This window comes from Saccoglossus kowalevskii, chromosome 9 (genome assembly GCF_978046115.1).
Source record: "Saccoglossus kowalevskii chromosome 9, keSacKowa6.1, whole genome shotgun sequence".
In the NCBI taxonomy this organism is placed as follows: Eukaryota; Metazoa; Hemichordata; class Enteropneusta; family Harrimaniidae; genus Saccoglossus; species Saccoglossus kowalevskii.
In genome coordinates, this window is record NC_140649.1 from 15,200,822 (window position 1) to 15,272,910 (window position 72,089).

General features: G+C 36.3%; 3 protein-coding genes, 4 non-coding genes and 1 pseudogene across 7 annotated transcripts; 2 read left to right on the forward strand and 6 right to left on the reverse strand.

Annotated features, from left to right (window-relative positions):
- Nucleotides 1-20,750: 20,750 nt before the first annotated feature.
- Nucleotides 20,751-22,001, forward strand: LOC100377712 (5-hydroxytryptamine receptor 1A-alpha-like). Its single transcript, XM_006812637.1, has one exon. It carries the CDS (start codon nucleotides 20,751-20,753, stop codon nucleotides 21,999-22,001), a length of 1,251 nt encoding a protein of 416 aa, XP_006812700.1.
- A 2,847-nt stretch (nucleotides 22,002-24,848) lies between these two features.
- On the reverse strand, nucleotides 24,849-45,051 carry LOC100377558 (vitellogenin-like). Its single transcript, XM_006812636.3, has 29 exons — nucleotides 44,967-45,051; nucleotides 44,471-44,500; nucleotides 43,536-43,687; nucleotides 42,665-42,790; nucleotides 41,413-41,541; nucleotides 41,108-41,287; nucleotides 40,741-40,886; nucleotides 40,396-40,531; nucleotides 39,828-39,988; nucleotides 39,433-39,598; nucleotides 38,451-38,684; nucleotides 38,048-38,275; nucleotides 37,395-37,612; nucleotides 36,702-36,805; nucleotides 35,375-35,499; nucleotides 34,950-35,114; nucleotides 34,569-34,761; nucleotides 34,266-34,443; nucleotides 33,806-33,994; nucleotides 33,217-33,307; nucleotides 32,637-32,864; nucleotides 31,858-32,028; nucleotides 31,099-31,281; nucleotides 29,416-29,695; nucleotides 28,969-29,228; nucleotides 28,089-28,272; nucleotides 26,129-26,254; nucleotides 25,710-25,888; nucleotides 24,849-25,107 (listed from the first exon to the last, which is right to left on the reverse strand). The coding sequence occupies exons 1-29, from the start codon at nucleotides 45,004-45,006 to the stop codon at nucleotides 24,937-24,939; spliced, it is 4,773 nt and encodes a 1,590-aa protein (XP_006812699.2). The 5' UTR covers nucleotides 45,007-45,051; the 3' UTR covers nucleotides 24,849-24,936.
- Nucleotides 45,052-48,532: 3,481 nt separating this feature from the next.
- LOC146738370 (uncharacterized) lies at nucleotides 48,533-49,767 on the forward strand. Its single transcript, XM_085503956.1, has 4 exons — nucleotides 48,533-48,569; nucleotides 48,595-48,786; nucleotides 49,035-49,104; nucleotides 49,497-49,767. The coding sequence occupies exons 1-4, from the start codon at nucleotides 48,533-48,535 to the stop codon at nucleotides 49,765-49,767; spliced, it is 570 nt and encodes a 189-aa protein (XP_085360082.1).
- Nucleotides 49,768-51,948: 2,181 nt separating this feature from the next.
- LOC102801621 (uncharacterized) lies at nucleotides 51,949-56,996 on the reverse strand (annotated as a pseudogene).
- Nucleotides 56,997-64,987: 7,991 nt separating this feature from the next.
- TRNAE-UUC (transfer RNA glutamic acid (anticodon UUC)) lies at nucleotides 64,988-65,059 on the reverse strand. The gene has a single exon. It is a non-coding gene; the product is annotated as a tRNA-Glu (tRNA).
- Nucleotides 65,060-65,556: 497 nt separating this feature from the next.
- TRNAE-UUC (transfer RNA glutamic acid (anticodon UUC)) lies at nucleotides 65,557-65,628 on the reverse strand. Its single transcript has one exon. It is a non-coding gene; the product is annotated as a tRNA-Glu (tRNA).
- A 2,485-nt stretch (nucleotides 65,629-68,113) lies between these two features.
- On the reverse strand, nucleotides 68,114-68,185 carry TRNAE-UUC (transfer RNA glutamic acid (anticodon UUC)). Its single transcript has one exon. It is a non-coding gene; the product is annotated as a tRNA-Glu (tRNA).
- A 2,204-nt stretch (nucleotides 68,186-70,389) lies between these two features.
- TRNAE-UUC (transfer RNA glutamic acid (anticodon UUC)) lies at nucleotides 70,390-70,460 on the reverse strand. Its single transcript has one exon. It is a non-coding gene; the product is annotated as a tRNA-Glu (tRNA).
- Between the last annotated feature and the right edge of the window lie 1,629 nt (nucleotides 70,461-72,089).

Below are 72,089 nucleotides of genomic sequence, written 5' to 3' on the forward strand. Positions count from 1 at the left end.
TTTTTCACTACATTTGTAGTGCAAATATTGATCTCCGCTGACAGAAGGATTTAACTCTCCTGCGTACTATCCATGTTTGGGGCATTCTTTTAAACACACAAAACCGTGGTATATTGTATATTTAACAATAATGAAAAAAAAATACTCGCCGTGCAATTTGTATTCGCCTTTCAAAAAAGCACATGTTTTGAAAACAATTAATCAACTGATATTCTCAAGTAGTTGTCACAATTCTATAAATTTGCATTTGTTTGTAGCAGCGTAAACGCTCAGTCTAAATTTAGACTCAGTTTCAAATTTCTTGACAATAGTTGAATGGGATACAATATATCAACATCATACAATACATATATATAATATAATAACAAATGATAGTATTGTTCAAACTCCCTATGGTTTAACACCTCTCGTACATCATATCAAGTACCGGGCTAATACTGAATGTAATTCTCGTTATTGACGAGCAGTTGACGTTTTTTATTGTATTATATTAAAAAAAACTGTCACATCAAATAAATTATTTACTACGATCGCACCATTCTATTGTTTTCTTTTGTATGGGTATCTTTATTCACAATATTTATATGTAGATAATAGTGACATTTGTTTCGAACGTAAACGCAAAATGACATTTATTATAAATGTTGTAATACATGTGTAATCTTTTCTTTCAGTACCCGCCACTAGCATAACATAGACGTCAACACGTAAACAAAACATTTACAAAACATCTAATATTCACGAGTTACCCAAAAGACCTCGAACAGGATACACTTAATCCTGATGTAGTCGCATGATGGCAGACTATTTAATATTCAAAATTTATTCGCCATTTGAAGTCCATATATAATTTGCATACTGATTTGATTATGTAATGTCACAGTGATGTTAGTTGTTTTGTCTTCTCCTTAATTTGTCCGTTGTTTGAATGATTGTGGGCAGTTGTCGATTGTTTTTCCAAGAAAGTGTTTTGTTTTGTGTACTTGGACTTAATTTAATTGATAACTACGGATGAGACGATGTCGTTTGGGTGGGTATGGTGAATATTTAAATAATGTACATTATCTACCTTACAGTATAATAATAAGAAGAATAACAACACTCATTTGTGTAGACAAAACTGCAAATGTTAAGCTCTAGTACTATTATGTCAAATCAGAAAAGAAATAAAAAATACTTGTTACTCTTAACGCACGTTTACTGTGGAAATATTCATTTGACTGTTGAGATATGATATATCGCGTGTGTTACTAGGCATTGTCTCTTGCTCTGTGATACCTGTGATCTTTGACAGGATTGTTACCTTGGTAAACCAGTTGAGAGACGACGCGATTTGACAATATATTATTATGTAGTTTTGGTGACAGTTGAATAACTGTTGCAATATCCGTCCTATTTAAAAGGCAAGAATAGAGTAATGGATTTCTGGTTTTCAACACAACCGCGGCGGTTTTTACGTACGTGTAAAGATTGGTGTGTGACCTTGTATATGGTTCTAATAGAGTGTGTAAACTTATCGTATAATATGTTTTTGTGACTCTATTAAAAAAATACGTAATTGATTCAAATCGATTTTTAAGTAGTTTCATGTAAACAAACACGCGTTGTATACGTCGTGTGGGACTCATATAAATTATGACGCGGCATTACTGAGACTCTTCGTACGCTAATTGTGTCCATTGTGATTGGGTAACGCGATAAACAATACAATAATATATTCATAGCGTTAAATTATACAACACTTGTTTAAATAATCTATATTTTGCAATTACTGCACCACTCAGGCAACGTTTGAGCATACCGCAAATAAATAAAAAAATAAAAAGATTTTAAATATTCATCGAATGATTTTCCGACTATAAATACAACCGCTCGTTTTATTCGACAACGTTAGTGCATTCCTACACCACTGAATTGATTCCGTAAGTAACACCTCGGAAAACCTTGACCTGCAAATGCTATTGTTGGTAGTAACTATAAAATCTATCGTAGAAGGACGTAGAATATACAAGAAAAAGATACAGTCATTTGGGCGTGGATTAGTATATTTTCTGATACACGTTACATTGATAGTGAGATTCTGAAAAGCACGCACAGTAAAAAATTTAACTATTTACCTTTGTGAAACTGATTGATTTACAGTTTTCTTAGAATGTTAGAATAATGGTAAATTGGTCTATTCGAATTATACAGATTACAATGAAATGAAATGAGATATGTTTTTTTTTACCAATACTTTCAACTAAAGGATTACGAACCATGCGTTATCCATTCCATGTTTTTTCGATTCATCAGAGAGTTCATGTAACTGAATCAATAAAGAAGACTGGCCTCATTGTCTAGTTCATTATGCTATCGCTATCGAGCGGTCACGATGATGGTAAACAGCGCCACGCAGAGGTCAATTCATGGAAAAAACACAGATACTTGAATAATTCATTGGCCTATCGACGTCGCTGTCGCCAACATTGTAAACACTCTGTCGGCGCGGTATATAAAAGGCATATAGCATTCACTCTCCGAGTCATTACGCTGAGCACATCAGTTGTATTCGTTATCCGTGTTTTGCAGACACGTCGCAGTCAATGACACCACCTGCATTACGTGACCGCTTCCAGGTACGTACGCTATTTCGCATTGTTTTCTTATCCGTCCCTCTGAAACGTTTTTGAAATGATTTGCAAGAATTGTTTCACAGCAATAAGTGTTTATATCAATTAATGTTTACTGTACCAAACATGGCGCTTTTGTTTTTATTACGGTTAGTGAAGTCACAATCCCAATATTGTCGCGTAATTCTGTGTCTGTAGCTTGCATACATTTTGATGTTGAACGATAAACAACTTATATGTTAAAACAAAAAAATGGATCATAATCAGTAATGAACGAATCCCAGTGGTAGACGGGCAATAGTTTAAACTGTCGTATTTTCATGCGATTAAAAGAGGGTTACAACTTCGCTGACATTGGATTCATTCATTTATTTGTTTACATGTGTTGTGTTTCACATACGACGACCCTTTACGTACGGAAAATGTGGGGCATGCCCTCTGATATTGGTGTGCGAGTAAAACTGGCTTGTCACTTAACACAATTCCGGAATTATTAGACAATGGTTCGCTGGAGCATCCCGCTATCGTATCGCTGGTCTCATGGTATTTGTGCATGTATATATTTCAAGAAGGAATCAAGGCGACTTGATTAACTTAATCGGAAGAAAAATGGCAAATTCATATGAATTGTAAATCCATATTGTATTGGGAAATAGTTTTGTGAAATATTAGTAAATTGCAGTTACGTACTTGCACAGTGGAACTTTGGGGATGGGAGGATATAAAAGGCACACATATTTAATATCGACGTATGAAAACAATGCAACTATTATCATGTGTTTGAATACGCCTGGATACTCTTTCTAGAACTGTTGTACTGGTTAGCGTGAACGCCAGTTGTATTACTCGTATACCAGTCTGGTGGTTGCTAGGCAAATTTGCAGAACTGTCTACAACAATAGTCTCGCCCTCGTCTCAAACTACCGTATACGACAGCGAATTTTAACTCACATATATCCATTAAAATGTCATGTATGCGAAGTCAATATTACATTTTTGTTGTTAACATCCGGTAGGTAAAACTGTCAAATATGATAAGTATGTTATGCAAGTTTATTTGGTAAAAGCGTTACAATTTCATGAATTGATGTTAGCATTTTTTTCTTAACGTTTTTCAAAAGAAATATTACAAAACACCGAAAAAATTATTGTACAAACTTGTCTCGTTTAGAATTAGTTATTCGTGTTTTTGGCAAAATTTTCACGCAATGTTACATCAACGGCGACCAGACGTGCCTTCTTAGTTTACACGAAAATGCCATTATCATTAAATGCCACAGTTTATTCTGCCTTGAACACGCAAATCTTTATAGTCATTTTCTCGCTGCCCCTGTATTTGTTTCCGCAGAACGGCAACATATAACATTATATCCAAATGCCTGTACGAATTATGATGTATAAATTTGTATTGCTTTGCAAGAATGTCTAAGAAGCAAGGGGTTACAAAAATGATGGTTGCACGACAAATTCAGGCAAGAGGTCGCGGTTTTCAAGAAGAGCGTCACAATTTTAAACGTTGAATGACACCTATGCAAACGAATGACTCACCGTCTACTTGATTCAAATCAGCCGGGAGAAATTTAATTTAGCGGTAAGCTCGACATTCACGACTGGAGTGTGGCCACGACGCAAACTAAATCATTATCCGAAAATTAAAACAGTATCCTGACAAAGCCGGTTATACTTTTGGCTTTTTTGTTAGTAGTCATATAAATCGGAAACCAAGTGTTGGTGCTTGTATACTGACATCGAGCTCATCATCCATCTGAACTTCCTTGTATTGAAAGCTATCGTAGCGCACGATTATGCATTCTTATACCAGCAGATAGCATAACTAATTATAGAGCAGTGGTAATACAGCACAATCACAACGAATATGAAAACATAACATAACAGACAATGTCGTGCACGGGAGCATATACGCATGCGTACTTCCCATTCTTTAATGAGTACGACGGTTACATGCCACAACTCGTTGGTGATTATTTTGCTACCCGGATATTAAATTGCAATTTCCTATTTACTAAGCACTCATATTTTAAATTAGACTCGGGTTCATTTCCATCTCCATAGTGAAACTTTTGAAGCACGCATCATTAATGTTCTAAGAAGGAAACTAATTAATTTAATTTCAAGGACCATTTTTTCCGGGATGATCAGAAAGATTTCCCGTTTTAAATTTCATTAAATATAAATGCTTGGGAACTAATGAGTAAATTCGACGCGATTATTATCTAATTTGGCAAAAAGATGCATCCTTTCACAGTAAAGTAATATCCGCCTTCCTTCCATGTTTTCAACTAGTCGTGTTCCAATGCTTAGAGGGAGTTAATGTGCAAAACCAGATTATTTATTCTATTTGTCGTGAAATGTACAAGTATATTTTTAATATATTGAATTAGTGTACCCACATACATTGCCGATGCAGTACTGATGAGATATTCACCAAGTATACTACATGAGGAGTATGCATTCATGCAAACACGCAGAAAAATTGCTTTCACATTGTAACGTTCAACTCAAGACGAAATAAAACCATTAAGTAGTGGCACAGATTGTTTTATTTGTAAAATTCCGCAACGGTCTGTTAGAATATGTGTTGAATATATTTAATAGATTTTTTTTAATCGAATTTTGAAGGCTAGAAAATAAAAAAAATAATAATCATGTGTTGTTTGTGAGAACAAAAAAACACGATTTGCAGATAAATGAAAAAATTCAAACTATCAAAACGCTGCACTCATCGCGTATAAATATTGTGCGCACTTTGAATACATCTTAACAAACCAATATTAGAAGAGCCACTGGACCCTAGTTTTTGAACATTTAATTCACCCCCCGTACAGAAAGTAACATGTTTTTTTATATTAATCTTTTGGGTTATGTGGATTTTGTTTTTCCGTGTTGTCACCTTTTGCAAGTATGATATTTCCATGGCAACCACAATACAAAAAAAAACACTCCACAAATTGTTTTTTCCGTCATTTTTTTTGCTCCACAGGCAAAGGCTGTATCATGGAATGGTTTTTGATTCGCAAAAATATATAGATTATATCTATTCCATATTCATTTTCACAGCATACATTCAATATTAGAAGAGCCACTGGACCCTAGTTTTTGAAAATTTAATTCACCCCCCGTACAGAAAGTAACATGTTTTTTTATATTAATCTTTTGGGTTATGTGGATTTTGTTTTTCCGTGTTGTCACCTTTTGCAAGTATGATATTTCCATGGCAACCACAATACAAAAAAAAAAACACTCCACAAATTGTTTTTTCCGTCATTTTTTTTGCTCCACAGGCAAAGGCTGTATCATGGAATGGTTTTTGATTCGCAAAAATATATAGATTATATCTATTCCATATTCATTTTCACAGCATACATTAAACAATGTTATTTTGCTAAAAAACATTACAATATACTATTTATTTTATATATGCCAATTATTTGCCAATCCATGCTTATTAAGTAGGAAATTCAGGCAAAATAATTTATAGGGTCAAAATAACACGCACTTACATTTCATACAGGCTTTCGCTCATTAGAATGTTCAGCAACATTTTGTAATTCGGGGCCAAAGTAGACTTGGTTCATCATTTAAGTCTTGTGCAGGGTTATTATTGGAAATCATGGAAGTTTCAAGATGAAGTGTATAGAGTCCTATATTCTTGATGAAAGTCGTGTGTCATCTATTCATGCAAATTGCAATTACAGAATAATATGCTTGCCCAAACGTTAAAATTTTACGTTGATTAGAAAAGCTTCGGAAGATTCCAGACTAAATCACCAAATGTATGCTATTTTCACGCAGAACTCAAACTCATCTTTGAAACTATCCTCTTCATCTAATTTGGTGACATTCATTGTTGCACAATCCATGCGTTTATACTGCACCAATTTAACAAATGATTCTATGCAGCACAAAGTGGGACCATAAGGTTAGCTCGAAACCAGGTGCCGTACAACGACACAGACTTTATTTGTGCTGAAGCATTTGGTTTAATTTGCGAAAGGATAAATTGATAAATCCTATCGTATATATACTTTCTTGAATGAAAACATCCATAGCGTATACATAAAATGTTAACAGAGAACAATGAATTTCTATTTAAAACAGTTTTGCAACATTATTTTCACAACATTTTCAGAAAATTCACAAAAAGCTTAACACAATGATTTGGTATGTCACATACAGCATTCTAAGCTTGCATGAGTATTGAACATATTCACAAGCCGCAATCATGTCAAAGCACGTTTTGAACACAATATACATTTTTTATTTATTTGTTAACGGCTTGTTTTATTTAATAAAAATGAACCCTTGCTAGTTTTACAGAATAGCATGATGCGTTTTTCTAAATGGAATGATTTAATATAATTTAATATCACTTTTGTATAAACATGGTTTATGCATAAGAATAGACAAAATATAATTTAGGTTATAATTTTAACCAACACTGTTGCAGGGAAGATTGCCACTATAACATTTATACCACGCTTTTGTGATATACAAATTGACACCTACCATTGCCAATAGCGCGTATATCTTTTCATTAATTTTACTGACAAAAAATATTGTGTATATATATATCACAGTGTGTTAAACTGTTGCTCCCAGTTTGAATACTAATGGTTTATGAATATTTAATCATTTCTAGGAATAACCTTTTACAAAAAGACATAAAGGCTGCCAACAATACGAGCTATACTTGTCATTTACACAAAAAATACTGCCTGAAAAATTTCGCACATCATTTCCCGTCGTGGATGGCACCATTATTCGATATTTGTTAAAGGACTGTGAACTTTAAGCATTGATTTATACAAATATTGAACGTTGTAATACTGCAATAAGTTTGTTCAATGTAGCAATTCTATAGGATTGCTTAGGGCGAAATATATCCAATATTTGTATTGTAAATCTGTTTTTGTATTAAACAAAATATTTTTTAATGGCATTTGTAACAATTTGTTATGCATCAAAATGAGTTTGTGTGCCAACATTAGTGAAAGCAACAGATAACGGTTCCATGTTTAGGTAAACACAATACTCTAATACATGATGTAAATAACAAGTGGCCGTTCAGTCGAAATCAGGAACACTCATAACACGACAAATAACATTACGTATTTAACAACTGGTTTTATTACGATAACCTTAACCCTTCGAACGCTCGCCTACTTTTTACACCTTTCACAAAATAAACCAGCACCATCTTTTCAGATTTCTTCCCAAAGATATATGATTCAAAATTAACACAGAAATTATTGAAAAAAATGCATACAAGTATGTAGCAAATATGTTGTACCTACATTTTGGCGGCAGAAAAATACTTCAGGTAGTGTGCTGTCAAGTCAAGTCTCACAAGAGGACTGCCGGTCTGTTATATTTATGCCATTTTTCGTCATGTGACTTGATATCATGTCCGTGGATGTTTTTTCTGTAACTAAATCACCCACAATTATAATTTTCACATAAGTCGATAAATAAATCACATCTTGTATATGCAGAATAATGTATGATCGGGCATTTCTGAACTTCGATCAGTGAAAATAGATCTAGAAGTGGAAGTCAAAGCATACAATTCAATACTGTATGATGGATTATTACAAATGAAGAGGTTTGATAACAACTCTTGATTTGTAAGCTAACGAAAAGCACTGAACCTTTTGTTTTTATGCAAATGGTCCGTTCCATTTGGCATCAATAAGGTGTGAAGTAGTTTCTTTATGTTTTTCGTTATTTTATTGATTTGTTGTGGTATACTTATTACTAATCACAACTCGTCGTTTATCGCCACGGTATTCGAGAGTATCACCCACACTTATGGCCAACATCTTGTAAATGACACATCGGCCACGAGTCATTTTAGGAATCTGCCCATGTAAGCTGGGCTTGAACGCTTGTATTCAGAAGGCGCCCAGGTTTAAAAACACAATTTCTAAAAATGAATTACATTGAACTGATTGGAATTGTGAAATGTTTAACTAAAGAGCATCAAGGCGTTCAGATTGGGCATCTCGGAAATTGCATCCGTGACCTCGGTGAGTTTCGAGCCCTACGTACGTGTCAGTGATACGCCAATGTACTTTTACGAATAACTATATATATACAATCAATTTACATGGAGTACCAACGGCAAGAATTTTGAGTACACGTACACAGGAATCATTCTATTTTGGTGAGTAAAAAACGTTTTCCAGATCGACTGCTACTAAAAAAACAATATTTATTGAAGCTACTAGAAAAACAATTCTTCCAGTGAACAAGCATATGTTTTCAGGCCATTACCTAAATAAACCCACACCGTTTTTAAAATACCCAGCTCAACGCTGACGAGACGCATGGCGTAGCATATTTCCTGGCAAATCAGACGGAAACAAGTTATGCACCGTTAAGAAATGATTTTATTTGTCTATATTCCGTGAATGTGTACACGGTTTGAAATGTGTGCACTGCCACCACACTGAAACATGCAAATGATTTCATTAATATTCATGAGTACTCACCTAAATATACCCGAATGTATGCGGAATATGTGTTTTAAATACGTATTCGAGTAAATCTTACCGACCCTGAAAGTCGCTGGTGAAGTAAACCCTTTAGATATCATATATGTATGTATATGTATATGTACGGGGCTATGAGGAGAAGATATAAATACCGTCGTCATTTTGTTTTATAAATTATGCAAAGCGAGACAGCTCATTCATGGCAAATCTTCTTCTAATATTCTTCATAGGCAAAAATATATATTTGCTTGGGGTAGAAGGAAAGCCAGCGGAAAATCGATTGAGATAGACAGTTCAACATTATGATCTGTTGTTAAACAGGAGGCGTGTGCTTACTACCACCAGGCGACGACTAGTGTAACTCCTTGCATTTAGAGCAATTGTTTATTATAATCTTGTGTGTGTTATGCTTAGACACAACTTTAGTTTAGATGATTTAATTGTCAATTGTCGAACTGCACTGATTTTGCTGTGTTAACTCTCGACGTTCCCTTGTTCAGGTGCGTCGAGGTTCTGGGGGTATGTCAGTTCGATTTGTAGTAAATCGACAAACAGTCCATATGTGGCAGGACATGCATGGAAGGCGAGACAGCTGAGCATATATAGATGTATTGAATATAGTTGAATTGTCGCCCTTGTGACAAAAACAACAACAACAACAACAACAAGACAAAAACAAGCGTGCCGTATTCGAACTCATAGGGCATTTTGCAGAAGTACAGGAATTTACTAGTCCAAGGAATATTGCTGGAGCTGTTGGATTTGAAAGAATCAACCTGTTTGATTTAGCGGCGCGGCGTTTTTGTGGTCTAAACATTTAGTAGATTTTCATTCAAAACGCAGAAAAATGAAATACATTATTGTTTACAAGATAATTGTTTTACATTATCACTATTGTTTTTTTTCTCAATTTTATTGGAATTTTATTCATTATTAATATTATTCAAAATATTTCGGCTCGGATTCATGATTGTTCCTTTCAAAATACCACTCTACTAAGAATTTTGAAAAAAAACCGCTATGTATTGTATTTCAATGTTTCAATGTAATTGAAATGTTAACCAGTATTATTGTTAGCAACATACTTATAAAAACTAAATGAAAATAGACACCATAAAGTATTACATTTGTCTGAGCTCTGTTCCTAGCAACGTAGCACAAGAGTCCTAACGCAAATACAGTTGACCCTTGGCAACCGTGGCCACGCCAATTCCGTGATGGTACAGAGGAACTCGTATCTGGTGTCGACATGTGCTCTCCTCACGTTCTTGAACTTTAACTTAGACACTACGTATACAACAGAGCGACAGCAACAGCAAGTCATCCAATGAATTCAAATGCAATTATTGAAGTATAATCTGTAACAACGTAAATTGAAACGATTCACAACCCGAGTTTTCGTTTTTATTTTCTATTTCTTTGATATATAAGGCTGTCGTTTTTTTGGGAGGGGGGACGTCACGGGACTTGATAAGTTATTTTTATACTTCTTTTAAATACGACGGTTAAAGTCACATTCAAACTAAGCTGATGAAAATTCGTGCATCAATAACGGCGCCACAAGCAAGCTTATTGCCAGTTGACCGCTTCCAATCAATCTCCAAGAAATGCAACACAGCATGTAACTGTCGCTCTTTTTTTTGCTTGTGTCGTGGACATTTTCAGTAATCAGTATCTGGTAGACGTGTGTTGTAAACGATGACAATACGTGATTTTGTTTGTGAACATCATCCAAATAACCGTGGCTGCAAACATTGTGCTGGGTGTGGAATGGGTCAACACATTTCGTAAATGTTTAGTTGTTATTTGGTCATTGCCTTTTTGCGAGAATTTAGGTAAACAAAATAAAATTCGAAACTAACACACTAGATTTCAATAATTTGATGAACGCGTTTTTCACTTTGTTATTAACACTTTCAATGGAGTAGTTCATATATGACGTCACCACGATTAGGTACTGTTATTTAATTTTCTAGAAGTCTGAAATCAATAAACACCTATACTATAAAGTACAATCGCAAATGATCAACAATGCGATTTTTACGTAACAACAACAACAACTGATGCTGAAATTTGAATAATCAATGCTGTAACATGTCATGTTTGTTTGTTTCTAATAGAAGAGTTTGCGTCACGGTTACATCATCTTTGGGCTGTCTATATTTTCATAATCATGTCAATTTGTATTTCGGATTGCTACATCGCCCTAGAATAAAAAAAAACAAAAAAAAAAAAAAACACGGACAAATCTACGCGATCTTCACATGAGATGGAAATCTATAAAGATATTAAAAACAATCAACACTTTGACCGAAACAAAATATGTCTCGGTGAAATGTCCATTATTGGAAATCTATAAAGTTATTATTTTGGAGACGGCTGATTTGTTCCTGAAATTTGAATTTCCTTATTTCATAGCTCTATGTTCATATGCCGATCTATGAGTGGGAATATGGCGTTGCGGTACCATCATCGAATGTGTATAGCACATTATTAAGAAAGGAAATAACCTCGCGTTTGTTGAATCCCATGCGATGTTTTGACGTCACTATGGCGCTACACCTTTTCCTGTTTTTACGTTCGATTTCACGCATAATGCGGGATCTCGCAGTGAGTGGAAAATGGCCTTATGCACTAAATTGAAACAACTTTACTCAAAAGAGCATGCATGCGCTCTCTCAAGCATCTGTATATTTTACGTCAAATAATCGACACACACAATACAGCTTTCCAGCACGATATAAACATATCCTATTATTTAGATATGTGACCCAGTTTCTAAATAATATCATATCCAATATCAAACCAAAATCGTGATATCTGAGGGGATTTTACAAGATCACAGAAAAAGTGTACTGATACACGAACGCGAGGTCAAACTCACGCCCATAATATGTAAATGTTATAGAGTGAAGTGCTCTGGGAATGTAAATCTTTGAATGAAACAAGTAGAAAACATACCTAGGATAAGTATAAAATTGACATGAATAAAGTTGCAAACAAGTGATCCTAGTAACAGTGCACTCATGTTTTTATCAAACATACTTGAACCCGAACATGTGAGTAAAATGTAAGGTACAATACAGAACAAACAGTATTTTGTGAATGTTTTATAAAATGATTTGTCTGTCTTGCCTGGTGATTAAAACACCACACATTATTGTATTATTAATAAACACATTATTCATTGTGAACATTTAATCGCATATTACATCAAAGTAATATTTATCGTGTTTGAATATAACGAAATGCACATTTTTGGCACTTTTTGATTGACAGACAGGATTAATATTATTATTATGTAGTGAAAAGATGAGCATCTTATAGTAATTTTAGGTTCTGTTCGTGTCAACTCATGGGCTCTGCACATCGTTGAATAAGGATTGCTGTCAAGTCTCCACACAGTCGTGTATACGTATCTTTCGACAAACCTTTACAAATTTACATCGATTTTAACTATAGTATATGGCAACTCAGAAGAAGATTAGGCCAATATCCCTCGTGTTTAGTTAATTTTATAATTAAATCTTGTTTTCTTGTTTTTAAATTCATTATTTTATTTGTCGTTTTTAAACGTATTCTCGTGTTTTGATGTCTTAAACAGGACAACAGGAACAAACGGTTGCGAGAATTCAAATCAGCTAACATCTAATTAGAATATATGCCGAAAAAATATTGTAAACTTTTTACATAGACAAAATTATGTCTTGGTGGAATGTCCATTATGTTATTACTGTTAACATATCACATATGATTTAGAGATTCGATTCATACATACCAGCCACACACAAATTACCATAACAGTGTACACATGGAATGCAAAAACCGATTCAGATTTATTGACACGACGGAATTTTTGTGGTGACCTTATTGATCATCGTGTCACTCTCTTCAGTTCGTGCGATCTGCTTTCCGCTCAGTCTATAATGGGGTTTATTCGGTAGAACCACTCAGCTTTGCAGTTTTAGATAAACTAGGGGATTCCAATTACTGGGAACAAAGTAACACAGCCGTTATATGGTTCAAGTGTAATTTAGTAAAATCTAAGTCGTAGTTTCCCCTTGTATCAGAGAGATCTAAATTGTGAGAGTCCGAGTTCTTCTACTATCGCGTCCATTTTTATTGGCATTTCACTCCGTTCATTTGTCTATGTATATTCATATAGAGTAAGGTGCATCTATACTGACGCATGCGCCGTAATTCATAATTTAAAGCGGGAGGGTCGTCACCTGCGCACGCGCGGGAATTGAGTTCCAATCGACGATAACAACATACGCGAAAAACGCAAATGCTCGTGGGTATGTACTTGTTTGTAAACAATGACATGCTATGGCTATCTGACGCAAATCAGGTGACGACTCCTCCGCTTTAACTATTTTGCGAATGGTGACAGTCGGCATATTCGCCTTATCTCACTCGGTTGATACAATGAGGGACTTTCACCAAGTCCTCTTTGGAACTTCTTCCACATTCTGAATTCTGTTTTGTAGTGTCACCTATGGTCTTTCGTGCATTTCATTTGCAATGAACCTCAATTTATTGAGGTCAATACAAACCTGTCACATGACGTCAAATATTCCTTCTTTTAAAATTTAAATTAGTTTTAAAGCAATGTTTCAATGTCATTTGCAAAAGGTTTTAACTATTTGAAAAAAAATCGCTTTAAATTTTACTTGCATCATTATTTCAATTTATAACTCGTTTTACCCTTCACTGATAGTTTTACGTTTTTCAAATCACTTTATCGTTCTGTTACATTCTTATTCGTATTTACAATTTTAGTTTTTTTACATCTCATTTCCACCTTTATATTTAAAATTACATTTTGTGTTATATAAAGTATAAATACAATGCGTTATTCTATTGTTCAGCACTTCAAGCACCGTATCGTCATAAGAAGAAGTTATTAATAAAGAGACTAAATACGACGCGTCGTAAAGAATATTGCGATATTAGCACCTGAGTGAAAGGTGTTGCGTACGACTTGATGATCTGAACGCCGCCACATGTGCCATTATATCATCTTATTGATAGAGAATTCACTTTATCTCAGACATAGGTGCTACTCCCTGTGCTACTACAGGTACAAGTAATCAGTCGACAAAGATGACCAATAATACTGAAAACTCATTCGATTCAAGGGTATATATTTGTTGACGGACGGACGGACAGACGAACAGAAATCGAAAAATGAAAATGAAAGTTAATTTGATTTCAAAAATCAAAGATAATGTTAAACCGAATTGAATATTAAAATTAAAACGAATTTTAAATGCGAGTTGAATTGGAATGAATGTAAATTAAACAGTGAATGTGAATGAAATATAAAACACAAAAGTTAAAACTATCTAAAAATAAAAATAAAAAATAAAGCTAAAACGAATTCACAATCTATCAACTTCAGCCATTTTCTGTTGTAAACCGTCTTGGTGGCATTAGCGCTGCCTTTATAGTGAATTTAGCATATCTGTGATTAGGCAATTCCGATCACCACGCATCACGCTCAATTACTTGCAATTGTTTGTATAAATGAGATTCATTGCCGGTATATAGATTTGAAATGTACTTGTGATTGATTGAAATGAACATGAACTACATCAATCTACAGCACGTCCAATTAGAAAATACACCCAAGGCGATGATCCCGCCAATTTGTCCACCTACTTTCATTTCCAGATTGATAGTCGATACACCGAACATTTTGAAGGATGAAATCTGACAGTTGTGTCTGAAAGCTGTTCTCCTGCGCTGGAAATAAGCAATACCTGGATGTAAATATGCTACAGAGACTTCGAAGAAAATTCATATACCCCAAAGGACTTCACGATAAGTTGGGATCTATGATTTATAAGCCTTTGAGCGACATAGAGTGCGCAATTACGGCGCCGGGAGAAGTTGTTTAGCAGAACCCACGCACTGTGGCTGGTATCTGTTATATTAAATCGTGCTGACTTATGGCGTGGGCAAGCTTATACTTAATCGTGAACAAGAACTGAAAACATGTTTGAGAGTACTAACGGACCGTGTTGTCGCATTAGTATCGGAACTATGGCTTGTTTTGTATGTCTATACAGTAATTTATAGCCAACGATTTCAAATACTATGTGTCAATTTCATAGACAACCGATTGCCTGTAGTCGAGTAGTATTAGTACATTAACATATTAATTAGTCATTTTAAAGGACTAGATGAACGTTTTCTAGTTCACGTTTTAATAGATAATCAACATGGTATTTCATTTCTGATTCTGATTTCCTCTTCTTTTGCTTCTTCCGCTGAACGGAATGGTCTGAAATTGTCCATACTGACAGTCCTTAATGAGAACTGGTGCACCAGGCCTTCAGGATTTTGATTGATCAAGCAGTTCGGCGGCCATATCGGTTTAAAGAAAAACTGGTCACATCACGGGACTTTTTTCGTAATATTTGAGAATTGAAAAATGCTTCTGAAATCTGTTAACCACATTACCCTGAAATTTTGGATACATCATGTATAGTCCGAGTAGATTAACGTTTGCAAGTTTATAACAATTGGTCACGTGGTTCGTCAGTGCGCCAGTTTTCACACTTCTGGGTATCTCAGTAATGTGATGTTTTTCGTTATAGATACACAAATATATGCTCTATCAATATCACGTGACTTTTTGCGCTATGACTAATTGTATCCCTAAAATGGCATTAAATGCTTTTAAATCTTCTGCTTCAGAACCATTAAACATATTAGTCTTCAATTCGGCATGTAGCGTGCAAATCAGTTTGAAAATGTTGTGGTGAGTGGTCACGTGGTATGGCAACAATGCCAGATTTAAGAACACCAAGCAGAGCTCTATTTTATCATAATGAACCCGGTGACGGTGTCTTTGTAGTGATTGGTGGATATTTAATCAGTTTCTCTTCATTGTTACTGTTTTTATTTCATTGCATTGGCCTTTGAAATAAACCCCACAGTCTACTGTATTTCCTAATAAGGATTGGTGATGTTGGTTGTCCCAGCAACAAGCATTACACTATTAACAACACTATTATCCCCACAAATCTGAAATTTAGTGAATTAAAATTTAACGATTGATCACAATGTAAAATTTTTTTTTAAAATGTCAAATTTGATGCTTTTAATACTGTTAATGTTGCCATTCAAATTATTGGTAAATGTAGGAAAAAATATGAAAGGGGCAAGATTGTAATGGTTTAGTTGGTCTTACGGGTCTCATCCGCCACGTTTCATGCTTGTTTTCTTACTTGTGGATACGCACTCGAACATATAGATATCCTGAGATTTAGCTCGAACCTTTAATTCAGTTGGCAAAACAAAATTATGGTGCACATAGTTACGTTCATGAAACAAACCAATAATGAATATGTAACGCATGCGAAATTGGAATGAGTGATGACATAACATGAAATCACCCTAGCTACCAACTTTGTCGCTTCATCGACGATCATGCTCTGCAAAACAATAACGTGAATTTGAAAACAGTGACATTGATACAAGGAAAAACGACATACAAACAGAAGTACAAAATCTTAACCATGTTGTTAGTATACCTTTCTTTTCAAATTGTTTTTTTTTTATATATGAACAACATATGTTGCGACTTGATATGATTTCATACATTGTACGACTCTTTGGTATGTACACGTGCAGTACGTCAAATTTGTATGACCATTTTTAATTGCTTACACGAGTACAATAAAAAAACTATTCAAATAGAAAAGCGTGAAAGAGTTCAGTGTGGAAGTGTGAATAAAAAAAGTCGACAAAATAGAATACATTGACTGAAGCATACTGAAATACCTGACACTTTGATAGAAATTGATATATGAATATTCAGAGATTTTCCGGAAGTTAATAAATTGAGCAACGTGACGGCACGTAATGCGTTGTCCCATATTTACTTTTAAAAAGTGCATTGCTAGTCACTTCATTTAATAATGCAGACTGAGAGGAAATCTGTTTCCCCTCGTCGTTACCTCAGTGTTCATAGATTATAATAATTAAATGTCGTTCATGATATCGACCCTCGTATTTATAGTAGTGTAGCATTAGCTAAATGGCATTACAGCACGTATACTGAATAGTGCAGTGGTTCGTGAACAAGTACGTATAAATGAGTGCATCAAATAGTGCGTACAATAATGATGATACTAATGGACATTTCTAAATAAATAAATAAATAACTTTACAATCTCTTATTCACGGAAAAAAGCAAATGTCAGTGCTATTGTGAAATACCATTTAGCTCATTAGAAGAACAGTATGTACTTTCTTACCTTTGTAAAATCTATTAAACATTCCCTTCACACACAGTCACTTTTTAATTATTAACAATCAAATTGTTTTTATTATACATTTGTACAAGCTGTTTTTAGGTATTAATTGAGAATACGTAACGCAATGACTGTATGAATATGGAGTGAATAAATTATATTTGAAATTCGCTCTAAATACATAATTCATAGACATATTACGAACGTATAAATTCACGACCACGCCAAAGCGCCTGACCACGTCTGCGTCTGCGTCTGATCATTGGCCGCGTCTGCGCTATACCTACCTTTACAAAATAGCGTGTAATGGGCGCGGATTAAAAGTGGAAATGCGCAAGCCGAGTGGTGATGGATATGTTCTTAGAGACCTTACACTTAGTCTATCAGAAATATTGAACGTGGTTTATAAATCAGATATTCTATACTCGCAAATGTGATATCGTGCGTATCCCATACGTCAGTTTTTGCAGCTTTTATGTGCCGACAACAAATACAGAAAACACATAAATGGTCGCGGTCCTTGATAACATATTACCCTTCACCAAGGACGTTAGCGTTTTTTTTTGCCAACGTTGGTTTGATTGTTTGCGTATCACCGGTATAAAACTCGAAAAGTAGTCGGCGAATATTCATGAGATTTTTATTTCCATATAAGTTCATTGTTAGAAAAAGAACGTTGCGCTTTCTCACTCCTGTAGTGCCATCGAGTTTAAACTCAATTAGTCATAAGAGCTGGAGACTAATTGGGATAATACGAAATGGTTATTTTGTAACATTAGTCATACAGTGCAATAGCTGGCTGCCATTCCATATTAGTGAAGAAAGTAGTAATAACAGTTTTGATGGACATTTCCTCTCCCACCTGAGACGTATTTCACTATAATTTAATTCTCATGACATTTGTATCTTTTTTTTCGAAATTCTTTATACGTTCTAGTCCCTTCATAATAGTCAGTGTGATGGGGTTTGGGGGGGGGGGCATTGATCAAAACAACTTGCAGGAATAAAACGTAGATTGTGTTTATTACGTGGCTGCCACATGTCGTACAATTAATTACCTGTATGACTTTAGAAAGGCATATTACTAGTTAAATTGACAAATATTAATACATGTATGCATAAATACGTATATAAGAAATAATTTAGCCCTTATTTCAAGCCGAATAGACGTCAGGACAATGGTTTTGCAGTTTGTTTATTTTGCCGGGATTGTAGGTACACTTAATTCGTTCTTCTGCTTAAAGGACGGCGGTCATGAGATAGAGCGTGCTCGAATTTCGTTTACAGATAAACATTGTACTTTACACGCGTTGTGTATGTTGCATGGGACCCACATCGTGACCACCAACGTACCGTCCTTTAACGACCATGTGCCACACATGCTCATTTCCAAGCTTGCTGATAAACGATCGATGCTTGTTTCCCGTCTGAGTACCTCCTGCGTCAAGATTTGATTAAAGTTGGACGCCGTGTAATCAAGTTGTCATGACAACAAGCAATTTTCATTAATATTCTGAGAGCGGGTAAAGTCGCCGCACAGCCTCCCCTGCCGCTCGCATATTGCATTCAACCCCTACTGTCAACTATCTCCGTTGTCTGAGTTGTTTTGGAGATTTTCTCTGAATTTAGGAAATCTTATCAAACTGTTATAATGGACCAGCCTCGACACATCAACGTCATCTCTGAAATGCTCATTATTGTCCATCAGCTTTTATACACGATAGAAACTAAAAAAGAGTCTGTCATCGAGTGTATAATAGAATTGTAATTGCCACACGATACGGTAGTTTCCAATGCGCTACCTTAGAATAGACATACTAGTCTGGCGGCGATAAAACACAATACTTTATGTAATGTTATCAGCAACTGTGTAAAACGATAGCTTAGTGCAAACGTCTAATGAATGTTACTTGTTGAGCACCGTATTCTGTCGTGCTCGCAGGCTTTATTTTTATATGAGATGGCAATATCTGAGATGCTTCTTAAGGTCTTAGACTGTGAATAAAAGTAGAAGTTGACCCCATTTTTTCTTGAATATAATCGCTCTACTTCCTCATTTAGGATGAAAAGGGTGTTTCAGTGGAGACGAATAGTTGTTCTGATAGGATTGATTCGGAGGCCATCACTCTAAATAAACCACAGTGTAAGATATAGCAGTCTTAGAGTGTATTGTAATGTGTTGTGTCGTGTTGTCGTGTTGTTGTGTTGTGTTGTGTTGGCGTGACGTGGCGTGGCGTGACGTGGCGCGGCGTGGCGTGTTGTGGCGTGGCGTGGCGTAGCGTGGCGTGGCGTGGTATGATGTTGTGTATCATGCTATGTTGTGTTGGGCTGTGCTGTAATGTGATGTGCTATGTTGAATGCGTATTGTGGTCGTCATAGAAGTTAATTCACTTGTAGCAACCACAGTACTCATATTCTCACCGGACACCCGGCAAACAAACACTGAAATTCCTTTTTTGCGCTCAATAACCTTTCCATATTACTCACTAATCCCCTGCCGATCTGGGCACATATTCCTTTATGTTTGAAAGCGCGTTTAATAAGCTTTCGGCAAACGGATGTTAATACTTTATGCGTGTGGTTATCTATCCTGCAGTTCCGAATAATCGAACAGTGTCCCTGTATGTAATTAGGTGTCGTATGCATTCTCAAACTCGAGTTATCAATATACCTGTTATGAGACACGGCAGTATGTTCGTTTAATATTATATATATATATATATATATATATATATATGCCGCAATATACTTTCACAATTTTTAAACAACGTCCTCTAGCGACACATCGCTCCTGTGACGTCAGTATAGCGCAGATGGGTTTATCAGGGAAGTGCGTGGTTGTGAAGACTCTCGCAAAACAGTGTTAGTTTTGGAAGAGCACGTATAAAAACCGAAGTGACACAAGTGTGAACGGCGTCCACACCTGTTTACGTCACAAAAGTGTTTTCTCGCCAGAGGGCGCGACTTAAGAAAACTGCAGCGCTTATTCAACGTTCAAGCTAGACCCTTGTTTAAAGATTAATCATGTCACGGAGGGCATGATAATTATATGTAAATATATCAAGCAAAAATTGATTATGCAAATTATTATATAGTAATTATAGATATGGTATTTAATTATCTTACTATACAACCCAATGTATCAAGACGTTACGGGCCAATGGGTCTCGGAATTATAATTATACATGTGACGAAAACGTTATACACACAGTAAACAAAGATGTATTATATTTTGTTGCAGATTACAAATTTAATTCAGATATGAAAGAAGCATCGCGATAAATCCACGGTGTTACCATCATCTCGTGTCGTTGCCGCGAGCTACGAAGTCTTATTATGGGCCGATGTTGATGAAAATGGAAGCCAATCTCAATCTTACTATAGACGTCAGTTTAGCAGACAATTTGGATACGACTGTGCCTGTCGTTTATACCACCGGTATTGTTGTTGCTCTAATACTGTCATTTTTCATCGTAATCACCGTCTGTGGGCAACTGCTTGTTATTCTAGCAATTATTACCGAGAAAGCTCTGCGTACACCCAGTAACTACTGCATTATTAGCCTTGCCCTTACCGACCTAATATTGGCGGTCATCGTTATGCCAATTGCTATGCTTATGGAGATATGGGGAGGCGTGTGGTTCTTCGGGAAGCATTTCTGTGATGTTTTTATTTTCTTCGATGTTCTGTGTTGCACGGCTTCCATATATAATCTCTGTTTAATCAGCCTCGATCGTTATCTCAGTATCATTTCGCCCATTCGATACTCAGTGCGTCGTACACCCACGAGGGCGCTTGTCGGGATAATCATCTGTTGGAGTATTTGCATCTTGATTAGTGTGATCCGACCAATAGGATGGAAGACAGTTTCTGGGGATGCACATTTCTGCGGACTTGTCAATGGTGGATTCCGGATTTTCTCCTCGCTGCTCTCATTCTACGTACCGCTTGTTGTAATGTTATTTGTGTACTACAAAATGTTTCAAGCTGCGAGGAGCAGGCTAAAGAAAATCCGAGATGTGGGCGGCGGGACCGTGCACGTGTTAGCCATTAGTGAGTGCGAGATCAGGCAGAACTCATCATCTGTTTCTAACCCAACAGACTCATCGCGTGGGAGACGCGCGATGCCTAGTAACTCACACGCAAATGGGAGACAGTATGCCTGGCCCGAGACAACTGATACGAATCCTGACCATACTGTAGAACTTGCAAGCGAATCGGGAAACGTGAACACGCAGTCTCAGAACGTGTCGTCATATCAACCCGGAACGCAAAGAAATATACCGGAAAGAATATCAGGACAGTCGAATAGTTTAGGCAAAAATGTAGGCAAAAAGGGGGATAGGTTCTCTCTCGCTAAAGAACGGAAGGCCGCGAGAACTTTAGGTGTGGTGATGGGAGCGTTCATCGCTTGCTGGGCTCCATTCTTTCTCTTCAACGTCATAGTGCCATACTGTCACACTTGTAAAGTAACTCCCGCGTTATTCAGCGTTCTCACGTGGCTTGGTTATGCTAACTCCATGCTCAATCCTTTTATTTACACTTACTTCAATAAAGACTTCAGAAAAGCTTTCAAACGTTTAGTATCATGCGGACATTGGCAGTAGTTTTGGCAACTATCAATCGTCGACATTCGTTATTATTATTTAATTATTTACAGATTTTATAATTTAATAATTTTCACATTATATATGAATTTCTAAATACCTATATTTATATAAACGTCTATGTGTTAAATATTTTTCATTATTAAACATTATTCATAAATGGCCACTGAGATATTGAGAGCGAGAAAATCACGTGACTTGTTTTTCGCTCCTAAATAGCGTTTCATTCTTGACAGTCATCGCGCACAATGTTCAAATACCATGGTTACCTCGGTCTGCGGATAAGTGGACGCGATTACGATTGAGGATGGAACACTATATGAGGGGCGAATACAAGTCTCGCGGCTCTCTCGCACTTAACGAGATCTCGGCGTCCATTTGCGAATAGGTTACATTGTACGAATAAGGTCAACTGGCACATTTTATTTATGTTATATCATGTTCTGTTCATTTTTCACACAAACAAGGCCGATCTTTAAAATGCCAGGTCTAGTTACTATGCTCCAGTTGAGTGCATGAAAGGCAAATAATTTCACACGCTGTGGGGCATTTTACAATTTGTGCGCAAGTCACGTATCTGGCTGAGTTCGGGTTTCACTTTGTTCAACATTCTTTTTTTATCAAAAGAGTATGCATATTGTTATGATGTTTTTTGTGGAATAAACTCAAATTACGCAAGTATCAATAACATCGTTTATTTCGAATGGATGACGTTCAAACAATGTCCACGGCGTCTGCAGAGCTGAATGATGACAGCCTCGTCTGACACATCGTAAAATCCACACGATATGACATGTATATTTATAAAAAAAAGCAAATTCTTTTCCAGTTCCTGACTAACATTCCCAATGCATGATTTGGCCCAGACGCAATTATACACGCAATTGCCCGAGAACTGTATAACAAATCCCGCTCCTGATGCATCTTGACCTTTAACCCCTATCAGGTAATCACATTCGCAATGCACTTATGATTCGTTTCAAATTACCTCGCTATTATTAGTAATTACAAAGCAACAGGCGCCACAGCAACCATGCAGATAAAAAGTGTAGTGTATATCTCTCTTGATAATATATAATTCGAGAAGAGGTATTGCACTTCTACGGGAAATACGTATCTCTCAAAAACATGCACGCCTTGACTTGACAAACACTTTTGTTTTCTATGCTACTTGACCAGTATGAAAAGCCGTCCTAACATATCAGTCCGCTTTCTAAATTTCGACCAGAAATTGTCCGCAATTCCTCAACCGCCTGGCACATCCATTGACGCGTTTCCGATACGTTAAGTTCTTCCTAAATTCGCGATTCTCTGATTGGTTGATTTATTGAGGTGAAGTCCAATGAAACAGACATTTTTTGCATCATATATTTAATTCCAAGAGAATGGGATATTATTTGAGGGGCAACAACATTTTGTTCGAAAAAGCTTATTCAAATATTACCTTGGTCATAGGTCATAGAAAAAAACACACACCCAAGTTGTTTCCTTTCTAATAACAAAACTAGGGTTCTTCATCTTCCCAAATTATTACACCACTAATTGATGATAATGGCGGAATATGGTTTAGTCTACATTCCCAAAATCTCATTGCTGAACTTCAGTGTTATATAGTGTGTAATCGCCGTGTGTAATTGCAGCTGTTTGTCCTTTTAAGTTATTTAGTTGTTTTATAGATCTGAATTATTTAAACTAGAAGCTAAATTGTCAATTTGGATTCAAATGATTCTTTGTTTTCAAATCAGAATCTAAATAGACAAAAATACACAATTCTTTCTACTACATGGTTTACTTATTTCTGTGTCATGTATTACACATACCCTTTTTAATATAACTCAGCTGACACGTCCACAATTTAATTACCCTGAATACCATTTGTGATAACACTTTTCAAAACACCTGACATCACTTCCTGTTTACCATGAGGTCTATATATTTTTCACTTACTAAATTGATTATTCACTTTGTGTTTTCTCCAATGTCAGTTATTTGAATCTGTCTGAACGATTGCGTCGTACATTTCGATTGCTTGCCAGACATTGCCACTGTTGCCTTGGATTTGGAAATTTGATAAAAACGATTATCGTATTGATATGTTGTAATTTCCACTTTACGAATGTCTTACAATAGACAAAATACATTCTGCGTGTCATATAAATAAAAAAGATCTCGTCTATTTGCAAATCAGCATAGCTCTGGGCATTCTATTTATGTCAAGGTATAATGTTCTAGCCTCCCGCCTCTTCCGCCTTTGGGTTCTTCATAGCTTACAAATCTGGAATAGCATAGGCAGCAACTATGTTACACAGATGCTACCAACAATGCCTGATGTAAACAATCATAGAGCAGGTTAGGAGGTCACACTCGTCGAAATAACAGACTTTTCCTGTGCTTCACTTATCTTTGTGGTGTATTGTTCTGTATTCATTGTTTTGCGTTCTTACAAATTGTCATTATGGATTGCGAGATAGGGTATCCAGATTGTATTAGTACTTATAGACAACCATATCTATAATGATTATAAAAAAGTCACAATATACTATCAAGAATGAAATCATACATTTGAAATGAGATATAAGATGTAACCCTGGCAACGAGTCGAATAATGGTCAGAATATGTTAAAACCACCGAGTGATCTGACAATGTTTCTGTTCCCCTTCACAACCAGCAGCTTCAAAGAATATCTCCCTTTTTTAGTTAATGTACGATCGTTTCACATGTTTGAAGGAGGGGTGGAAATGTGTTGCGTATAAAAGTGGTATAGTATTATAATGGACATGGGCACATATGGCGATGTTGTTCCGGGGTGATTGAAAAGACATCTTTACACTGCCTCACACAATATATCAAGTGAATATTACTTCATGTCATTTTATTGCATATGTACAGAAGCACGATTTATACTTAGTGTATAACGCTATGTAAGCTGGGAATTTAATATTGGAGAAATGGATAATGTTTACACTGTGCTTCACAGATACACTCATGTGGGACGCTGATCTCTTTGGTGATGTCAATTTTCTTGGCAGTCAGGTCAAAGTTTCTTTTTCCAATCCTATCTCGAATCATTTCACTTTCCTTGAATTTCACACAGTAGAAGCCCACCTAAACAAAACGACAGTTTTAAAAAAAAAGTATCGCATCGCATGACTGTATTTTACAATGATTCAGAACAGGTTTGTGTGACTGTTAAATCTCTCCACGCATCATGGTGAATGCAAGTACAATTACAATTTTAGTTCCAATGCTGAAAATGTTCCTTCCTGTCCTTGTAGATTTGTGTTTTTGAATGTGTTGTATCCAACACAGTGCCATACATGAACTGACAACAACACATACCAATCATACATTTACAGATTAAATCCGTCCACCCTCCCATAAAATCAAATACCTGATAAACTAAACTAACCACATACTGACTCATGGTCAATCAATGAAACACTTGAATTCTCTTCTAACATATATACTTGTAATATAACACGGACCACATGATATTCGAACTTACAGAACGCCTCTCGAGTGTAAGCACATTTGCACCTCACGACAGCACACTAACCAAACAACTCCCAAAACACGGCTCTAAATAGAGTGTAACAAACGCGTTCATACAGTGACTAGACGAATATGCATACTTAAAATATCTGACATCACAGACAACAAAAACAACATACATAGGTCAGTATGGTATATGTTATTGCAATTGATACCTTTGTCTTGGTAGCCATGTGTGTGGTAGTCATATAGGTGTTCAAATCTGTCAATTGTGTGGGTCTACATCCCGGCTGGCATGTCAATACTGGCTCCACGCTGAAGCATGACATCTCGTTCTCATTGATATATACATATTCATCTAATGGGTATATTTTCTGCTTCATCAGTTTGCAATCTGTGATAATAATAATAATACCATTTGTCGTTTTTCTATTTTTTAACCAGATGGTACCATTCACTAAATTTTCACTGAGTGACCTTATCTAGTATTAACTTCATCATTGCATGTTTCAATCTCAGATTTCAGATGGTTCGCCTCCTTATACATGCTTTCATCATAAATAGCCCTGAAGATATATTACAATGGAACGGTAAAATAGAGATAAGAATGTTTAGCTGTTATCGTGTATCATACCTTCATCGTTACAATCATCGCCTTCAACTAACCAGCTGAGGCCAAACTTGTCTGTAGATTTGACAGATTGCTCTGTAGGTGTGATCAATTCTTTATACGTTTCACCATTGTAATCGCCACATAGACCTGACAAGCAGAAGTGATAGAATGATTGGCAAGGGTGTGTAACGATTTGGCTTGTGTTTAGCCCCTCATCCCTCAAAAACGGACACAGTGTCTGATATTGACATCAATATACATAAATTAAAACAAGTATCATGAATAATAATTAGTTTGTCAATTACATAAAATTACAACATGCTGGATAAAGAAATCGACACATGAATGTAATGTACTCGAAATATGCATGTTATTGATTTGTATTTTCAAAAGTGAAAAAATAGCGTGCATTAGTCTGATTATACCAGTGTCATATGTGGTAAAATAATATATATAGTATAGTAAAATGTTGAAAAATGATAGAATGTTGAAAATCAATCAATTAGTTAATTAAAACATAAACAAGTACTTCACAAATCTACCTAATGTTGCACTTACCTCCCCTTTGTATTAACGTTACGAATAATGTGATTTTCTGGCGGATTGTACGGTATATTTACATGCAATTTTCAAGAATAAACCGTATGTAATACTTATAGAATTAATTCCCCCTTCTAGATAAAAATCTACTTTTTTATGAACTCATTATGAAGTGAAAGACTATATTCATGCAAGGTCATTCATGTTTTATGGGTAGTGACATGCTTAGATATATTATAGAATGTACAAGCCCCCCCAGACTCCAACCAATATACTAGTACTCTTAGATAATTAAAATCATGAACTATTTAATTTTGATGCCATGTAATCTGGAAAGGTAATTTGGTAACCATCTTTGACCTCTTCCATAACAATATCATTGCTGTCATTTAGGTGATTTGTTGTGCATTCCAAGAGAAAGTATTGTCTGAAACAAACCCCGTGAGAAAATATTTCAACGCCACAACAAATGAAAACACGTCTATCGCTATTCTAGTAACTATTTATCCATTTGTTTGTCTGAATTGTACGTTTTCATGAATAATTAATTACATAATGCTCAGTGACGTCAATGAAACAAACGCTATTGTGCTACATATCACCATTATGTTGTCAACGCGAGCATATGCGTATTTCCTTTTATAACTGTACGTTGATGTGTGACGTGCGAACAAATATCATATACACAGGACAAAACACAATATATGAATACACGACGTACATATTGCATGTGATATGGGTGTGCAGTTTTATCAATATGACCATTGTGAATATGTAACAGGGCTAATAAGGCTGTTCCTAGGATTTGGGCAGGTATTTACATAACTGGCGAGTTTATTGCGTTATATTTACAGGTTTACACATCTAGTCCAAGTTACTTGACACATTCTCTTCAAACTGGTCTAAATATAATTTTGAGTTGTGGTTGTGAGCTTGTGGAGAATAATGTACGAGATGTATTTGTCAGTATCTTGGCTGTGTAATACACATTTTTTGGGTGATTTTTTTAAAACTAATTCTCATCTGAAAATCTCCTACCAAGTACTGTTGTACTTTTTTACTGTATGACGAGCAACTATTCAAGCTAAATGGGTAGTTTAACTAATTACAAGCCCAACGTATCATGGTGGTTATTTGGCGCATTTATTGTGTAAACATTCCACTATACTATTATTTCCTGGAGACAATAACTGTTTACAGGCTCTTGGGTGAAAATGTGCGTGACACACGGGCAGTTGCAGTAAAACAAACAGTGTTCAAAGATTGTATCAAGTAACCCTTGACTTTCGCAATAATATATTGTTACAAGGATAAAAACAAAATAGCAGCCGAACAGTGAACTGGAACAATAGTTCTCTGCCAAGAAGTGTGTTATCGTACTGACTGCAACTTCTAGCGAAAATAACCTTCCAAGACGAGTCTGATAGAATTATGTACCTACCACAAGTCTTATTGAAATACCACGCGGTGACCTGGGTATGCACGTAGTGCTCACTGTAGTAAATGTGAAGACCGATCTCAGCTGTCATGTTGATTTCTGTCCCATTGTGCATGAATTTACCAAAAGATGGCATAACAACAGTCATCTTGTTATCCGGAGTGAAGTTCAAAATCTCGTTATTAACCTGGGGAAAATATGAAGAGATGCTTTAAAACCAATCACAACATATGTTGATTTTACAAAACATTAATTTAAATAATATGTAGCGAATGGGTGTTTCTTTCATTGGATCATTTATGTAATTATAATGACACATGAATTGATTAAAAACTGAGAAGACCTATCGCATGATGTCGTTCATGTCTCAAGCTGTTGAAAATGAGAAACCAGACATCTTTGATAGGAAGAATGCTGATTAATTCATGTATAACAGAAATAAACAAGAAAAATCATTCATATATAATGAAGTATAACCGGTCATGTATAGAAGTTGTCCCAAGTCTGATATATTTAGATGAAAGTTTGCGTACATATTCAAAGATGACCGTTATTCCATCATCTTTCATTAAATCGCACAAATACTTATCACGAAATTGTATTCATTGGTGTACTGTATGTTGGGGGGGGGGGGAATCGGAATGCGAAAACAACAAGTTTTACCTACAACTCTCAATATTCATTGTCGCCCAACAAAATGTGGAAGGAATTAGACCAATCATCTCAAGAAACGTTTGAGGCCTGGTAAATTACGAATATCACGTTTAAGACTAAAGTGACCGCCAATTTACCAACTTTATATGTATATGAAAATTCAATTACGCATCTCTGCAGAAAACAAAACAAAACAACAACATTAAATTATTTGCATGAATTATCTTACCCTGGCAATGACTTTGTGTTCTGCAGTTGTGTACATCTCTATCTTATTGTCATCCACATAGGCAATGATCTTGTTGCGTCGAATTGTATTCCTTTCAACGTTCACCTGATCAACAACGTTTTTGTTTTGAAGAAGAACGACGAAACGTTCGGAAGGAGAGCAGTCCTTGGCAAGCACGTGCAGGCAACTACCTGGCATCTCATACATGTAGGTCACATTGTCGAATGTCTTGAACACATTATTCTCAACAATGCAAGTTGCTGTAAATATCAAACGAAAATATTCTACTAAACTGTTTCAGAGGAAAGCATTTCTTTCCTTAAAGGTAGGTGGTCGTCGCGTAGCGCGTATCGAACTGGACGCGGCGCGTCGACCATATCATTTTAAAAGTCAGCAGATGAATGGACTAGATACTGGATAGTTGTGTGTTAGTGAGTAAAAACTTACGAAGGATCATTTTCCTCAGGATAGCATCTTTAATTCCTTCCACACTGCCAGGAATCTTCTTGTGCACCAAGTTTTTGATGGGGACTGGAAGAGTGATGTTCCTAACACGAATTTCCTGCAGCGGAGTCTTCAACAACATCTCAATGATGTTGTCTGGTGTCACCAGCTTGGTGAATAGTTCAACTGTGTGCGACATATCATGTTTAGTTGGATGTACCTCAACGTTGTAAAACATCTTGTATAGATACTTGGGTAGTAAGGTTTCAATCTTTGAGCAGATCTGGGAAATATACGTATTACATCATTATGTACACACACACACACAAATTGTTGTTTTCCCTAAAAACGGATTGCTTTAACTCATTATACGGCTATTGACCAGAAACATATCATTTGTTGGCTAGTCAGAGTGAAATTTGGGACAACAGAAATAATGCGTATATGAGGTAGAATACAGTATACAGTAGTGATACATATCGTGTTAAAGTCTGTCTATAAATTATCGTTTTTTTTTATTAATTCACTGGCAATCTGTTTGTTGAGAAAAATGGATTCCATTGACCACCGTGAAAACACATTTCGTCAATATTTTAATAATTTTATACACGAACAATACATTATAAACACTGTACACAAAACATCATTTTCTTATATGTTACTGGCCACAATTTTGAAATATTATCCATACCACAGGAAACAATGGTAAAATTTCCCAAAACAAGACGAAACATGCTATTATTTTATACAACGACTTTCAGGTCAGATTTGCATGAGAGCATATATGTGAACTCATTGAGAATGTATACGGATCTCGTATACGGATTCTAATATTCAAGAAGTGGTACGTCATCTTTTACTAATTCTGAGTTACATTAGGAACTAGTCGACATCGGGAAGCCATGTACTAAATACAAATGAGACCCATGTTTGTGTGACCTTATTGATCAAAATTTACTTTGTTTTAATCTTCTTGATTGTTGATATCTTACCTCATATAGATCACATAAAAATTGGTCTAAATTAAAGGGCGGTGATCGCCACGCCACGCATGTACGAGATATGGGACTCGTATGAAAGAATGTTGCGCAGACCAACAATTACATACTGAGACATTACCAAGCTTTAACTGAGCAATTTCCTTGATGATTAGAACGTATCGAAGGAATCACCGGTGGTAATTAATGCACATCGCGCTCAGGTCAAAACTCATACTAGGGATTTTCATTAGAAGAGCGCATGGAACTGTGGGAAAATCAATGTCTATCAACACAAATTTCGCACTTGCGCGGCGCGACGACCACCCCTCTTTAACACAAAATGAGATAATTGTAATTCTTTTAAGTGAAAAAGAAATCCCCAAATTGGAAATTTTTTGAACTAATCGAATAAAAACATGAATGTATCTGAAAATTAAAAATAATTTTTAGAAACATCGAGAAAATGTTTTACATTTAGCTGATAAAATGATCTGCCAATGAGAAAGATGAGTTTGAATATAAATAACATAGGCCCAATCATTGAGGGTTTCCTTGATTATTGGATGCAACTGCATAAACAATTTTGTTATATATAATAAGTATATACTGATTGAAGATGACGTTTCTCCCACACTGAAGTACCTGCAAGGTAATTCGATCTAAAACCAAATACTGGCTGTATACATATAATGTAAACATTACTCACCGTTTTCATTGTGGTGGGTAATTCAGTGTAGACAGTTTTGATGTGCATCTCAGACAAGTCAGTTTTCGGTAAAGTAGTAATCATTAAGAGACGGTATTCACGCTCGCTGTCAAAGGTGTCTGTGGTGGTGATAGGATGTCTGACAGGTTTGGATTCACCAAACTCCCAATCAAAGATAACCTCCTGAGTAATAGGAAGAACAATAATTATTGTCCGGTTCAAACAATTTCAAAATTATTGGCGCAATGTTTTATACATTTTTATCTATCATTCTGTGAAGTATGCACTGTCTCTTCGAGCGTCAACGCCACGAGTGAAGTAAACAAATTACAAAAGATGACCAAAATAAATGATAAATTTATAGCTTTTGAAAAAAAAGTTGAAAACAGAATTTGCAATTTTGCCTTTATTGATTGATAAAGAAATGCAAGTTGTAACAAAATGCAAATTGTTGATATCGTAATGCGACGGAGATAATATTTTAGAAATACAGAATTTAAAGCGTCATCACAAAACATACATTGCTCCCTGTGTGTATATATCAAAGCAAGCAGCTTGCGGATTTGGTCAAAATGTAAGTAATTTCTCCACAAATATTCAGAATTAGGGAATTGCAGTAATTCTAACTAGCTAATTAGGTAGATAGCGATGATATGACTACCTCCGCTCCAGTGTCATCAACGAACAAACAAACAAACAACATAACTTTGAATTGTTATGCTGATATGCCGTCAACAAGTAAATAGATTATTTGCTAACCTTCATTAACTTAGTCATCTGCAGTTTCATTTTGCTTTTAAATTCGGGAACGTTGCTACGAATATGGATCAATTCAAGTTTGCGTTCTTCTGGACTGATGTCCATTCTCATTCTGTATGTGAACGTTTCCTCCTTTGGCGCCCCTAACGTTGTAAACTTCAGCTCATACTTCTGAAATTGAAACAGCGCCCTCTGTAGTAAATGCTTCAACCCTGTTTTCACCAGCGCTTTTGTTTTTCAAACCTTCCCTTCCTATGTATTGTTGCTCAGTTAAAATGGTGATTTATTACTTACCCATTGTCGCAAAGCGCGTGTTTTGCGTAAATACACTTTGTCTGTTGCACACTTTATATAATTCACATATATAGTACTGTCGAAATGTATACTAGTGCGCCCTCAATGTCGACAATTCTTGGATTCGTTGGCTTATGAATACTTGATATTGTGCTTTCGAAATTTACCTACAGTCACTCAATCAGACTTGACAACACATCACACTCGTAGATGTCGCTATTTATTTACTATATAATCATGTTATCAGTGCGACTAATAATAATATGATCACGTTATCAATTATTGTGAAATACCAGGAATGAGCCATAAATGCAATATTTCATAGTTGCATTTATCATGAAAGAATAAGCGAATAAACACATCTACCACTTTTCACTGTTACTTTCCACTGCCACTAAGTACATGAATCTGATTCGACATTTAATGCAAAAGTCTCGCAGAAACAAGTATGGACGACCGTTTGCGTCTGAGGTTTATTTACTTACAGTGTTCGATTTCAGCACGCGTACAACGGGTTCAAGGCTTTGCGTATCTTTAATCTTCAACTCAAATTGCAATTCCTTTGGCATATCATAACCCTTCACACTATATATCTGGAAATGTGATGGACCCGTTAGCAAATACATCGGGTCATGGACGTGCTTGCGTGGTACGTATTTGTATTCACTGCAGATTGCAAAGGCATTCTTCAATAGGGTCAAGCACGTTGTGTTCTGAAAACGAAAACAACAATAATTGAATATGATTGTAGTGAGGTTAGAATGTGTATTGTATGAACTAGAATTAAAATGTTAATTTTGTCTAATTAGATAATTAGGCTATATAGCCGGTGTGAGTCTAGCATGTTTAGTGTAGTTGCTAATCTATGTAGGCACTGCTGATTTGACTATGCTTTATAATGCACTGTCAACGTATTTTTGTTTGTAGTAGTTTTCTATTCAAGAACTTATTTAAGTATTTTTCCTATGCAATTTTTGGCACACAGGGTCACCGTAATGTAATGCAGAGTTCACTTTCATACCACACCTAGTGGTAGTAATTCCCAACTGCTCGTAAGATCGATACCTGTTTAATAGTGTTAACTATAACGCCATTTATCTTGGTATATTGGTCCAGTGACTTGTCCATTTTAGTCGTGTAAGTATACAAATTGTGTCTGTGGAAAAAAATGTAAAAAACTTTCCTGTTAATACAAGAGATGGGAAGTGTAATCACAGACGTATTGACCAAGCTTTGTGAGTCACTCTTACAAATAAATCTCGCAATAGGATGAAATATAAGAATTACACGAACGTGTAACCACACACGTAACAAGGGATTCGAACTCACACGGAAACACGCCACGCCACTATATGGTGACGTCCACTACTCACAGCAATGGTCTTAAAAAACAACTCCGAATAGCGTTCAATGAACGCGGACTCAAAGTGACTAGACAGGCATGCGTAAGTTGGAAGTGCCACAGAATATATGTATAATATAAGTGTGATATGAAATACAAACCTACAGTGTGTTCGGGAAATTATATTTTGGTGATTATATTTACATCATTTAAATAACATTCCCAAACTTAAGTAACTTTAACATTGGATTGTTTTTTGAATAATATAATTTGATGTATCTTAAACTACATAGTCAATGATTGTTTACTTACTCAAAAGTTATGAGGTCACGTTTGTATTCTTCTTGAGTGACAACATTGACCTTGTACGTGTTGTCCTCCATATTGAGTTCAGCTCGCGCTTCTATTGGAACGTACACATGAGTTGTAGCATTTAGGGCAATGCCTGTCTTCATCAAAGTACAATCAACACCCATCTTACCGAGCATCGTGATCATAATGCTACAATCATGGAACAAAATTGATTTTAGAATATTGGAGAATAATAAATTACTTATAACGTGCACGTGAGAATCGATTTTGACGAACTTTCATGCCTCTTTTGATGAGATTTTTGGATTTGGCTTGCATTAAGTACATTTGCTGAAATATAGTTTTGTAATTTATGATTATAGCTGAACTAAACCAATCAGGCCTGTAATTATCTTGCGATTGACAAATCACCGGATCACCTCCAACGTTAAAGATGTTATGACATGTCTAGTGTACTTACTTCGGAGTAGTAATACCATGTGCATTGACTCCAGTTGGTTTTGGAGTGAAAAGTTCTGGTTTGACCTCAGCTCGACCAATTGCTTTTAGTTTCATAATAAGACCGGATGTGATGTTAAGAGAGACCGGTATACCGAGAATTGTGGGTTCTTGGTATTCGGTGTCCAACAACAAGGTAGCTAGAGTAACAGCAGATTAACGAAGTTAAGACAGCACGCAATACTCATGTATGTGTTTCGCTAGAGCAGTTCGAATCGAGAGTCAAAAAGAAAGATTAGTTTTTCGCATCAAAGGAGTTCCCTACCTTTCTTGTAGTTGATGCTATCACCACGGCGCAGAGTTTCCTCAATGTTGCGATCGTTTGGGATAATCTTGCCATCGACCAGCAAATTCTTGATATCATCTTTGTTGAATGCCTTGTAAAAAATTTCATCACCAAACATTTTAACATACATACTGCCCTTAGGTTCTTCTGGCATGCGATAGCGACTTTTAACCTGAATTATCAAGCGTAGAAAAAGAATTACGAACAAAAACAGCCTCAAATACTATGTGATGAACTCGTCGGAATTGACTCGAGCAAACCGAATCTCTAATGCCACAGATAACAAGAATCAAGCAGAATAGCCAGGCAAACAAACATTCAGCCCAGTCATGTATAATCTGCTTTGATTTGACAATTTACCTTCTCTTTCAGTATGTCTATTTCATCGCGAATAGCACTCTTTTCAATGGAACGTTCATTTCTCCTTTTTAAAAAGTCAAAGAGAGATTGACGTTTCTCCCAGAATCCTTTTGGTCCGAAGATTTTCTCCACAAAGTATTGTAAGCCCTCAGTGCGGATACCAGTCTGTATAAGTAATATAGAAAGTAGAGTGAAAATTTTAATATATTTGTTTATTATATGTTCATTTGTTTGATTTCTTCTCTAGTTATTCATTTCAGGCTGAGATGCCGTACAACTATATCTACTTGTATTCTTCAGAATTTGTACGTGTCATTTAACTTGCAAAGAAAACATTAAGGAATACATGCTGCCGCTACCAACACACTGACTGACTGATTGTAGATGTACATTAGTATCGACACAGTAACTGATATACACCTTACCTCAATTAGATCAATATTTTGACCGAAAATATTAACATTAATTTTGGTCTTGATGAAACGTGGTACAATTGAACTCTGGGTAAAAATATTATGGATATCAGCATAGCCGCCCATCTTCAAGTTGTCTGTTGAACAAAAACATAGTTGAACTCTGGTGCCCTTGCCCTTTGTTGTATAATATTAATTCCTTTATCATAGTTTGTTTCAATATGAATATACGTTGTCATAATTAAGTTTCGAATTATAACAAGTTTTAGGATTGAAACGGCAGTGGTAAAGCAGTCTACTGAATGTACTTGATTAATGTAAACATCTTACAACATTGGTGTCGAATTCGTTTAATTATCTAAGGGACACAATTTCCAGCTTTATTCAAAGTAATTTAGATATTTATTATAAAAACAAATGCCTCATCTCAGAAAAAAGGTGTTGCATTCTGACCTGAAAAGATTCGTAAAACATGCAAGTTAACATATATTTTGTATAAAGCATGCACATAGTTAGTTGGTGTTCAGTGAAGATAGAAGTCAAAAATACTGTTGCCTCATAAATAATCCACGTCTTCAAACACTGCAATCATTGTTTTTGAAGTGCGTTTTTAAAATAGTATTATAAAAGCTCTATAATTCTGTGCTAATAGCTGAAAATTATATACAAACAAAGTTTTGCGAATGAACTGTTTGTCAAATACAGAATACATACTTTGAGAACAGTTTTCCTTTCAAATGTGGATGCAATGTTTTGCTTTTTATGTAATTTTATTTTTGTTTTAATAACTTTAAACTAAACTAAAATCTTCTATTGGTTTCAGATCTTGATGAAAAGTTTAACATCCAATTTATAGGAGTGCTTATATCGATTATCTGACATCTTGTTTTCTGGAAAGATGTTATTGATAGGTTTGCAAATGTGTATCAGACTGTGCAAAAACGTATTGAAACATTGAAACACAGTCTAATATTTCCATGGGATTTGGGAGATATTCCTACTGAATGTGTATCACCAGTGATTAGTCAAGTAGAAACAGTCAAAATATTTTATCAGATTTTCCCAATTTTTGCATGATATTTTCACACAGGACATCTGTCGTTAATATTGATGGCCAAGTTTGAAAGAAATTGGAATAAAATTAGTAAAGTTATTGTGCACAGAATAACAATTATTAACGAGGACAACGACGACAACAACAACAACAACGACATTTTCCCCATAATATATCTTTCCCTTCCCCAGTTATTCAAAATCTAAGCTAATGGTTAATCATTTTTATTATCATTTTTTCCGTACTGTCCTACTACAGTGTATGACGTATTCTAATTCAACTCACCATTATAGAAAGACTTGTGTAATCCATGAGAGTAGTGCAGACTACTGACAAATGGAGCAACAAATGGACGAGCAAATCGTAGAGCCATGTGAGCAGCTTGCGATCTGAAATATATGCAAGGTAGCTAAGACACAGTCACAGTTCATCAGACACTCAAACAGATGCATTCCGTTCATTTTAATATCCTGATGTCAATGTCACACAAGTCATTGTCAATATTTTAAAATTGGCGTCTTTATTTGGATGCATTCAAGGACACAAAATAAAGAATGGATAATGTCATTGGGACAAAAGCTATTGGCATGCATAATATGTTTTGCCTTTGTGCCAATTTTAAACAAAATCGAGTAAGTATGTCTTAGAAAGCGGTAAGAAAATTGACAAATAAAACAAAATGGCTATGACTTGGGGAGTGGAAACGGGAAACAATTTTGTTCCAAACATAAGTTCAAACATGTTTCGGACTATTGTCCACCAGTAACTAAATATATCTAACGTCGATTTGTAATATATAGCTTCACTGTACTATCTCATGTTAATGTATTTGCAATTCACCCATGAGACAGCAATGAACAACAACAAAACGACTGCAACAAAGAAATGAACAATATTCTCCTATTGGTTAGATGGCTGTTAGATAGATGTGAGCTGCCAATTGGTGCACGTCTTGTACGTATTTCATCTGATACTTACTCATATTTCATGCAAGGGTGCGTGGTATTGGCAAGGTGCATGAGATGGGAATAGACAAAGGTACCGACTTGTCTGCTTGTTTCCTTATTCAGATGCTCAGCTAGCAGTGTATAGATGGATGGTGTCGGTTTAGTTTCGAGGATGGCCAAGTATGAAACAATGCGTATCTCTGGATCTTCATCGGGATTGCGGTAAAATGGCATCAGCACAGACATAATCTGGTGATATTATATATAGGGTAATAATAATAATGTTTATTAGCCATAGATTACATAAACGAATAACAATACAACAATGAATAATAACTAATAAATATTGATAAATAATAATAATATTAATCTATGGCTGGGAAACAGAAATTAGCTCATGCAGAGCTAGTCTAGTCTGTTTCCCATCAAAATATATTTTTAAATAGCTATTAATTAAAAAGGGCAATCAAGTAGACAGAAACAACTTATTTACAATGGTTTGCTTACACACAGATACATATTTGTATACCTCTATATATACATATTGGAATATGACTAAGGATGATTACAGTGGATTAAATAGTCTTTCACTTCTTTTTTAAAATTTGATAATGATTGTTAATATTTAATATGTATAATATATAATACTGTCACAAAACCACACATCAATATCTTGATACCAACCTTCTTTGGTAGTTTTGGAGCAATTCGTTGAAGCGCATAGATCGCGTTAACACGGACTTCCAACGAATTATCTTTCATCTCATTCTTGAGTTTAGTGACGATGTTATCCACGTGACTCTTAAGACCGGCGTTACCCATGGATTTTAAACACATCAACTTCGTCTCCTCGGCAATGATCTTCTTCTTGACTGTTGAAGGATCTTCCTTGTACATATTGAAATCCATATACTATAGGAGAAGATTGTAAATTGTGATAAATTGTAAATCTAGTTGGATGATTCATGCAAATGTTCCAAGACAAATCAAATAATCACCTTGTACTGATTCTGTTCATCATAAAATTCGCCATTTGAAATATTACTTACCCCAAAGATATGCATGCCAAAAATGTCAGTAGTATTACCTTGATACCCTTGTTGATTGTAGTGATTGGTTCCTGGTAAGTAGACTCGCAGTTCCTAAGAAATATTTCGTACTTGCTTGGGAAGAACTCAGTATCTTTGTACAATTTCTCAAAAAGGATGCTAAAAGTCAGGAAGCAACTGCGACGGAGTTCAATCACACTCTTTATGGTTTCCATAGAAACCTCCGCAAGATTAAGATTTGGAAGCGTCATCATATCAGACTTGCAGATCGTCTAATGGTAAATGTTGAAAATTATCTTGATAATACATATAACAAGCTACTCGTGGTAAGTCTTGATTTGGCGCTTTCTGCGAAGCATTACTTTCGTCACATAGGTCAATATATTGTGTAGTAGCGTGCTTTATATGTAAAATTATACCTGTGCTAATATAAATATGCATTAATGTAACTTAAGGTAGAGATGCAGTTTACCTGACAGGTATTTTAATTAGTTAATTAGGAAACTAAGATGACCTCCCTTGTCCACAAAACTATATATTTTCAGAAAGCTTATTGTATTATTTTTTTAATTTTGTTAGTATTTTTTTTTATAGACACTGTAGTTTGAAATATGCAAAAAAAAAATCACTCCCAAGTGCCCACGAACCTGCATCTCTACCTTAATTGACTAAACCCAACCTAAACAAGCAAACATTAAGATTAATCTTTCCATCCATATTTCAAAGTCTTGGTTTTCTACATGTTCTGCAATATCTGTGTTTTTTGTCTCGCTCTCATAAGTTAGATTTTGTTATATTATGTTCAAACGTTTTATGAATATAGAAACAATAAGACAATAACTATGACTATGTGGATTCATTGGCGCAACATGTTTTGTCCAACTTCCTCAGCTTATGTTATGTTTTGAAGTTAAATGTGTTTTTTGTGTTACATAGACTTATAGATATTTTTTGGGGGATATTATACTTATCCATTGCATTTATGTGAGAGAATACTATTCTATTACAAATTGCACTTACCATGATATCGTCTAAGATGGTTTCAGTTGGTCTCTTGGTAGCAAACATGTTGATTAGCAACGTGGTAAGGTCTGTCGTCGATATGAGTTTGTCTTCAACCAGTGTTTTGATCAGTTTGACAGAATGTACGGTACCAGTCATGGCCATGGCATTCAGTAACCATTCTCTGTACATTCAAATAAAATATGAAATAATACATGTATATAATGCGGGAAGTATATGTTCGAGACATACATATACAGAAGTGGAAACAACATAAAGCACAGAAATACGTCAAACCAAGCACTCAGACAGTACGTACTTCAGCCATATACAAACCATATAGGACATACATTTATATACTTTTGTAATAATATTTTGTTTGCGCGTCTGTCACAAAGATAAGTGAAACTTACTTTTTGACTATGTTATCTTTGTAATTACCGTAGATGTCAATGAGCGTTGTACGATCACACTCACGCAGGGACTTGACCAGCAGGATGAAATGACTTGGCGCTTCCGGTGTAATCATTAGCTCAGGTGTGCCATGTGTCAAGAGATCAAGGAAGTGTTCAACCTCGCAATAAGGAGAGTAAAAGAACGTTATTTATTCAGTGCACAGTTTATAGACTACAAAATGCTTATTGTTAGCGGCTTTGTGTATTAACCTTAACATATATTAAGTAAGAGGAATAATATTACTCATATAAGTATAAAATAAATAAGGGAGTTCAGTTTATATTATCTGAGTTGATGAATGTTTTAGTGTCTTTAGTAGGGTGATCGAAGAGTTTAATCGAGTGCATGACGATTGTACAATGTTGACATGTTGAGGTTAATCTAATGCGAACAATAGAAGAAATGCGATGAAACGAAATCTGATATTGTCTTTTTTTCTTATACAGTAGGGTAATTACGTGTGTTGTCTTACCTATTTATTATGTATTATGTAACACACATACAATAAAATACGGACTGTCTTACCTTTCGCTGAGATGCACGAGTGATTGTTCGCATCTCAATTTTAGGGAACACAAACATCAAATTACCACGTTCCATCATGACTGGAATTTCGATTTCATTGATGTGATGTTCAACGTTTATCAATGTCATGTTCTGTCTGTTAGAAAAGACAACAGTTAATATATTAAATAAGTCAATTGTCTGACTTAACAAGTCGTTTTTGGTTAAGAACGAAACATTTTGCAAAAAATGACCATTTTTTACAACTACGCTATGCAAATATGTTTGAATGAAAAGATATCTGTCATTCCATTATTGTATAACCCTGCGGTCGTGTTTAAAATAAATCAAAATGTAATAGCTTACGTTGTTATGGTAACTGCACTGCCACCGCTTTCAGAGAAAGGCGTGAAAACGTGTTGACCCTCAGCTCTGACTGAGTCGATCAGAAAGTTACCACGTGTACCGGTAACGTTATAATGATATACTACACCACTCCGCAATAGATTAATCTGGAAACACAGATAACTCAATGAATAAAATTTCTATTCAATTATAGTGCCACATTTAAAGAAAGTATGCCTAAAAATAAAAATGAACACTTTTTAACACAGAACGGTTACTATTAGTTACCATGTGTAACCAACATATAAGACTAGTTGGCTAGTCGAAATACCTTTGTCGCACACACAACGATTATTTGATAAGTAAATACACTGTACTACAATTCTACCTCTGGCTTATCTTCACAACTTCCACACGGCTTTGTCTTGATGGTCGAAGACACACTGACAGGATTCTTGATACATTTGTTCATGTCCTTGACCTTGGTAACATTCATGAAATTGACACCAAGGTCAGTTGATCCTTCGGTAACATCATACAGTGTTTCACACTCGCCAACAACATCAGTCTGGATTGAGTCAAAACAAAAAAGTATAGAGATTATGCTTAAGCAAAACTATATTCAATGTATTTATATACTAGTATTTTAGACGTTTTAATGTATACACATCGATCTAAAAATCCAAGTCTTACCTCATATGTTGTAAACGTAGACAAGTCTTCATCAATGTCTAGCATCTCAAGGTTTAACAAACTCAGAATACCTTTCTTTATATTCAGTGTCCATTCAGGTTCGTGTTCAGGGGCAAAAACTTTCTCTACCTGTTAATATATAACGGATTTTCATTTCATAATACATTGAGATCATATATTTGTATAATTTACGTTTCAAGTAAAACAATAGGTTTTGTGAACTCGCCTTTTGTGTTTTTAACTATGACAACGTTAGACCAACTGGAAATAAAATTGAATAATTATTTATGCAAATCATATGTACTTTCAACGTAGTTATCAAAAGTAAACCAAGCTTAGCTCTAAATCAATAGACGTAAGGGGCCGTCGAGATCTCGTTGAGATCGCGAGAGCCCCATGACGTGCGCCGAGATCTCGTTGAGACCGTGAGAGCCCCGAGACGTGCGCCGAGATCTCGTCGAGACCGTTAGACGTGTTAATTGCCCATCAAGTAGTGTTACATTCTGTGGTCAATGGCCGGCAATTGTTTCTTCTAGGTCATACTAGCAGTCTAGAATCTAGTCTAGAGAGAGTCTTGGGTCAGCCTTGCGATAGTCTTGGGGACTTTTCCCCAGGGCGTTGTGTCTTATAGAGTGCTCGACTAACCGACTAAGACGAGAGTTGAAACGTATTTCGTTGTGTGTGTCTATTTGACTGTAAAGCTTAAGCGACTTTCCCGATCCCGTACCTCAAGGGGACGCGATAGAGAGACGAGACGAGATTCCCCCCTGGCACGTGTGGAGAACCCCGGAGAAGGATTCCCTCATGATAATATTCTACTAAACAAGTTTCAAATAAACACAACTGCATTGCTAACCAAATGATCACGGTACCGCAATCCAGTCTTGCAACGGTTCACAGTCAAAAATGATTATAATAATCTACACAAAAATAAAAATTCAAACAAATGTAATGAAATGCAAATACAATTAAACCAAACCTATTCCCATCGTAAGCGAATGATTCAGGTCGCAGGTATAAACGATCGATGCTGTACGATGTCCGCCATGTTGTAGTTGACCTGAGCGGCGTTCATTTTCCTTCAAATGTAAATTCTTCAAATCATTCAAGATTTTTTCAAAAAAAAACGTCTTATTAGTCGTGTCTACATAAATACCATGAACTAATGGGATACTTCAATTTTCACTGATATACCCATGTTAGAGAAATTAGTAATCGGGATAATATTATGCAATGCAACTAAATACCTTACCTTTCCATATATATAATAGAACTTGATGGGTGTCAGAAGTTCTTCGTGGAACTTATTGGTAAGGCTGGAATCCTTGTAATGAATGTGACGTGTTGTGTTGTATTCATAAAGTCGAGGAGAACGAAGCTAAACAGAAAAGATATTCATCAATTTGACATTATACTTTCCTTCTTACTAAATTAGTTATATATTATATATTTTATATTTGTCGAGTTCTGAAAATCGCCGTTCTTGTTTTTTAGAAAAGAAAATCATATAAATATAAATTTGTATATAATATCTAAACTGCGCTGCATTTTGTTCTAGCTATACGTTAGAGGCTGCTATCACCATAGTATAATTACATCATGATTCAAAACAAAAAATAAAAAACATATTGTCACATTTATCGCGAGAAGCTGTAATCCTAGGGCGCAAGTATATGTTGTCTTGCTTGGATGGGTGTTTTTTTAAAAAAATGTTTAATTAAATCAATAAAGTTTGTCACAGTTCACGACCAGTTATATCAACATGTATCTTTTTTGTGCGTTTCGAATAATGTATGACACCACTCTACTCTGTTTGTTATGTGTTTGCAATATAAACTATGCTACACACGCATGCCTTATAACCTTGTAAATATTGTGAAAAGTAAATTCCCTTCCTCCAAACAAAAATCTGTAAAAAGTAAATAAATCTCATATTACAAAACTTGTCCAGACCATATCTCATTTTTATCAAATTGTGGAATGCAGCAGTAAACTTGAATGATAATGTTGGGAAGTATATATACATATGTATACGAAAACACTGAGTAACTGTGGCAACGGGAATACCGATGACGTCATATTAGTGAATATGGCAACGGGAATGTAGATGACGTCATACTTACTTTCAGTATTATTATTTCATTCGTCAGGAAGGTTAACTGTGGATTACATGTGATTTTAAGACCCGTGTATTCTCTACCAGTGCTGGGGAGACCATTTTTAACCAAACCTTCGTAATGATACGTATACTGCTTACCCTCTTTATACTTGTTAGCTATAAGAGTTTAAACATAAATGTATGTATAATTTATTCACAACTATGAAGGCACTACTGTCACCACTCGAGACCGAATATATATATATACTTTGATGTACAGAAACAATATTATACACAACTCTGAAAATACGTAGCTGTAATAGTATTATAGAAGACACGTGGCTGATGTTAGAACACTCATGAAGAACATTGATGTCAATGGCGTTATCAATGATTTTTCTAGAAAGCGTTATATATGGAAGAAAGAAAATCAAAAAGTTCGTCTACTGTCAGAGCAGTTCATTCACACAGTAGTCTCAGATTTTGTAGTTGTATAATGTATTCCTGCAATACATATATTTGCATAAGCATAGTTTATCTTGAAGAGTTAAACTTCGTAAGAGAAACAAATCTTTTACTGAAAATTTATGCAAAACAAATTACAAATCTTATCAAACAGGAAGAAAGGAATTAAAACACAAACTCGATCACATCCCCATTTCCTATGGATAGAGTCGAGTAACTCCTCACTAGCGTCAACAATTATCTAGTTGACATGAAATATCTAAATCACGAGAAATTCAGATGATATATTCAGATAATAAAAAAAAAAACTAAACAATAAAACAATTAACGAATCATTACAGTAATAAAACGATCAGCCATTGCCAGAATACAAGAAACAATAGGCAAATTTGTCAAACGGTTTCAAGGTCTTCCAAACATCGTATTGGATTGTGGGTACGAAGGCACGAGTTTATTGAATGGTGAAAACGATTGATCCCAGCACACGTCACTTACCATCATTCTTGCTGGTAGTAATGGTGGCAGCTGTAATGAGTAGAGAGTATTAATATAATTAGAACTGTGTGGATGGCATGTGCGGAATCAACACATGCAAGTAAATATTGTTAGAGGTGATATACACGCCAACAACGAGAATGCGGCCATTCAATAATAGTATTTGTAAACACTGAAGTTCTGTTGTTACAGTCTCGTTTGTGTGTTTTAAATTATACACCGGCAGACGGATTTTCAAGGACTAAGTCTTTGTAGTAGTTCAGGATGGTGATTTTTGAGCAACAGAATTTATAAAGAACCAGCCATGAATCTTCCATGCCGTGACAACGTTGTGTTTAATCTATACTGTCTGTGGCTTCAAGGAGTGAATGTAAACAATGCAGTATATACGTTGTAGGCATGCTGCGCAGTCAGCGATCTCAACAACACGGCCATGTCTGACTATGATGCTTCTCAAATACCATCCATGCTTTAAATATGTAGTAAATCGACTTACTGGTCACTGCAATTGCGACGAACAGTAATAACCACTTCATTTTGGACCAAGGCGCAACAGAGGTAAATTGTGGCTGCACGGCACCGCATTTATACTAGCGTCACAACAATGGCGGTGTCGTATGCCTTGATAAGAATCTTTTGAGTTGTCAAGGTCCACGACTTTATCTATTGTGGGGGTTATAAGGCCATGGTAACACTAGCAGTGATTGCCAATTAGGACAGAGAACACGCCGACACAGTTAGGTCAGACTTTTATTATCCCTTGTTTCGCGAACCCGCCGAATGAACAGGAGCCCAAAATGAAATAAAATTAAAAGTTTATTTCAGCGTAATTTCTCGCGCCCGCCGACTTGTAAGCGCAAAACATTGCTAAACAAATTGTATTGTTTACTTCATTTTTTACCGTCCGCCGCATGCCAAATCCAAGTTGCATTTTCGTGGGAGTATCATGATCAAAATACCGAAGTCTCACGCAGATGAGAAGCAAGGTTATACATGGAATAAAATTGTATTTCATTTCTTCTCTCCGATCAATGATCTCACTTACAATTCTTTGCGAAGCACACAAATATAATGTTTTCGCCCTTCTCAAAAAAAAATGTTTTATAAAAACTCGAGAAACAAGGAATAAAAAAGTCTGGCCTTACGTGAAATAAAATCTAAGCATTTAATTTGTGTAAAACCATCTCTTGAAAACAAACCATAGTGTCACAGTGTAAGGCCTGCTTATTGCTAATGAGAGGGCCACCCACAGAACTCACACTGGACAGGGGGGTCGTTCACTGCTAGAATGGGGTGGACAAGACAGTAGTACTGGAAATGAAATACACATACACCAAAATATCGAGTTAAAACTCCTGGCTTTAATTCAAAATAATTACAAGTAACAAATCACAGAAAAATACAATGAATAAATTCACTATTTCCAGGATGTAAAAATGAATGACGGTCAATTGCTTCTGCAACACCACAACGAGGAAATACAGGAGTCCTGCTTGTAGAGGAAAGCTGGTATTCTGGAGGGCACCGCTGAAGCAGAAGATTGCAGAGAAGTTCATACAAGTCTCACAGAATGATGGTTGTAGCCTGTATCACTTGTCTCACAATATCATAGCAGCAACACACAGGATACTAAGTTGAAATTATGGCCCCCCAACTGTCAATTTAAAGGCATGAATGGCCCAGATTCAGTCATACCACCTGGGTTTCCACATGAGCCAATCAGAATGTGATCATGCTAGCAGCTGTGTCACGTAGGCAACTCAGTAGATCATAAACACCCTTTGTTATTCAAATAACAGCACACCTGCTTGTAGATTCCAATTCTCTCTCCAAAGTTGTAAACACCCTTTGTTATGTAAATTAAACGCACACCTGGTAGATTCCAACTGTCCTTTCAGAGTTGAAAACAAGTATGACCTGTCAATCACCTTTATCACACGGTAATGCACACCGTTTCTCCCCATGATTCCATGCACACTTCTATTTGCAGGGTTTGAGGTAATATGACAAAAACATAGAATAAAGGTTTCTGACACATAGTTCATCTGAGAACTATTTAACTCTGCGTCATGTTAGGGAAAAATGAAATGCATACGTTTATCATTAATATATTCATAGTATTAATGTCCTGTCTGTGAACACACCATGCAATATGCCAATACCATGGTATGGACAATCAAAATGCTAAACATGAGCTTGAGAGAAATACAACAAATATACACCCACTGAAGCGAAGGGACTACGGTGAACCAACTGCAGGATGCCATGTACCAAGATGGCTGACAAAAACCATTCGGAACATTGTATTATCTTTGTTATTTTCCATATCGAATGTTTGCGGCACAGAATCGGGTGCGCGTCCCTCTGGTGATTACAATTGCAGTGACCGTAACTTCTGTTCTTACTCCGGGTAAAATATTACCGAGACTAAATTTGCTTTGCACATAAAAAAAGTTGTAATTGCAATAGTGTTACAAAAGACACATGCATGGTGTTCCGGGCACTCATACACAAAAAATGGTGTGTATATTGCCATTCTTTTTAATTTTGATATGAAATAAGAGAATAGCATCACTGCAATTACATTACATAGAGTTTATACGAAATGGACTGTGCCATTTAACTGCTAACCTCGCATTAAGATATGCGCATTCTTATTCGAGTGTGTACCAAATAACTGGTAAAGTTTAAAACATCTTTTCACGAAACTAAAAGAGATTATGTTTTTTGCTTTACTTGTTTTTGTATTTAACTTATACGTCTATTTCCATTGTTCGATTTGAAATATCAGAAAATACAGACATAATTTTAAAACAAAACACAAATTAATTGAAAATTTTAAAACAATTGGGAAGAGGTGTTGAAATTCAATGTATAGTTGTATGTCCAGAAATAAACAGAAATATTTGTTAATTTGCATAATCGGTATAATTGTTTTGTTCCTGAAATGCCATATCATATTTTTAAATAGTCCTAACTCATATTAATTGTTTTATTGTTAAGTCAAAAGATGTGTGAGAACACCTGTTTTAGATTCCTGGTCAGTCGAACATCGCGGCTTGTACAAAATTCTCATAGACAATTTAATTAAAAGATGTAAATTAACCAACCGTAATTGTTGTATTTTCCCGATAAAGAGGAAACGCCTTCATACGTCAAGGTCCCACATGGTTCTAGTGGTTAAGATTTGGCGCTTTCAACGCCAAGGCCCGGTTCAATTCCCGGTGTGGGAACATCTGTTTTAGATTCCTGGTCAGTTGAACATCGCGGCTTGTACAAGATTCTCATAGAGAATTTAATTAAAAGATGAAAATTGGCCACTCGTATTTGTTGGCTTGATTACAAGAGCATATGTAATACACAACGTTCAGTTCACGTCACAAATATCCTATTGTATGCCTTACAAGTGTTTTCCCGATAAATAGGGAACGCCTTCATACGTCAACGTCCCATATGGTCTAGTTGTTAGAATTTGGCGCTCTCACCGCCAAGGCCCTGGTTCAATTCTCCGTGTGGGAAAACCTGTTTTAGATTCCTGGTAAGTCGAACATTGCGGCTTGTACAAAATTCTCATAGACAATTTAATTAAAAGATGTAAATTGGCCTCTCGTATTTGTTGGCTTGATTACAAGAGAATATATAATACACGAAGTTCAGTTCATGTCACAAGTATTGTACGCCTTATTTGTGTTTTCCCGATCAATAGGAAACGCCTTGATTCATGTTACAAGTATCCGATTACAAGAGCGTGAATAATACACGAGTTTCAGTTCATGTCACAAGTATCCGATTGTGTGCCTTACTTGTGTTTCCCTATAAATAGCAAACGCCTTCATACGTCAACATCCCATATGGTCTAGTTGTTAGGATTTGGCGCTCTCACCGCCAAGGCCCTGGTTCAATTCCCAGTGTGGGAAAACCTGTTTTAGATTCCTGGTCAGTCAAACATTGCGGCTTGTACAAAATTCTCATGGACAATTTAATTCTCGCGTTTCATAAGTGCGCCCTCGGCGGATAACCTGGAAAGACGTATTTCTCACTTCCTGTGTCGACATCGCAATAATGGCGATATCAGCGGAGAACGTTGAGAGGCTTATTTGTATGGCGGTCTTCTGTGACTTTAGTCGTCTGCGAGTCCCCGATTCAAGAAAATCGTCGTATACCATGTGCTGGGAAGAAGAAAAATGAGTTGGTTGAATTGGCACCAAAAGCAAGCGGTATATACGATCTTAATGAAGACTGTGATCATGATGAGTCAGAGAGGAAACGCCAGCGGGTGTTAAATGATGACGGGACTGTTGCTGTTGACCTGAATGGTAAACAAGTGCTGTGAACACGAAAACTTCCTTGTCTCCCGAAAGTTGCGCTTAGTGACGTGTTTGCGTATTTAATAAGAAACTGCGAGTGGACGCCGGAACGTCTGACAAAATATAAACACGACTATGGGTATCTTATGTTTAAGGATAACCATGTAAAGGACGTTCTTTTAGGAAAGGTGTCTGGGCTGATAGATCACGTCTATGTCAAAGCTGAGGTGAAACCTGAACAACGCCAAACTGCTCAGTGGTACGATACTTGCTACTTCTTTCATCAGATGCTGAAGTTATGTCAGCTGGTTGTGGCTGTGTTGCAGCGTAAGTGTTACTAAACCAGTAATTATAATACATGTAATTATCATACATGTACTATGTAGTTCAAACATTCATATCTTTGAGAAACTACATGTAGTGTTTTGTTGATATTAATGTACTGATGCAAACATAATTAATTTGAAAAGATCTGTGTTGTTTACAAAAATTAGCATGTAAATATAAAGTTGTAAATAACAGTATATTTTAGTATTAAAGAATGCTTTAAAGTTTTAATCACTCCTTCCCACATCTTAGAACAAGTGTAGTGTATGCCATCCATTTTCTCTCGTCCCCTGTTTTTAACTATACAAACTAAAATAAATTATGGTTATATGGTGAAATATTTGTTTATTGGTTTCCTCCATTAAAATACTTTATATTTATTTTTCTATTAGTGATGATGGTTCCTGCAAGCACACAGCTGCTCTACTATTTGCAGTCGCTGAATACATAGACAGGCAGACTGACAGGGGAACTGCAGTAGGTACCGATGAGACTTGTGTGTGGACTAAGCCCCGGAAAACATCCATCCCAGTTGAGGTGGAAAACCTTGATTATCTCAGAGATAAAACAGCACCAAAGAAACTTGGTCCCCAACCTAAAAACTACAGACCACTGAGAACAGTGAACAATACAGACATTCTCAAAATGCAAGAGCATTTATAAAGGGTGAGGTGCTGATTTTCTTAAGAGGTAACCATTTTAAAAATGGTGAGGGGCGCTTGGGAAAATGGATGTACCTATTGTAAATTTTACTTTCTTCCCAACACGGTGGCAACATATTTCATTAACTAACAGCCTGTCGGCTGATATAGCTCAGTCTGCTGTATACTCTGAAAGCAGATATCCAAAAGTATCTATTTACCAGTACTCCCTTTCTGTCATATTGTTAGACAACTCATTACCCACCACTTTATTTTAGGCAATAAAACAAAAGAGAAAAGAAAACAAGTCCCCTCCCTCTTATTCACTCAAGTATGAATAGTAAATATGACTACATTTTTTACAAGTATGTGAAGAATCTCTTCCCGGTGCATTATTTCTGAATAGTGAAAGATCCACAACTATCGCCTGTGACTAATGTGCCGACGATGCAAGAGATTTATACAACTTACATATATTCAGGAAGTAACATGATGTTTTTAGATTATTTAACCCAAAATACAACAGAGCAGCATGTAGAAATTCTAAAAAAACCTTCTCCAATGTGATCCTGCATGGTATGAAGCCAGAAAGGGACGTATAACAGCAAGCATTGCTGACTTGGTGAGATCAGTGAGAGATGTTCACAGGTGTGAAACATTAGTCAGTAAGATTTTGGGAACTGCAAAACCTATTGAAAACAGTGCTGTAACTTTTGGTAAAGACAATGACCCGGTTGCAAGGAAATTATACACAATTAGTGAAGTTAAGAAACACAACAAATTTGAAGTTAATGAGTGTGGACTAATAGTATTGAAAAATAAACCATTTATGGGAGCATCACCTGATGGCACTGTTAATTGTTCATGCCACAAACCAAAACTAATTGAAATTAAATGTTCTTTTAAGCACAAAAATATTGCTGTTGAGAAAATACCTTGCATAGATCCCAAATATCATTTAGAACTAGTTGATGAAACTTTTCATTTAAAATAGACTTCCCCATGGTACAGCCAGATACAATTCCAGTTAGGTGTGACAGGTATAGCATCTTGTGATTTAGTTGTGTACACACGTAAAGGAATACAAAAATATCTGTATACTTTGATGTGGACAGATGGGAACTGTTACAGAGTAAAGCAGAACTTGTTTTTAATCCTGCTGTACTGCCATTGCTATGAAAATCTGCTTTTTTGATCAAAAGGTTTGTAAATTATTATCAAGATTTCATGTGGGAGGAGCAAACAGTTCAAAACTATTTTGTGCGTGGACCTACCTACCAATCCATATTGTTAGTCAAACTTTTAGTTGATACCTGTTGTAAACCTACTCCAACTTGTATGATTACCTATATTGTCACACACTTATACTATGCTTTGGTATGAACAATACCATACATTAAAAAACACTTAACACTCAATATTTATTGTGATGTTTTTATTCAATGCAAGTAAGATGACAGATGTATAATATATACTGTTTACTGACATGAATCAATTGTTACAAAAAAATCACAATGGAAATCTGTACGTTTCTTTCAAAACAAATATTTTATAGAATTTAGTATTTATCCCTTGGTGTGCTACCGATGTACCTGCTACCTTGACTGGCTTGCCACATACTCCAGAATGATACAACATAGCCAATGGTATGAAATCCTACGTTGTAAGTTTGGCATTCAAATTATGAAAAAAAAATAGTCAAACCCCTTATTTCAACATTTAGCTTGCCTGCTGCTAAAATTAAGTACACATTTACCAACTATAAAAATTAGTGTCGTTTACCTATTTAGTATGATAATTTATTCTAAAAATTGGCATTTAAAAGTATGGTAACAGTAACAACTAATTTGTTAATGATGCATCATTCATGGTCATTAATCGTGTGAACATATTCACATCATCAGAATTACGTGATTGCTAACCAACCACAATCTAGAATCAATATGTGTGACAATACAATGACTCCCACACAGGAAATACATGCAATTTTAATCAGATTGGACCATGGCAGAGAAAAAAAAATTGATGAGTCTGAATTCAGTCAAACAATATGAAAGAACAAAAAAACAATCAGAAATCCAAATAATAATAATAAAACTGGACTAGAAAATCATTACTGAAATACATATTTATTACAAGTGAAGAAGACTTTCTGTAATGGTACCTTTGCTTACAAACGTGTTGTAAAGATATACATTTGCATTCAAGCATCAGCAACTGTGTTTGCGCTTAACTGCCTTTTTAGGTACAACTTAACTTTAGACATTTTCAATTCTTGTACGTTTTTAGAATAAAATAAGGGTCCTTTGAAATTGCAGAATGCTGTACCAGTTTAACAATCATTGATTCACAATTCTGTAAAGAAGATGGAATTTGGTGTTTCAAGATCCTCCAACATTTAACACGTTGGATTGCTCTTTCGACATGAATCCTAAGGCGTGCTATTATCTTGTTCGTCTAATTTCATTAACATTAAGTCTTTTACCCTTCCCATTAAGCTATTTTCTGGTGAAGTAAATCTTCTATATGGAAGCCTCTATCAGCCATCATAGCATCTCCATCATCCAGCTTTTCTATCAGTCCACTTTGTTCTGTAAGATACTTGTCAGAAACATTTCCTGACCACAGGTCACATACAAATATGAATGCACGAAAAGGTGAAACCCCAAACAAAATGTTGTATGTATTGTGACTTTTATATTGTGAGTAAGTTTTATATTGTTCATTTTTGTTCTTTGGCCGATCAATAAAAAATTCAGAACAGTCAATTACAACACGGGTATTGGGGAACGACTTTTTAAAATCCAGTGGCATCCTTCTTGAATATTTGCTTGTGATGGCCAGACAAGTAATGCTGCGACTAAAGTCTGGTACATGTAGGAGATCCATGTGATTGTTATTCTTGTTACAGTTGAACAGCTTACATCGAACAAATCCGCTAGGAGGAGAAGTGGTAAATTTAGACGTAGTCTAATTAAGCACATAAGTAACTGGTAATAATGCGGCAACTGATGTTGCCTTTCTGGTCTTTGTCGCCCACTGTTATGATGATCAAAAGTACTCTCTGCACCTATCCAGTACTTTAGTTGATCAACACCCCCACTAATTGAGTCATAAACACCTACAACAAAAATAAAAACAAATAAAAATATAAAATATGAACAAATAAAACAATGCAGTACTGAAAACATTACCTTAAACTATGTATTGTCACCGCGGAAACTATATATGAAAACTGTACAAAAATAATAAACCAGTAGTATAGCAACACAAGCAATAACACGTATACAAAATTACAACAATAACAATTTCGAAAAAAGAAAAATTACAAAGTGTTTTAATATGAATGAATTTGATATTGTGAATGTCTCACCCTGGAGAATAGACTTTGAGTGCAATCCTGTATAGAAATTTACTCTCTCATCAGTCTCAGTTGCACAGTTGACTACACCTTGTCCTGGTTTTTTTGAAGATGGTGGTTTAGCTGTACTTTCTAGAACATTTACGTCATCCATGGTCATCGTGGTTTGTGTACTTATGTTAAGAGATGCAGTATGGAGGTAATCATGATCCGGTGGTTGTGGTGTCTCAACAAATGGACAAACATTAAGCTGCAAACCTATATAAAAAATAATAAAGACAGGAAGTGGCAAGCATTTGTAAATTAAAAAATCATCTGACAATGCAGCAATGCAGTTTGGTATTCAGTAAGTTGTTCACTTTAAATGTACAGTCACAAACGTTTGGACGCACCATTGTAAATACGAATACTGCCTGATCACAAACAGCTACCATTTTTCTGTGTAAAAATAGTTGATCGCAAAAACAAAAACAAAAACGCAATCCTTTAGAATATAACGAAAACGCTCTGGGATTCAGTGTTTGGGGACCACGTATCATATCATATACACAGACTCGACATTAGCCAAACTAACTATACATCAACTGATTTTATTTATGGGCATCAAACGACATGTACGTTTAAACTCAACAAAAAAAATACAACTAAAGTCCAATATAAGATTTCTGCTTTATTGCAATCTCCAACTCTTTGCCAACAGTCGGTACCAATTCATTTGGGACGTTCTCACGCACCTGTAAAATTGATGGCCGTGGTTGCCTAGCAGCTTGAAGTTTATTCAATGGCGTTTGATTTACAGGTTTCCCCCAGTTGTTCCATACAAAATATTTTGGATCACCGGTCGCATTTCCCTAAATATCGATATCATCTTCATCAAAATGTCGGGAACAAAGTCTCGACCGTCTAGAAATATTCAGAATGTCCACGATGTTTTCATCTTTACTTTTTCCGCCACGTCTAATCAAATGTTTCCACCCTTCAATTACTGTTTTTTCTTGCGACCATTTTACCCACCTAATACCCTTCATCCAAGGATATATGTCAAGGTTTCGAAGCTTCGATGTATGTGAATAGCATTCCGAGGATTCGCAAAGGAAGACCATGGAAATAAACTGAATTATTATATGAAAAACAAATTGATGTAATTAATACGTGCGGTACAACTTCAGAATAAGGATGTCCAATTTCCCATGATGCTTTCCGTATGATATGTCTCTCTCTACAGCCGGTAGGTGGCGCAGTGTATTCTGAAATGCGAGAATTAAAAAATGAAAATTGGCCTCTCGTATTTGTTGGCTTGATTACAAGAGCGTGAATAATACACGAGTTTCAGTTCATGTCACAAGCATCCGATTGTATGCTTACTTGATTTTCCTGATAAATAGGAATCACCTCATACGTCAAGGTCCCATATGGTCTAGTGGTTAAGATTTAGCGCTTTCACCGCCAAGGCCCGTCTGTTTTAGATTCCTGGTCAGTTGAACATCGCAGCTTGTACAAAATTCTCATAGACTATTTAATTACAGTAGAACGTCGATTATCCGAACGTCGATTATCCGAAATGTTCGGTTATCCGAACCTACTGTGTGTCCCCAAAAGTTTGTATGCAGGTCTGGCTGTGTTCCGTATAATACAAAAGCCAACTGTGAACAATAAATACTACAGTCGTCTTGCGTGATTTCCTAGTGCAACACTTTCAATAAAAATTAAAGCTTTTATCAACATGTAATCCGACGTCTTTCACGTGTACGTTCATTGTTTACAGTGTCTGCGCAAACAATGAAACGAATTACAGTATCCAATAATTTCCTAAATTCAGACAAGCCTATTACGCCACACCAGTGTTCCACTGTAAATAAAAAATGTCCTAAAAACACAAACTTCATCAAATGTCTTTTCCACTGTTTACAGTCAGATCCTTAACTTTACCAAGTTGTAAGTCACCGCAGTTCGGATACGTTTCCCGGGAAAATTGTACGGGGTTCCACTGCCGTCAAAGAAACGCGGCAATGAGCCGATCCCATGTTTTTTTCCGATTTTTAATTTTAATGTCCAGTATCAGAAATCACATCCGCTTCGGAATAAAAAAAGAAAGAAAATAACTTCTGGGATGTCTTGCCACAGAAGCGACGCCAGTTTAATAGTGCAGTGAAAAAGAGAGACGAAACGACAACCCCTTGGTGTGCCTCTTTGATGGTTTATCAGCAGACAACGGCAACCAATGACCACAGTCGGCGGGCCGTTTGATGGTTCACAGCGTCGAAGTGCTTATGTCCGATGATCACAGTAGCCAACCTGGATTTTTACAACAATTTATTATGTCAATCGTTCTAGGTGTTAAAAACTTTGCTGAATCCAATAAAATCGGGACATCTTGTAGCAGTTTACCATTCGAAAATCCCCGAACAATCTGGTAACATCGAGCCGCTAGCCGATCTATACACAGCGAATACGAAGCGACCTTTCACCTGTTTACTTTATCAGCGTCTTTTATCTGCGTTGGCATGGCTACCCCAGTGAAATGCAAACGCGATGTGCTTGACTTGGACGCGAAGTTGTCAATTATAAATCGACTAGAACGTGGCGAAACCGCAAGCAATCTATCTACAGAGTATGGTGTTGGTAAATCGATGATATCCGATATCAAGGCAAAACAAAAGCTGCTGTATTTTTTCAGTAAAATGGATTCAAGTGCAGGACTGAAACGAAAGATAACGAAAACAGCCTATGACGATCGTTCAGAGAAATCCGTCTTCACTTGGTTCCGGGACTTGGTTTTCCCAAGAACTTTATTATCGCTACATTTACGGAAATTTTGAAACATTTTTTAACATTCCAGCATGCAACATTTTTATTACAATGTATTACTGATTAAATAAAAATGTTTTTAATGACGTACTCTGCATGTATTATTGTTTGATTTCATTTCAGTCATGAATATTTGAATATTTTTTATTAGACGCATAAAATCCTTAGGAAAGGATAAAAAGGGTCTTACAGAAAGAAATTAAAAAAAAAACAAAAAAAAAACAACAATCTAAAAAAGAAAACAAAAAAGAAAAACTTTTCTAAAAAAAAAAAAAACAAGTCAAAAACAAAAAAAATACAATTTGCAGCCAATGGTGAATACAGAATATAGAGTGAACACAAAATGTGGCCTAATACACTGATAGTTGTTGCTGTTTTGTTCCATAGCTGTTTTTAAGAAGACAGCTAAGGCTGGTGCTAGAGTATGGTTTGCCACAATCAAAATGAATTTATTCTGACTATTTTCTTTATCAAAATTTGGAATTTTATTTTGTGCAGTCAGGAATAATTTGTCCCTATGGTGACTGTAAGCTGGACATTTCATTACAAAATGTTGCTCATCCTCAACTATATTTTGGGTGCACATATCACATGTTCTTTTATCCAGCCGCACATTATTATGTCTGCCTTTCTCAATTTTAAGGTCATGGTTGCATGTCCTGAATTTTGCAATTAACCTTCTAAGACCATGGTTCTGCATATTAATTAGGTAATTTTCAATTTTTAAATCTTGTTTGAAAAGTCTGTATGTTCTTAGTTTTTTTTAGCCAAGGTTAGTTTTCTATTATCATTATGCATGTCTAAGATCCATTGGTTCTCAAATGATTTGTTTATTTTTTATGAATAAAGTCTAAATTTTTCTTAATTATTTTTTCACTTGAGTTTACAATGGTGACAACATCTAAATCTTGCATGAGGGTTTCTACACTTGTAAACCATTTACTTTTTACATTCTTGTTTACTAAGTAGGCTTCTCTTAGTAATGTGTTGTCAGAGTTTGTTACCCGGTTGAAATATTTAAGTTGTTGTTTCTTGATAAAACAGTCAATGGGGTACCTTCCTAGCTCACCATAAACAGCCATTTTTGGTGTGAATTTTGAGAGACCAAGAATGAACCGACAAAATGAAAGATGGACATCCTCAATTGCAGACTTAGTTGTGCTTTCATCACCCCAAACATCACTACCATATACAATAATTGGTCTTATCAGTTTGTCAAATAAAGATAGTTGGAGGGGTATGTTTAGTGAGTTGTCATAACCGAGTTTGCATTTCAAAGCAAAGAGAGCTTTCATCCCTTTATTTTTTAAATTGTTGATACCCTCTTTATGTTTGCCATTAGCACTTATAGTTATACCCAGGTAATTAATTTGCTTAACTATGGCAATTTCTTTTTCAGCGAAGAAGAATATATTATTGCTCAGGGCTCTGTTTGATTTATTGAATACAATAACCTTTGTTTTCTCTGTATTAACAGCCAGGCGCCATTTTGACGTATATATTTTTAAGTTGTCTAAACAGTTTTGTAGCCCCCTAGCAGATTTAGATAAAATGACAACATCATCTGCATATAGGAGACAACTTACTTTTAAATTATCAAGAACCGGGGAGTCACAGTTTTCAGAGTTGAAACAGTCAGGTAGATCATTTAAGAAAATGTTAAAAAGAGTAGGGCTAAGATTGCACCCTTGTCTGACTCCAACTGTTGATTTAAAGCTCTCAGTTAAACCCTCTTTTGTTTTAATTCTGTACCTGTTGTTTTCGTACATGTTTTTTATTATATCAAACATTTTACCTGATATGCCATTTTTAAGGAGTTTGAAATAGAGAGCATTATGCCACACACTGTCAAACGCCTTTCTAAAATCTATGAAGCAAGCATAGATTTTGTTAGACTTGGAGGTTATGATATCTTTTGAATGGCTATTATTATAGAGATATTTTTGTACAATTGTTTTTAATATAAAGAGATTGTCTGTGGTCCTGCAGTTTTTCCTAAAACCGAATTGATGCTTTGAAATAATATTTTGTTTGTCCAAGTATGCTATTAGCCTAGTGTTCAGGATACTGGTAAACAGTTTTCCTAAACAGCTAGATACTGCAATCCCTCTGTAGTTATTAGGAATTGTCTTGGACCCTGACTTGTGAATAGGAACGACTAAGCTCGTGTTCCAACTGGCTGGAAAAATGCCTGAATTATATATATGACTAAACAATTTTTGAAGCCCTTCAAGAATGTAGAATTCACCATATTTAAACATTTCATTACAGAGCTCGTCCTCCCCTGATGTTTTATTTAGTTTAAGTTGATTAATTGCTTTTTTGATTTCAGGTATAGTGATTTGGGCATTTAAATCATTTTTGCTGTTTGTTTTGTTTTCAACAGTCCAATCAGTTTGACTAGTTTCATTTAAATTGTTTTTATTAAGGCGATTTGTTTCTAAATCAGTTGATAGACTGTTATTGTTTAAAAGCTTTTTAAAGTAAGACAGCCATTCATTGGGCTCAATTGAATTGTTGTTGTTATCTAAACAATCTGAGTTTAAGTCTCGTAACAGCTTCCAAAATTTTGATGGTTCACCTTCCGAATCATTTAGCCTTGATAACTGGTGCTGTTTTAAGTCATATTTTTTCCTTTTAATTAATTTTTTATATTTTTTTTATGACAAAGTATTTTCCCCTGGTGAACGGATCAAGGGGGATATTGCTGAAACAATTTGCTAGCAGATTTAAGTTCATTTCGAATTTCCCAGCATTTCTATCCAACCATAATTTGGTTTCTCTTTTTTTCTTTTTTCTAATTTTGGGTGTTATTTTTTTGACAGTTTTGTCCGCGACCGATGACAGCAAAGCACTAAATTCTGTAACAACATCATCACAATTGTTTGAATCAATTTTGTTTATAATGTCGCTAATTTTGTTTTCTTTAGCAATTTCAAGAAGTTGCCTATATTTTAGTTTTGCTTTACTGTCCCAGATGTATTTTGCTGGTAGTGGTTTCATGTTCATTTTGACTTCACGTTTTTTTATGTTAATATTGTTAATATCAATTTTAAAAGACAGAGACAGTGATATGGGGCAGTGGTCTGAGATGCAGGTTAGGTCATGCACTTTGAGATACTGAACATTTTCAAAAATAAAAGTAGATGTGATTGCATAATCAACGGTACTGCACACATTTGCTGTGTAGCAGGTGTATTTACCAGATGAATCACCAATGGTGCGCCCATTGAGAATAATCAAGTTACTGTCCATGCAAAGCTCAATTAATTTTCTACCAAATTTGTTAGTGTTTGTTTTTGCTTTGTTATCCATGCTACGTCTTTCTCTAAAGTTGTCAGCGATATAGTTAAGAGGGAGGGGAATATGTTTATTATTTTCTTCATTTACTAAATCATTAATTAAGCCAACTCTAGAGTTGAAATCACCTAATAGGATAACATCTCCTTTAGCAGAGACATGTGCTATATCCCTCTCAAGCAGTAAGAATTTATCACTTTCAGTATTTTTATAAATAGAAGAGTTTTCTGGAGGTATATATATGCAGCCAATATATAAATCACTGCTACGGTTAAATAGCTTTTTATCAATTTTACACCAGAGAATATCATTAATATTATTTTCTGTGTTAATTCTAGTGATGAAATGTTTAAATTTGTCCTTGAACAAAACAGCAACTCCACCTCTCCTACATTTTGATGTGTTATTTCCAGACTGTCTATCTTTACGGATTATTTCATAATTATCTAAGACAGCTGGGAGAGGAACTTGGGTTATATCACTATTCAACCAGGTCTCCTGAATACAAATAAAATCTAATGGAGAAATAAAGTTAATAAACTCATGATCCTGGCTCTTATTTTGGATGCCATTTACATTCCAACTACCTAACTTAAAGTAGGGCAGTGCGTTGCTATGGAAATTTCTCATACTTTTTAAATCCAATTCAGGGGGACTAAAAGGAAAAAAAGCTTTAGTATATATAAAAAAAAAATTTCGGAAAACAATATTCAATGAGTGTTAGTATAGATATCAACAAAACTAGAAAATACTAATAAAAAAAAAAAAAAAAAAACGCTAAGGACACAAGAGTATGTGAACTTGTCGTAGCAGTCAATAAAAAACTAAAGTGCAATCAAATGCATAAAAAAATAAAAACTATTATAACTACACAGTCAGCTACCAACAGTACTTGTGTACTATTAGGAAAAGAAAAGAAAAACAAAACAAAAACGGTTCTGTTGAAAGTACACCCTTGTATGATTGCAAGAGTGGAAAGACAACAATTACTAATCAAACGTTTTCAACGGTAACTTTGGATGTAAAACGGAAATTAAAATTCAAAATCCACTGGTTCTACCAGTTGGAAATTTGCTTTGTAAAACGGTGAAGTACCTGTTTTATATTCAAAATGAGTTCATAAAGTTCATGAATTTCAGGAACTGTGAGAACAAGGCTGGGTTGTCGTTATTTTCTATAGGCATGTTATCCCACGAGTTGCTATGACCAGACTTTCTTGGAAGTGTTGGTTGAGGGCGTCCTTCATTATGGTTTCTCTGCTGTCTATACCCGGGTCTTCCAAGGTTTTCCCGATACCGGTTTGGACTATTCCCATTAAATCTATCATACTTCGTCTTGGTAGTGTTGTCATGAGATTTAGCAACGTGATACTTCTGTATCTTTCTCAGGCGAATCACAAGTTTTATGTCACGAACTAGACGAGCGACTCCGCTGCTGTTAATGTGTACGCCATCTTCTTCATACAAATTACGCGACTTTGAGAGAACGTCGTGTTCAATAACATGTGCATTAGAATTTGTGTGTAGTGAGCCTGTAAACTTGAGCACGCCCACACAAGATCGCATATCCGAACTGTTTGCATAACCGAACAAAAAGCAAGAGGATTACAAAAGAATATATAATACACGACGTACAGTTCATGTCACAAGTATTGTATACCTTACTTGTGTTTTCTCGATCAATAGGAAACGCCTTGATACGTCAATGTCCCATATGGTCTAGTGGTTAGGATTTTGCGCTTTCATCGCCAAGGCTCGGCTTCAATTCCCGGTGTAGGAACATCTGTTTTAGATTCCTGGTCAGTCAAACATCGGGGCTTGTATAATATTCTCATAGACAATTTAATTAAAAGATGTAAATTGGCCTCTCGTATTTGTTGGCTTGATTACAAATAATATATAATACACGAAGTTCAGTTCATGTCACAAGTATTGTATGCCTTACTTGTGTTTTCCCGATGAATAGGAAACGCCTTGATACGTCAATGTCCCATATGGTCTAGTGTTTCGGATTTTGCGCTTTCATCGCCAAGGCTCGGCTTCAATTCCCGGTGTAGGAACATCTGTTTTAGATTCCTGGTCAGTCAAACATCGGGGCTTGTATAAGATTCTCATAGACAATTTAATTAAAAGATGTAAATTGGCCTCTCGTATTTGTTGGCTTGATTACAAGAAAATATCTAATACACGACGTTCAGTTCATGTCACAAGCATCGTATGCCTTACTTTTGTTTTCCCGATGAATAGGAAACGCCTTGATACGTCAATGTCCCATATGGTCTAGTGGTTAGGATTTGGCGCTCTCACCGCCAAGGCCAGGGTTGAATTCCCGGTGTGGGAACATCTGTTTTAGATTCCTGGTCAGTCGAACATCGCGGCTTGTATAATATTCTCATAGGCAATTTAATTAAAAGATGTAAATTGGCCTCTTGTACTTGTTGGCTTGATAATAAGAGCGTACATAATACTCAATGTTCAGTTCATGTCACAAGTATCCGAGTATATGCCTTACTTGTGTTTTCCCGACAAATAGCAAACGCCTTCATACGTCAGGGTCCCATATGGTCTAGTGGTTAGAATTTGGCGCTTTCACCGCCAAGGCCCGGATTCAATTCCCGGTGTGGAACATCTGTTTTAGATTCCAGGTCAGTTGAACATCGCGGCTTGTATAAGATTCTCATAGACAATTTAATTAAAAGATGTTAATTGGCCTCTCGTATTTGTTGGCTTGATTACGAGAAAATATCTAATACACGAAGTTCAGTTCATGTCACAAGCATTGTATGCCTTACTTGTGTTTTCCCGATAAATAGTAAACGCCTTGATACGTCAATGTCCCATATGGTCTAGTAGTTAGGATTTGGCGCTCTCACCGCCAAGGCCAGGGTTGAATTCTCGGTGTGGGAACATCTGTTTTAGATTCCTGGTCTGTCGAACATCGCGGCTTGTATAAGATTCTCATAGACAATTTAATTATAAGATGTTAATTGGCCTCTTGTTCTTGTTGGCTTGATAACAAGAGCGTATATAATACACGATGTTCAGTTCATGTCACAAGTATCCGAGTATATACCTTACTTGTGTTTTCCCGATAAATATGAAACGCCTTCATAAGTCAATGTACCATATGGTCTAGTGTTTAGGATTTGGCGCTCTCACTGCCAAAGCCCGGGTTCAAATCCCGGCGTGGGAACACATGTTTTAGATTCCCGGTCAGCCGAACATCGCGGATTGTACAAAATTCTCATAGACAATTTAATTAAAAGATGTAAATTGGCCGCTCGTATTTTTGGCTTGATTACAAATAATATATAATACACTTAGTTCAGTTCATGTTACATATAATAGTATACTTGTGACATGAACTGCACGTCGTGTATTATATATTCTCTTTTAATAAGGCAACAAATACGAGAGGCCAATTTATATCTTTTAATTAAATTGTCTTTGAGAATTTTATACAAGCTGCGATGTTCAACTGACCAGGAATCTAAAACATGTATTCCCACACCGAAAATTGAACGCGGGCCTTGGCGGTGAAAGCGCCAAATCCTAACCACTAGACCATATGGGACGTTGTCGTATGAAGGCGTTTCCTATTTATCAGGAAAACACAAGTAAGGCATATAATAGGATAATTGTGACATGAACTGCACGTCGTGTATTATATATTCTCTTGTAATAAGGCAACAAATACGAGAGGCCAATTTATATCTTTTAATTAAATTGTCTATGAACATTTTATACAAGCTGCGATGTTCAACTGACCAGGAATCTAAAACAGGTGTTCCCACACCGGGAATTGAACACGGGCCTTGGCGGGGAAAGCGCCAAATCCTAACCACAAGACATATGGGACGTTGACGTATGAAGGCGTTTCCTATTTATCGGGAAAACACAAGTAAGGCATATAATCGGATACTTGTGACATGAACTGCACGTCGTGTATTATATATTCCCTTGTAATAAGGCAACAAATACGAGAGGCCAATTTATATATTTTAATTAAATTGTCTATGAGCATTTTATACAAGCTGCGATGTTCAACTGACCAGGAATCTAAAACAGGTGTTCCCACACCAGGAATTGAACCCGGGCCTTGGCGGTGAAAGCGCCAAATCTAACCACTAGACCATATGGGACGTTGTCGTATGAAGGCGTTTCCTATTTATCGGGAAAACACAAGTAAGGCATATAATAGGATACTTGTGACATGAACTGCACGTCGTGTATTATATATTCTCTTGTAATAAGGCATCAAAGACGAGAGGCCAATTTATGTATTTTAATTAAATTGTCTATGAGCATTTTATACAAGCTGTGATGTTCAACTGACCAGGAATCTAAAACAGGTGTTCCCACGCCGGGAATTAAAGCCGGGCCTTGGCGGTGAAAGCGCCAAATCCTAACCACAAGACATATTGGACGTTGTCGTATGAAGACGTTTCCTATTTATCGGGATAACACAAGTAAGGCATATAATACGATACTTGTGACATGAACAGCACGTCGTGTATTATATATTCTCTTGTAATAAGGCAACAAATACGAGAGGCCAATTTATGTTTTTTATTTAAATTGTCTTTGAGAATTTTGTAAAAGCTGCGATGTTCAACTGACCAGGAATCTAAAACAGGTGTTCCCACACCGGGAATTGAACCCGGCCTTGGCGGTGTAAGCGCCAAATCCTAACCACTAGACATATGGTACGTTGTCGTATGAAGGCGTTTCCTATTTATCAGGAAAACACAAGTAAGGCATATAATAGGATAATTGTGACATGAACTGCACGTCGTGTATTATATATTCTCTTGTAATAAGGCAACAAATACGAGAGGCCAATTTATATCTTTTAATTAAATTGTCTTTGAGCATTTTATACAAGCTGCGATGTTCAACTGACCAGGAATCTAAAACAGGTGTTCCCACACCGGGAATTGAACACGGGCCTTGGCGGGGAAAGCGCCAAATCCTAACCACAAGACATATGGGACGTTGACGTATGAAGGCGTTTCCTATTTATCGGGAAAACACAAGTAAGGCATATAATCGGATATTTGTGACATGAACTGCACGTCGTGTATTATATATTCTCTTGTACTAAGGCAACAAATACGAGAGGCCAATTTATGTCTTTTAATTAAATTGTCTATGAGCATTTTATACAAGCTGCGATGTTCAACTGACCAGGAATCTAAAACAGGTGTTCCCACACCAGGAATTGAACCCGGGCCTTGGCGGTGAAAGCGCCAAATCTAACCACTAGACCATATGGGACGTTGTCGTATGAAGTCGTTTCCTATTTATCGGGAAAACACAAGTAAGGCATATAATAGGATACTTGTGACATGAACTGCACGTCGTGTATTATATATTCTCTTGTAATAAGGCAACAAATACGAGAGGCCAATTTATATCTTTTAATTAAATTGTCTATGAGCATATTATACAAGCAGCGATGTTCTACTGACCAGGAATCTAAAACAGGTGTTCCCACACCGGGAATTGAACCCGGGCCTTGGCGGTGAAAGCGCCAAATCTAACCACTAAACCATATGGGACGTTGTCGTATGAAGGCGTTTCCTATTTATCGGGAAAACACAAGTATGGCATACAATCGGATGCTTGTGACATGAACTGCACGTCGTGTATTATATATTCTCTTGTAATAAGTCAACAAATACGAGAGGCCAATTTATATCTTTTATTTAAATTGTCTTTGAGAATTTTGTAAAAGCTGCTATGTTCAACTGACCAGGAATCTGAAACAGGTGTTCCCACACCAGGAATTGAACCCGGGCCGTGGCGGTGAAAGCGCCAAATCCTAACCACTGGACTATATGGGACGATGACATTTGACGGCGTTTCCTATTTATCGGGAAAACACAAGTATGGCATGCAATCGGATACTTGTGACATAAACTGCACGTCTTGTATTATATATTCTCTTGTAATAAGGCATCAAAGACGAGAGGCCAATTTATGTATTTTAATTAAATTGTCTATGAGCATTTTATACAAGCTGTGATGTTCAACTGACCAGGAATCTAAAACAGGTGTTCCCACGCCGGGAATTAAAGCCGGGCCTTGGCGGTGAAAGCGCCAAATCCTAACCACAAGACATATTGGACGTTGTCGTATGAAGGCGTTTCCTATTTATCGGGAAAACACAAGTATGGCATACAATCGGATGCTTGTGACATGAACTGCACGTCGTGTATTATATATTCTCTTGTAATAAGGCAACAAATACGAGAGGCCAATTTATATCTTTTATTTAAATTGTCTTTGAGAATTTTGTAAAAGCTGCTATGTTCAACTGACCAGGAATCTGAAACAGGTGTTCCCACACCAGGAATTGAACCCGGGCCATGGCGGTGAAAGCGCCAAATCCTAACCACTGGACTATATGGGACGATGACATTTGACGGCGTTTCCTATTTATCGGGAAAACACAAGTATGGCATGCAATCGGATACTTGTGACATAAACTGCACGTCTTGTATTATATATTCTCTTGTAATAAGGCATCAAAGACGAGAGGCCAATTTATGTATTTTAATTAAATTGTCTATGAGCATTTTATACAAGCTGTGATGTTCAACTGACCAGGAATCTAAAACAGGTGTTCCCACGCCGGGAATTAAAGCCGGGCCTTGGCGGTGAAAGCGCCAAATCCTAACCACAAGACATATTGGACGTTGTCGTATGAAGACGTTTCCTATTTATCGGGATAACACAAGTAAGGCATATAATACGATACTTGTGACATGAACAGCACGTCGTGTATTATATATTCTCTTGTAATAAGGCAACAAATACGAGAGGCCAATTTATGTTTTTTATTTAAATTGTCTTTGAGAATTTTGTAAAAGCTGCGATGTTCAACTGACCAGGAATCTAAAACAGGTGTTCCCACACCGGGAATTGAACCCGGCCTTGGCGGTGTAAGCGCCAAATCCTAACCACTAGACATATGGTACGTTGTCGTATGAAGGCGTTTCCTATTTATCAGGAAAACACAAGTAAGGCATATAATAGGATAATTGTGACATGAACTGCACGTCGTGTATTATATATTCTCTTGTAATAAGGCAACAAATACGAGAGGCCAATTTATATCTTTTAATTAAATTGTCTATGAACATTTTATACAAGCTGCGATGTTCAACTGACCAGGAATCTAAAACAGGTGTTCCCACACCGGGAATTGAACACGGGCCTTGGCGGGGAAAGCGCCAAATCCTAACCACAAGACATATGGGACGTTGACGTATGAAGGCGTTTCCTATTTATCGGGAAAACACAAGTAAGGCATATAATCGGATATTTGTGACATGAACTGCACGTCGTGTATTATATATTCCCTTGTAATAAGGCAACAAATACGAGAGGCCAATTTATATATTTTAATTAAATTGTCTATGAGCATTTTATACAAGCTGCGATGTTCAACTGACCAGGAATCTAAAACAGGTGTTCCCACACCAGGAATTGAACCCGGGCCTTGGCGGTGAAAGCGCCAAATCTAACCACTAGACCATATGGGACGTTGTCGTATGAAGTCGTTTCCTATTTATCGGGAAAACACAAGTAAGGCATATAATAGGATACTTGTGACATGAACTGCACGTCGTGTATTATATATTCTCTTGTAATAAGGCAACAAATACGAGAGGCCAATTTATATCTTTTAATTAAATTGTCTATGAGCATATTATACAAGCAGCGATGTTCTACTGACCAGGAATCTAAAACAGGTGTTCCCACACCGGGAATTGAACCCGGGCCTTGGCGGTGAAAGCGCCAAATCTAACCACTAAACCATATGGGACGTTGTCGTATGAAGGCGTTTCCTATTTATCGGGAAAACACAAGTATGGCATACAATCGGATGCTTGTGACATGAACTGCACGTCGTGTATTATATATTCTCTTGTAATAAGTCAACAAATACGAGAGGCCAATTTATATCTTTTATTTAAATTGTCTTTGAGAATTTTGTAAAAGCTGCTATGTTCAACTGACCAGGAATCTGAAACAGGTGTTCCCACACCAGGAATTGAACTCGGGCCGTGGCGGTGAAAGCGCCAAATCCTAACCACTGGACTATATGGGACGATGACATTTGACGGCGTTTCCTATTTATCGGGAAAACACAAGTATGGCATGCAATCGGATACTTGTGACATAAACTGCACGTCTTGTATTATATATTCTCTTGTAATAAGGCATCAAAGACGAGAGGCCAATTTATGTATTTTAATTAAATTGTCTATGAGCATTTTATACAAGCTGTGATGTTCAACTGACCAGGAATCTAAAACAGGTGTTCCCACGCCGGGAATTAAAGCCGGGCCTTGGCGGTGAAAGCGCCAAATCCTAACCACAAGACATATTGGACGTTGTCGTATGAAGACGTTTCCTATTTATCGGGATAACACAAGTAAGGCATATAATACGATACTTGTGACATGAACAGCACGTCGTGTATTATATATTCTCTTGTAATAAGGCAACAAATACGAGAGGCCAATTTATATCTTTTAATTAAATTGTCTATGAGCATATTATACAAGCAGCGATGTTCTACTGACCAGGAATCTAAAACAGGTGTTCCCACACCGGGAATTGAACCCGGGCCTTGGCGGTGAAAGCGCCAAATCTAACCACTAAACCATATGGGACGTTGTCGTATGAAGGCGTTTCCTATTTATCGGGAAAACACAAGTATGGCTTACAATCGGATGCTTGTGACATGAACTGCACGTCGTGTATTATATATTCTCTTGTAATAAGGCAACAAATACGAGAGGCCAATTTATATCTTTTATTTAAATTGTCTTTGAGAATTTTGTAAAAGCTGCTATGTTCAACTGACCAGGAATCTGAAACAGGTGTTCCCACACCAGGAATTGAACCCGGGCCGTGGCGGTGAAAGCGCCAAATCCTAACCACTGGACTATATGGGACGATGACATTTGACGGCGTTTCCTATTTATCGGGAAAACACAAGTATGGCATGCAATCGGATACTTGTGACATAAACTGCACGTCTTGTATTATATATTCTCTTGTAATAAGGCATCAAAGACGAGAGGCCAATTTATGTATTTTAATTAAATTGTCTATGAGCATTTTATACAAGCTGTGATGTTCAACTGACCAGGAATCTAAAACAGGTGTTCCCACGCCGGGAATTAAAGCCGGGCCTTGGCGGTGAAAGCGCCAAATCCTAACCACAAGACATATTGGACGTTGTCGTATGAAGACGTTTCCTATTTATCGGGATAACACAAGTAAGGCATATAATACGATACTTGTGACATGAACAGCACGTCGTGTATTATATATTCTCTTGTATTAAGGCAACAAATACGAGAGGCCAATTTATGTTTTTTATTTAAATTGTCTTTGAGAATTTTGTAAAAGCTGCGATGTTCAACTGACCAGGAATCTAAAACAGGTGTTCCCACACCGGGAATTGAACCCGGCCTTGGCGGTGTAAGCGCCAAATCCTAACCACTAGACATATGGTACGTTGTCGTATGAAGGCGTTTCCTATTTATCGGGAAAACACAAGTATGGCATACAATCGGATGCTTGTGACATGAACTGAATGTCGAATATTATATATTATCTTGTAATCAAGCCAACAAATACGAGAAGCTAATTTATATCTTTTAATTAAATTGTCAATGATAATTTTATACAAGCTGCGATGTTCAACTGACCAGGAATCTAAAACAGGTGTTCCCACACCAGGAATTGAACCCGGGCCTTGGCGGTGAAAGCGCCAAATCTAACCACTAGACCATATGGGACGTTGTCGTATGCAGCCGTTTCCTATTTATCGGGAAAACACAAGTAAGGCATATAATAGGATATTTGTGACATGAACTGCACGTCGTGTATTATATATTCTCTTGTATTAAGGCAACAAATACGAGAGGCCAATTTATATCTTTTAATTAAATTGTCTATGAGCATATTATACAAGCTGCGATGTTCAACTGACCAGGAATCTAAAACAGGTGTTCCCATACCGGGAATTGAACCCGGGCTATGGCGGTGAAAGCGCCAAATCCTAACCACTAGACATATGGTACATTGTCGTATGAAGGCGTTTCCTATTTATCGGGAAAACACAAGTATGGCATACAATCGGATGCTTGTGACATGAACTGAATGTCGAATATTATATATTATCTTGTAATCAAGCCAACAAATACGAGAAGCTAATTGATATCTTTTAATTAAATTGTCAATGATAATTTTATACAAGCTGCGATGTTCAACTGACCAGGAATCTAAAACAGGTGTTCCCACACCGGGAATTGAACCCGGGCCTCGGCGGTGAAAGCGCCAAATCCTAACCACTAGACCATATGGGTCGTTCCCGTATGAAGGCGATACATATTTATCGGGAAAACACAAGTAAGGCATATAATACGATATTTGTGACATGAACTGCACGTCGTGTATTATATATTCTCTTGTAATAAGGCAACAAATACGAGAGGCCAATTTATATCTTTTAATTAAATTGTCTATGAGAATTTTATACAAGCTGCGATGTTCAACTGACCAGGAATCTAAAACAGGTGTTCCCACACCGGAAATTGAACCCGGGCCTTGGCGGTGAAAGCGCCAAATCTAACCACTAGACCATATGGGACGTTGTCGTATGAAGCCGTTTCCTATTTATCGGGAAAACACAAGTAAGGCATATAATAGGATATTTGTGACATGAACTGCACGTCGTGTATTATATATTCTCTTGTAATAAGGCAACAAATACGAGAGGCCAATTTATATCTTTTAATTAAATTGTCTATGAGAATGTTATACAAGCTGCGATGTTCAACTGACCAGGAATCTGAAACAGGTGTTCCCACACCAGGAATTGAACCCGGGCCTCGGCGGTGAAAGCGCCAAATCCTAACCACTAGACCATATGGGTCGTTACCGTATGAAGGCGATACATATTTATCGGGAAAACACAAGTAAGGCATATAATGGGATATTTGTGACATGAACTGCACGTCGTGTATTATTTATTCTCTTGTAATAAGGCAACAAATACGAGAGGCCAATTTATATCTTTTAATTAAATTGTCTATGAGAATTTTATACAAGCTGCGATGTTCAACTGACCAGGAATCTAAAACAGGTGTTCCCACACCGGGAATTGAACCCGGGCCTTGGCGGTGAAAGCGCCAAATCTAACCACTAGACCATATGGGACGTTGTCGTATGCAGCCGTTTCCTATTTATCGGGAAAACACAAGTAAGGCATATAATAGGATATTTGTGACATGAACTGCACGTCGTGTATTATATATTCTCTTGTATTAAGGCAACAAATACGAGAGGCCAATTTATATCTTTTAATTAAATTGTCTATGAGCATATTATACAAGCTGCGATGTTCAACTGACCAGGAATCTAAAACAGGTGTTCCCATACCGGGAATTGAACCCGGGCTATGGCGGTGAAAGCGCCAAATCCTAACCACTAGACATATGGTACGTTGTCGTATGAAGGCGTTTCCTATTTATCGGGAAAACACAAGTATGGCATACAATCGGATGCTTGTGACATGAACTGAATGTCGAATATTATATATTATCTTGTAATCAAGCCAACAAATACGAGAAGCTAATTTATATCTTTTAATTAAATTGTCAATGATAATTTTATACAAGCTGCGATGTTCAACTGACCAGGAATCTAAAACAGGTGTTCCCACACCGGGAATTGAACCCGGGCCTCGGCGGTGAAAGCGCCAAATCCTAACCACTAGACCATATGGGTCGTTCCCGTATGAAGGCGATACATATTTATCGGGAAAACACAAGTAAGGCATATAATACGATATTTGTGACATGAACTGCACGTCGTGTATTATATATTCTCTTGTAATAAGGCAACAAATACGAGAGGCCAATTTATATCTTTTAATTAAATTGTCTATGAGAATTTTATACAAGCTGCGATGTTCAACTGACCAGGAATCTAAAACAGGTGTTCCCACACCGGAAATTGAACCCGGGCCTTGGCGGTGAAAGCGCCAAATCTAACCACTAGACCATATGGGACGTTGTCGTATGAAGCCGTTTCCTATTTATCGGGAAAACACAAGTAAGGCATATAATAGGATATTTGTGACATGAACTGCACGTCGTGTATTATATATTCTCTTGTAATAAGGCAACAAATACGAGAGGCCAATTTATATCTTTTAATTAAATTGTCTATGAGCATATTATACAAGCTGCGATGTTCAACTGACCAGGAATCTAAAACAGGTGTTCCCATACCGGGAATTGAACCAGGGCTATGTCTGTGAAAGCGCCAAATCCTAACCACTAGACATATGGTACGTTGTCGTATGAAGGCGTTTCCTATTTATCGGGAAAACACAAGTATGGCATACAATCGGATGCTTGTGACATGAACTGAATGTCGAATATTATATATTATCTTGTAATCAAGCCAACAAATACGAGAAGCTAATTTATATCTTTTAATTAAATTGTCAATGATAATTTTATACAAGCTGCGATGTTCAACTGACCAGGAATCTAAAACAGGTGTTCCCACACCGGGAATTGAACCCGGGCCTCGGCGGTGAAAGCGCCAAATCCTAACCACTAGACCATATGGGTCGTTGCCGTATGAAGGCGATACATATTTATCGGGAAAACACAAGTATGGCATACAATCGGATGCTTGGGACATGAACTGCAAGTCGTGTATTATATATTCTCTTGTAATGAGGCAACAAATACGAGAGGCCAATTTATATCTTTTAATTAAATTGTCTATGAGAATTTTATACAAGCTGCGATGTTCAACTGACCAGGAATCTAA

What these genes read in the sequence shown, in the direction of transcription:
- LOC100377712 (XM_006812637.1), top strand. Translation starts at nt 20,751, where the DNA reads ATGGAAGCCAATCTCAATCTTACTATAGACGTCAGTTTAGCAGACAAT.
- LOC100377558 (XM_006812636.3), bottom strand. Translation starts at nt 45,006, where the DNA reads ATGAAGTGGTTATTACTGTTCGTCGCAATTGCAGTGACCA. An exon ending in TCTATTATATATATGGAAAG is followed by an intron (nt 41,542 to 42,664) that starts GTAAGGTATTTA and finishes ATATATTAACAG; the next exon opens with GTAGAGAAAGTTTTTGCCCC. An exon ending in AGTGCAGTTACCATAACAAC is followed by an intron (nt 40,532 to 40,740) that starts GTAAGCTATTAC and finishes CTTTTCTAACAG; the next exon opens with ACAGAACATGACATTGATAA.
- LOC146738370 (XM_085503956.1), top strand. Translation starts at nt 48,533, where the DNA reads ATGGCGATATCAGCGGAGAACGTTGAGAGGCTTATTT. An exon ending in GAACGTTGAGAGGCTTATTT is followed by an intron (nt 48,570 to 48,594) that starts GTATGGCGGTCT and finishes CTGTGACTTTAG; the next exon opens with TCGTCTGCGAGTCCCCGATT. An exon ending in GGTTGTGGCTGTGTTGCAGC is followed by an intron (nt 49,105 to 49,496) that starts GTAAGTGTTACT and finishes TTTTTCTATTAG; the next exon opens with TGATGATGGTTCCTGCAAGC.